At 40.3% G+C, this 72,089-nt stretch overlaps 2 long non-coding RNA genes across 2 annotated transcripts; both read right to left on the bottom strand.

Annotated features, from left to right (window-relative positions):
* Positions 1-25,766: 25,766 nt before the first annotated feature.
* On the bottom strand, positions 25,767-30,253 carry LOC135798556 (uncharacterized). The gene is made up of 3 exons (XR_010549742.1): positions 30,083-30,253; positions 29,557-29,795; positions 25,767-26,313 (listed from the first exon to the last, which is right to left on the bottom strand). It is a non-coding gene; the product is annotated as an uncharacterized lncRNA (long non-coding RNA).
* Positions 30,254-30,376: 123 nt separating this feature from the next.
* Positions 30,377-64,200, bottom strand: LOC135798557 (uncharacterized). Its single transcript, XR_010549743.1, has 5 exons — positions 63,801-64,200; positions 52,856-53,007; positions 52,403-52,585; positions 41,928-42,313; positions 30,377-30,746 (listed from the first exon to the last, which is right to left on the bottom strand). It is a non-coding gene; the product is annotated as an uncharacterized lncRNA (long non-coding RNA).
* Positions 64,201-72,089: the final 7,889 nt, after the last annotated feature.

The following is a 72,089-nucleotide window of genomic DNA, read 5'->3' as shown; positions in this document are numbered from 1 at the left end:
TCGTGTTATTGCCGGTAATTTATTCATGGCCGCTTGGCTCGCCGGGGTCTTCTTCCTATATCTTTGTTCGTTTACGACAACTCCAATGACGACTCCGTATCCGCCTGCAAAGAGATTTCAACTTGGATTAACTTGATGCAAACTCGAAGGACATTCACAGTCATAATCGCGTCGAGTATTCTTCCCATTGCAAAGTTCGTGTGGGAAAGCGTTGGCAATCTCAACCGGCGGAGACGTTTTATAGCGGTTTTCCTCGTATTCCGGGTTGGCACAAGTTTTGGGACCGCGCGCGAGTCGTTACGCGACTCGGAGACTATGCTCATCTTCAAATTGCTTTCATGCCAAAATGGTCAATCTTATTGCCAACCTAGTGTTAACCTACTGCCAACTGGTTACTGGTCACTGCGGAAAGAATAAAAATATTCAATAAAACCACATTTTTAGAGCAATTTCACTTTTTTTAACCTAAAAATCGTTTTTATAAATAAATACAAAAAACTTATAAATAATTTATTTAAACACCCTGTATCCAAGAGAAAAGATATGATTTTGTTGGCAACCACAGTCGTGGGCAATAAACTTGCGTGCTCTTCCATATCCTTGGGTTCAGGACGTCAGAGAAGGCAAAGCACTTCGTTGTTATCACATATCGCGAAAGCGCACCGCAAAACGGGGACGTATACGATTGCTCATAAACTTAATCGTCATCTTAGCAACCATCATTGTCTGATAACGAGCTGAGCAGTTATTCTCAACGACCAGCAATCTTAACAAGGCGATTTGTCCACAATTATGAATACATGAATAAATTTTAAAAAAGGAAGCCATTTTATTTTCTATTGATGGTAGTAGGGGAAGGGGGGGCAAAGTGGGCCCCTGGGGGCAAAGTGGGCTCCCTGAAATTCAGGAGGCTTAAAAAATTGAGGGGCAAAGAGGGCCCCCTAAAATTTTGGATAAATAAGATGAAGTTGCAAGAACAACTTATACACAACAAATTCGAAGGAAGATATGAAAAAAGAAAATAATATAGGCAAAAAATTGATACAAAGGTAATAGCAAAATTTTTATGGGTGGGGGTCCACTTTGCCCCATATTCTGAATTTTTTTTTATTTTGATAGACACGGCTTATTAATATTAAATACTGAACTAGGATGTAAAAAATAGTGTAACGAGTGAAAAAGGTAAACAAATTCCATTTTTTCGCTTTTGGGGCCCACTTAGCCCCCTTTCCCCTAACACTAACAGGACTATTAGGAACTGTTTCTAGATAGTAAACCAACCGGAAATAGGTATTGAAAAGGATGTCTTGCGACTTGTGCGAATTACGTCGTTCGCTGGTCAAAGCATAAAACATCAAAGTGACGAGAGGCCGAGCTTGGGCAGCTACCACAATCCGTCTTGGTTTATCTTCAATCTTAGAAAAGCCCACACCACACACCACTTCGGGAGTAAAGGAAGGGGACCCTTCTATTCTATATCTTGCCTGCTGCTCCTTTGCTTCTTAGTTCATTCGTTGTGCTTAATCCTTGGTTATTTTTTCATGTTTCAAGATTGAACCGCTTATGATAGAGAAACCTTACGTTGTATGCAGAGGATTAGTTAGTTCATTATTAGGCACAAATTGTTCTTAGTCAGCTATTAAGTTATCTAATAAATCTTTAGATGCATACTTTGATTGTTAAAATATGAAAAAAACGAAGAATGTTTGGGGAAATGTAATAAAAGTCATAGAAAAGTTGTTTCCATTTCAAGAACTGAATTATTACCGAATTTGCTTGAGAAAACAACGCGTTTCGACGTTCGATACGCGAATGCGCTGCTTGAATATAAGTTTTATGGCTTTCTTTTATGGAGGGTAATATTTCCAATACATAAAACCCCTTTCTTTTGGCAAACGATGAATATCTAGCTTCTAGCTTGAGCTTTCGAGGGGTTGTTGTTCGATTCCAACAGGGGTCGACTGGGCGGAGGAGACGGAAGCAAAACGAGGGCTGATGCCGGAATGAATGCCAACCCCCCGTTAAAAAAATACTCCATTGGCAATTGCTTCAGAAACTCAATTCTAACATCCAAACAACAAAAAAATCAGCAATTTTTATTTAATTTTTCAAATCAATTACTAAACTGATAGTTTAATTAATATTCTAGCGGCCTAAATAGATAGTATGTTAATGTTAACAAATTTTGTTGTATATTTACGACGGGCCTTCAATTCCGAACTGAAACTGACCGACGGAAATCTCCTCTAGTCGCCTCTCGGCTGAAGTTTGCGAAGCAACTTACTTGCAAGTTTCCAAGTGCTAAGCTTGCACAGCTCGCGCGCCCGAAAGCTCACAGGTAAGCCGCCGGAGCTCGTCGTCATGGAACAATGGAGTTTACAAGTTTACGTGTACCAAATTTGTTTGCCAACATATTAATATACAAGCGCGCGTGCTGGTCAGTCGCCTCGCGCTACGTGAAAAGCAGAAGGAGTTTGTTAGACAAATTTTCTAATGTTCTAATAAGTTCTAATGTTCCACGGCGTATTCGGGAAAGAGAATATAAACAATATTAGAGCAGGTATAGACGGGAACTATTTTGGCATATCATATTACGCATAATAATTTTAAAGTCACAAAATGATAAAAATTGATTTATTTTGTATCAATAATAAATTTTTGAACATTTTGAAGTTGAAATCTTCTTAAAATCTTTTAATAATATTAAAAAAGTCAAAATATTATTGATAACTGTTAAAAACGATAAAATTCATTGAAAAATTAAATTTTATTTATAAATAACTTCTTTTCTAATCATCTGATCATCAAAAAACTTAATAATTATTATAATATTTAAGATTATTGTCTAAAAAACAATGAAAAAGTATATTTTCACAAACGACAATTAAAATACAACAAAAATAAATTCATCATGATGTAAATTATACACTTTAATTTATAGCTGGCAATTTTCAACACCAGTAAACGAAAAACAACATGTTGGCAGTAATCTTCATCTTAGATTACATAATTTATTAGCGCAGCGCGCGGCATCCGCTGATTTAAGACGCAACCAGCATGGCTAACGCGAGTCTCGTTACGTTTGCAACCGCCAGACGCCTGCCCCTCGGGTTTTGCCACGCAGATCTCCAGACGCTTTCCTCTGTCTCGCGTATGAATCATATGTAAGATGGAAGCGGGACCAAAAGACCCTTCGCGTTCGCGATAATCGCCCCAGCGGGCAGGCGACGCCGCTGCAATCAGAAACGCACCCTCTTTCATGCCGCGGCAGCAGCAGGAGCAGGAGCAGCAGTTGAGGGAGAGGCATAAACGTACGTATTACAGATAAGATGAGGCAGGATATTACGTCTGCGATGCGACCCCATAATCTGTGTTCATACGCTTATTCCGACCAAGAGTGTATGAAGTTACTTACAAAGACATTTAGGATGTGCGTGATGTGCAGAAAATGCAAATGTTTACGTATGATTTTCTAGATATGTTTAAATTAGTATATTTTCTTAAGAAATTAATATAAACAGATATTTTTGTTATCAGGGCAGGAAAAATTCATAAAAATTAAGTACAACTGAGAAAAATCATATAAAACTCAGAAATTAAAGAAGTTATCATTAATATTTGTTATTATTATTTCTTAAATCGACATTAAACTATAAAAAATAAATTTTGAGAAAAATAATCGGTTTTTACATAATTGAATAATAATCACGTTTAATTCACGTTTTTTTTTTAATAATCACTCAGAATTTCATGGAAAATAGAACCAATAAAATTTATTCCTTAAGAAAACATTTTTATAATAAATTGTGATTGTAAGAATGTTGTAATTTAATTGATTTTTAACTTTTAAAGTAAAGTTACTGAAATTTTTATAGCAAAATATCAAAAACTATCACAAAATAACTTTTAAAATGTATTTATTTAAATCTACTACGATTTAAACATTAATTTCTTTATTTAATTAGATGTAGAATATTTAAAAACAATAATAAATATTACACAAATCATATTTATGTAAGTAACTACTAATAATTATAATAACTTTATCACAACTTGCTTAAAACGATAATTTCAGTACCTACTCTGTATTATTTAGTAACTATGATGATGTTGATGACGTGTGCAATGAAGCAAAACGGTAGCCAGAGGTAGGCATCGGTGTAGCGTCTGCTGTCGGCCGCCCCCGCACCACCTAACGCCTTGAAACTGACCAAGGCAGTGATGCTCTCGGCCGGCACGCGAAGGGAAAAGCATAAATTCAATTACGGGCGGGCTGCCTCGTGCAGAGATACTGTAATCTTATTACAGCCGAGACTCCTTCACGAAAGTTGTCTTCGCAACTCTCGGCCGCAGCGGTCTCTTGGACAGGGTTTCACTCGAAGGAGTCCGCTGGCATAATTGCATTAAACTGTTAGATAGATGTTAGATAGATATCGCGCCCGGCCAGCCAGCCAGCATTGATTCATATTCATCGGCGACGTCGGAGCAACTTGTGTTGCTGGCAGCGTCTTTCGAAATATTGAGACAAGTTTCTAATCAATGCGCCCAACAGGAGGGATACCAATAATTAATTGTTAAAGTATCATTTATGGGAAAATTTTAGATATTAAGTATTTGGCTAAAAACTATGAAAACAAAATTAAGAAAATTCAACTAAAAATTATCAAAAGCAAAATAAATAGGTATTTAGTAAAAACGATTTTAACACAAATTGGTCTTTAATTTATGATAATTGATAATTGATAGTTGATAATTTTTTTTAAAGTAATTAAATGTATAATTTAATTGTAAATTGATTTATGAAAGAAATCTCATGTAATCATGTAAATTTTTTGATTTTCTGTAATTTTGCTTTTAAAAGTTAATTAGTTTAAGTTTAAAAGCTGATTAAAAGCAAACTATTAGCAATATTTGATAATCTAAATTGATAATATTGTTTAATAAAGGAATATTCCACAAAATACAACATTTACCTCAATTTTCTGCTGTTAGATGGCGTCTAAATGTCCATTTCGACTATAAAATGTTGTGTTTATCAAAATCCCTGCATTTGTTGTTTACAAACATTGTATCACGCCATACCCAAGTAAATAACGATAAATAAAAACAACCTTGGTCTTCACTATATACAATTCTACACATTTCAACAAATATATGACTAGAATATAATTTAAAATTCTTATTTTAGTGAATTTGTATTTACTATAGTAGTGTAATCGGAATTCACAAGAAACCTATGATTTATAGCACTTTGCAAAGTTCTAGAATGCGAGGGTGAAATCCGCGAAGGGATGTTCAGACGAGCGAAAACAACGTCGCTGCATTATTATTCTACGTTGTTCGGCGCCGACGCCACTTCTGCGAGAATGCCGGCGTCTCCTTAGCGTGATTTATGCGCGCTGTTTGCGCGACGGAAAATGCGCAAATAAAAAAGCGGATGCCACAGCGAAGCCGAGAGACATAAGAAAGCCACGAACTAGAAATATACCGATGCGCAGTGCAAACATTAATATTTATTAGGTCGTGAGCGATACAAGCACATAAAATTATGCCAATAGGGGCAATAACATATCATCTTGGATATGAACAACATAAATATTCAAAATTTACGTTTTATATATTTTTCCTTACTTTTGTTAGTAGTGATAATGCTTATCAAGCGTTTCATTATTGATTTTTGTCTGATATTCTCATTCTCCATCTTAGATTCAAATAATATGCAAACTTACATCTCGCGGCATATCGCGAACCGCACTACGCGAATATCATCACCATTCACATTGCGAACGCCTACACTAGATGTCACCCCAATGCACTTTCAACACCAATGTTTACATATTTATCACAATCACACACACAAAACAACAATCAAAAACAATCACAAAACAAAACACAACTTCTATGAAACGTCTTGCACACTGTTCGGTTACGAAATGAATAAAACACACAAAATTCCTCGACTTTCAGCTACACCTAAGCATAACAAAGAAGGGTCTAGCGGTTAAACAACTTTAGTCGCGGGGTGTTTAGTAAAAACCTGTTTTGCTCGCGCGCGTTGTCTCCTCGCGAAGTCTATTCACACACACGCATTGAAGGGATGCTACGCTATTCTCAATCGCACGATTATCACACGTGCGTACTGCGTACATTGTTAAACGGTCCAGAGCAGATTCCAGTTTTTAGCTGTCTATTCATATTCAAACTGGACGTTGGTCAGTGTCGCGAGAAGTCGTCAAACTAGTCCTAAATTCAAACGTCGGGAAAAATCCAGCGCGGATGCTGGATGCAGTGAATTCGTGAACATCTGTCGAGTTACAAACACAAACAAACCGTTAACGGTTTTTTTAAACAGCATTTATTAGTAATGAATTTAAAAATTAAAAAAAAAACGAAAAATTTGATTTTATTGACTGCAAACGTACAAATTTTATTTCTTAAGTTTAATTATGCAACGGACAATTTTTTTGAATTTTTTTTTTGATAATATACAGGGTGTTTCTTTAGTAAATATTTTATGAAATTGAATATTAATCAAGTATTACGCCATAGGTACAATAATCGATAGAAATGATTGGTAGGACTGTCTGCACCTCAAATCTCGTCTGAACAATCGAGTTTGGAGGAAATGTATGGATATGCGTGTGCGTTTATGCATTGACAGTTGTTGGTCAGCATGCAAGTGGTAGCCCATCGGTGTAGCTACGCTGCTTTGGCTTTAACTTGACCGTTTGAAACGTGTAAGTAATAGAATTAATTCGTCTGATGTCTGAAATGTCGACGTGCCGTGAGTGTATAGCGCCCATTCGACTAATGTCGGTGTGTCGGTGCGAAATCTCGATGATGATTAATTCAATATTGCATAATTTGCATTCTCCGATTTCCCGACGCTTTTCCGCATTAATTTTACACGAGCAATATTCGTGGTCGTCGCTCGGTGTGGCTGTCAACTATTTATATATCGAAATTTACACAAAACAAAAATGAGGTTATAATGCAAATGATCGGAGTTTACTGCCTAAGCAGCACATAAACAAATATAGCATTTCGGCGCTTGTTGAAACATACATGAATAGTTTTGCATAATGCCAACGGCATTCGGCGGAGAATTAAAGTTGTAGTTGCCAAGCGACAGAGTTAGAAGTTTGCCCGCAAGATAAGGAAACGAATGGATATGCGTTTTGCGCCCACCCTCGCTTAATAACAGCGACGTAATCACCGAGCACGCCTCGCGCCCTGTGTTGGAAGCGTAGCTTTGTGCATATTAAATTGCCGCCCTCGCGCCAGCTCTCCAGCTTGCGGCCGCTCATAACGCAAACTCATAGAACGCTGTGAAACATACAATCGTAGATAAATGCTGGTGATAAGTGTGTGCCCACTGCTCAGCATTGCAATGCAGGATAACAAAGAAATGTTTCCTTTAAAAGTTTGTATTTGTTGCGAAACGCTGACGGTGTGAGGCGCTTTCGAAATTCTTTACCAAACCGTTGAATTCGTGAATGTACGGAAAAGTTGGCTGTTTTTAGCTGGGACTGTACACTTGCTGGTGTGGTGTGAGTGAGGCTTTCGAGCTTTGCGGAGGGGCAGCTCACGGCAAGTGAGAAAGGAGCGGAAAGAGGGAGAGACGGATAGAAATCCCTTGGCGATGCCCCGCTTCGTGCGCTTTCCGTGCAGCGAGCACGAAAGGAAGCCATGTTCAATATTTGAGGCGGAGCTTGGCCTCGACGCTCCCCCACTCTTTTACCAAGGCCAGGGGAGAGCTTTTTGCTGAGCTTTTCAACCCGCAGCGGCTAAAAAGAGATAGTCGCGTGTGTGGTAGGTAGCGCACCCTCTGTAGAAAAACGTAACGAGCGCGAACTTTTATTTTTCAACTTATGCTATCTGCACACAGATGGCCGATTTTTGTTCGGTTTTACATTTTCCGAGCAATTGAAAAGTAGAGAATAAAAACATTCGCGGCGTCGTTTCGCATAGTCGTTATGTCGTTAAAACTAGCAGTTGAACAAACGAACCCTGTGGTGTGGGTGGGCAGTGGGTGGAAATTGGGCGCGCGCTTCATTAATTAATCTCGCGTAATTTTTTACTTGGCTTCGCGAGTGAGTGATGGGTGCACATTGCCTGCGCACTGATGAAAGCGAATAATTTAACGCGATGCCAATGCTTGCGTGTACGCATTTTCGATGTATAAGCATGACGAGGAACTGAATGCAAAGCTTTGCCGCCGCTGCCTCGATGGTATAAAATCGCAAAAACGCGCCTCGATATTCGGGCCAGAAAATGCATTTTTAAATGTAATAACTGCAATCCACCAGCGTAACTAGCGCGCGTAATGCATCACCGCGGAGTCATTACTATCGCGTCCGACGCACTATGCCCAAAAAACTAGCCTGAGTACATTGATAATTACCAATCAATATGGTCTGCAAACAAACTGATTTTTAAAAATCGCAAAAATGTTGAATTATTTATTCGTCAATGGAAAACACTCAAATTTATTTATTTTATGAAACTTGAGTCGTGGAATGTAGGAAAAGTATTTTTATTTATCTTTCTAAAAATTTTTGTATAATTTTACTAAAAAGAAACTAAAAAAATGCAAATATTTTAAATAATATTGGATTAAGGCAACCAAATGAACACTGACGTCACTTTTTCAAAGAAATTTTGATTGAATCTCGTTTTTAACAGTTTTAATTGCAATAAGCGTTAAGTTTCTTGTTTTATTTTCTGAACATTGTCGTCAAATAAAAATTACAAGTTAAGATGTTGTTTTTTACCAATTAAAACCACAATTTGAAGCAAAAAGTGTTTCAAAAACAGTAAAAACCACACTATACACATAATAAATATAAATTTACTTTTTAATCACTATTAGCTTTGTTTTTAAACAAGAAAACCAAAAATATAAGCAATTTTTACCAAATTAGTTTAAACGTGATACAGATATTTCATTGACGCGTATTCCGTTTGGCGGCAGGGAGCTAAGGGAGGCGCAATGTGGTATTGAGATCACGATTGCGGATAGCGATCGGAGGATTGTGGGGATTCGAGGATCCAAAGCGGATTCAGACTATGAGCTTCCTACATCGTGCTTGGTGCATCGTACATCGCGCGCCGGCGATCGGTGCACATTGGACGTCGATGCATCGCACGGAATTTATGTCTCGAAAACAATGAGTATAACCGGCCGGCAATAGTTGATACTATTAGATCCCGCGTTCGAAACGCCGAGATTATCTCGTGTAGCACGCATGGTGCGATGTTCTCTATCTAAACGACATTGTCTAAGCCACACACACACAACACACATCCGGATAAAAATAAGATGTTTGTTGTGTTTACAACAGAAATAATACCTGTATATAGGTATGTCTATAGGGAAGCACTGTGTGCACTAGTAAGTCGACTACAATTTAATCACAATTCCAAACAGAAGCACAATTAATGCGTCATTATTAAAGCTAATAGAATCAAAATTTCGGGCGGGCGCGAAGGTGCGTGCCGCGCGGTACGGAATTGCAGCGGAGTGTGTTTTGTGTGCGCACACACGCGGCACACAAACGTGCATTGTTCGTCAGGTTACACAATTAGTCAACGGACTCGATGGGCTTTTCATCAGCGCGGAACATTGCTCGCATTATGGTTTTCTTGGAAACGTCAGTTCAAATTCAAGCCAAAACACAAAAACTACAAAAATCGATAATAGCGGAAACTGTAATGCAGAATACAGGTTATGTTAGTTTTTTTTAAAATTGATTTCTCAAATTTGAGGTTAAAATCAACAAAAAATTAAAATAAAATTGCTTAGTTTGTTTTGAAATTATTGAGAAATAACGCAGAGCAGGAATATATTGTAGGGAATTCTAAGAGTCCTCGGAGACGCGTTTGGATCCTTGGGAGGCTCCAAGTATTGATCGAACGTCTGCTGCCTTCAGCTTTCGTCTTACGCCCTTTCCCTCGTTCCCTCGTTTTCCCTCCACCAGCACCTTCGGAACTGCTTACATTGCTTTTGTACTCCTTTGTCGGCCATATTTCAATCCACAACATCAACCTACAAAATATGCTCATTATTTCACTTATTCAATAAAAAAAAATGTACAAACACAAGCGAAACACATGTTTATTGAGCAAATGGGGTGTTGTGACATACAGAGCATCGGTAAATTTTAATTGCGAGTTTCGACCCCTCCTGAAGAGCCCAAATCGTGTCAATATGTCGTTTGGGCGCGAAAAATGTTATCTCTTTCGTGAAATGCCACAGCGATATAAACAGCGTTGTTTTGTGTTGACATGCGCAAAAAAATATCGCCACGCGTTCAAAAATGTTGATTAATATAATCTAAACAAGGCGATTTGTCTTCTTCGCACGTTTTTTACTCTTTTTTATTATAGCCGTCTGTGTTTATTTTTATCAGCAGTATTTTTAGACTTAATTTACACCGAATGTGACGAGAAAAAATAAAATTCTCTTTGTGAACGATTATAGCTGTGAGATGTGTGATTTAGCGTGTGATTTTTTAACGCCTATGGAAAATGAAAAAAAAAACGCGCTTGGTTTTCTCCAATTTGCACGTGGTGTCAACGTGGTGGGTATTGTGGTGATGCTGGAGACAAGGTACCAAGTCTTACTCGCCGGGCCCAGACTGGCACCCATCCATGCGAGAAGCGGCTGCACAAAGTATGTAATCAGCTTAGGTGTGTGGCGCCGACGTTCAGCGTCGGCATCGTTCGATAGGACGAACGCTCCTGAGGAATCGCTCATGCAGGAAGGGTGCCGCGCGCGAGAGGAATGCGCGTCAGAGCGGAAAACTTCTGAACGATCACAGGAATAGTTGGTACGGTTTTCTCCTCCTCGCACATCGCCTGACACGCGACACGGGCCACGTCCCCCTCAAGCAATGTGAGTCGATAACGCAAACGGAAGAGGGCTGCGAAATGATGGCGTCTATAGTACACCATCATAACATCTGCAACCAACAAAACACATTCATAATAATATTAAAACAAACCAAAAATATTTTTATTAATTTTATGATTTTTTAACTTAAAATTATTTTAAAAGGTTTATTTTTTTGTTCTGATTGTGTTTTGTGGAGGTTTTGGTGGAGATTTGCACGTACCTGTTGTACTCGACGCGCGGCAACCACATTCACACATATCCTAGAACGTTTGCGTTCAAGGCTGCTACCTCACGGCGATTCCGAGCTTCCGACACGCAAATCCGCATTATTAAAGATTCATTAGCACAATTTGTGTTTACTTTTGCATACGGCTGTTACTTAAGTACGAATATTACCATTGTCAACACACACCTAATTAAAATGATACATTTAACTTAATATTTCATTCTAATTACAAATGAAAAACGAAAACGAAAGAGAAAGCAATCCTTGTAAGCATGGCGAAGTAAAATCAATAACCGGTTGTGTAAGAGGGGCAATTATTAATATTCTCTGCGTTCGACAGTTTCGTATGATTTTGTACTCTCCTAACACTGGCGTTGCTGCCGCCCCACACGACCGCTGCTTTTCCAAGCCACCCATTCGATGGAACCTATCGCCCGCCACTTTGTATAGTTTCAATTTCAACACACAAACGCAAGAGGTAAAGTAACATATAAATATTGCAATAAAAATAATAAATGATCAAATGAAATGGTTCGTAATACACTTGGATCATTATTGTAAGCATTCACTCACTTACACTGGGATAATGCATTGTCTGTTGAGAGTATAGCACTGAAACAAGGAACAAAAGCGACGCCTTTGTGTCGGCGGCAAGTACGCGACACGCTGGTAAGCTTGTCGGGTCATTAGGTGCCAGCCAAAGCGGAATGCATTCGTTCGACGAAATCGTTCTCTTACAGCGTTTCCAGACTTGCTTCGGATTTGAATTTGTGTTAGCGCTGACGCCGCATTTCAACACTTTTACTACTTTCAGGCAACAAGGCTATAAAATTACAGCTGTGAATAATAATTGCAGATCATTTAATTCTTCATTCATTCATTCATTCAGAAAAGATTGAAATAACCTATAATTTAATATAGGCAACCAAGAATACAATAAAAATTATTTCTCTTGTTAAAAATGGTTTAATTTTTTATTTATTTTGTTTAAAAACTTAAAATTCTTTATAAAATTAAATTTCATGATTTGTTATTTTCTGCTGCACCCTATATAATTGAAATCCACTCATTTAGCAATGTGTAAGCGCGTCCACGAAATGATTTGTTGAAACTTTAGGTGTTTATCCTTATGGGATGCTCTCCGTATAATAGTGTCCGCATCGGCTCGTGCCGCGTTAGGTTAGTAGTCGCCGCCGCTGCCGCCGCCACTACTAACCGTGTGTGTGCGTGGCTCGTTCGCGTAAATTTAGTGTTGATGTTGTTTGTTGGGCACTTGCGATGCGCCTACACACCCTGCAGGAGACGAGTCTCGCAAAACGTGCCCGGGTATCAAATTTGATACGCATCCCGCCGTTTTCCCGCCGCCGCCGCCGCCACCGGGCGGGTAATAAATGGCTGCTATAAAATAGTGATAAATCTGTGCGCGAGTAACAACCGGCACCGGCAGTAGGCAAGCACCGATCCACTCCTCTTGTTCCTCTCGTTGCAACAAGTGCTACTTCGCACACTTGACTGCCATCTATAAGATTAATAATGATATGAGCCATGCTCGCACCTATAATGGTCCAGCGTGTGCATCATTTCACTCGTAGTACATTTTCGAATTTTAATGAGCGCCATTATCGACTACGCTTAGAAATCTCTCATCTTTGCGCTGAACCCATGCAGATAATTTCCTGATAGTCAACTTGGTAGTGGTAGCTAATGAGTTATGTTGTTGTGATACGAGTATTAACAGATTTCTATATGATTTACTATGGGTTTGTTGCAATTCTCAAATTTTTTCTTTTTAAATTTAAAGCTTCGAAAGCTCTTGAATTAAAAGTAAAGGAATGTTTTGTTGTAGGTTTCCTAAGTATCATAAGCTTTATGACCCAGGAGGTTATAATATATAGAACCCCATCTCCTCGCATCTCCTCCTAGATCCTTTCCCATCTTGCTCATCTTCAGCGCAACGTGCAACCCTTATTCCTTGCCGTAAACCCGCCGGCACGGAATGACTAATGACCGTAGTGTTTTGTCTTGCTGTGCTATGCCGGCCGGACCGGTCTCATCCACCCCGACACACAACCCTCCCAACCACCCTCCGGCTTTGCGAACATTCGCTCGGCAAGTTTCCGAGCAGAATGCAAAACACTCGCCTCTTTCTCGCACCCAGCAAGCGAGGCGAGGAGAGAATGAGAGAACGGGTGAAAGCAACCACCGGCACGGACACGAACAGCGATAAACTTCGCCCGAGCGGCGGTGCGGCGGTTGCGGACGGCGGCGGCGGCGGCGGGCGTCCGAGGGCCGGGCGCCGCACTAAGTTTAAATTAGAAACGTCTTTTCTCTTCTCGGTGGCGCGCTCCTGAGATGCTTTTCTTGCCATCGATCCATCGTCGGGTGGTCGACGGAGTGTGCTGGTTCCCATTGGGCCGGAGGCGTGGTCTAAGCCAGTGGTCTTACCCTACTACTTCGAAATCTGTATGCCCCAAGCTCAGGAGCGAGGAGAAACTCTTCGCCTTGGAACTATGTCCCTTTCGTCCTCCTTTTCACCCCTTTACGATCGTGTTTTCTCCGTTTGCTCAAGGCGCGCGGAACGTTCGCTTCTCCTTGTTCGTATCTTTTACGTGTTTAACCGGGGAGACGTTCAAGAAAATCAATACAGCTAAATTTGTATTGCAAATTAAATTAACGAAACAAATTTCAAATATACCCAAACTCAAAATTACTCGATTTCTATTTCTAAAAGATATCGCAATTTATTTTCATGTTTAGTATTTTGATTCATAGGCAACCCAACGCGCAATCATAAGAATCCGTCCGTGTTGTTAAACTTATTATCCGCCGCATTTATATGTTAATTATTTGGTCGTTGCCGTGGCCTTAAGCGTCATATTCTGAATCCTGTGCTGTTAAGCTACCACATTGATTGGAAACAAAACTACTCTAAATAAGGTTGATGCAAATGAAGCATTGGTGACCTTATTTTTCATTTTCCCGAAATTTAACCTAAAATTTATGAAAACTTGAATACAAGAATTCATATCTTGTAGCGTTTATGCTCGTGTGGATGGAATAGCAGCAGAGACGTTGTAATGAATAATGCCGAACATAAAAGGCTTAATTTCGTGGCGATGGCGGCGGCAGGGTTAGGTATATATTGTTGTAATAAAGCATTGTTCTCCAGAGGAATGGATTATTCGGCCCCGGCCATAAATGTGTATCTAGGCACGCAGACAGAACTATCGGCGGCGGCGACGGCGGAGGAGAGCGCAGCAACGAACCCTTTCTGGCTTTCTCGAAGCCGCTCCACGGCGGCAGCCTTGGAGGCTTAAAGTGGCGCGCCGAGAGAGGCCTGTGCCGGAGATTCGGTTATTAGATAGTACCTTATAGTTTTCGGTTATGAGCGCGCGTACGCCTGGAAGGCACGTCTATTTCGCTGAATTTTGAACCGATCCATATCTGAAACTATGCCCACGATACGCAGTCAACCCACATGCGAAACTTTCCGGCTCGAATGTCTGCCTTTAGCACAAGCTAACAATGGAGTATCGTTTGTAGAAATGTTCAGAAATAGATGTAATATTGCTGTGTGTGTGTGGAGGAAGAAGTGTTCGTAAGAACGCGTGGCTTTTCCACAAGAGCGGGTTTCGGAGCAAAAGCGATTTTGGAAATAACCGTAATAAATAATAGAACAACAAGAAGTTCTTGTATGGATGGAGCATCGTGTTGGAGGCGGTGTGCGGGTGTGTAATCTGGTCGAGAATGCCGGCAGCCGTGCGCGCTCAGTCGCCGCGCGGATGTTGGGGATCCTTTCGAAGCTCATGTTTATTAATGACCAGAACTGTACGCAAATCTTATTGCCGGCAAGGCGAGCGGTGGCCCGGCCAAGGTAGACGCGCAAGGTTTATGCTGATATCAAGAGACCGCACCCGCCAAAACCGCCATCTTGAAAAACCATCTCAACAGAACCTTATTTTTTCACAATTTGCATGAAAAAGTTTCTTAAAAAGTTTTAAGCTTAGAAATATTAATTATTTCCATTGAGTAAGATATTTTTGCCAAAATTGATGGTTTTGTTGTTAAAAACTTACATTTTAGGTTAGTTTAGGTTAAATTTACGTCTTGAGATTGTTTGTGGCGTCAATATTGAGTAAATAAATCAATAATCTTAACTCTGATGTCTTAAATATGCGAAAACAACAAAAAGTTACAAAAATTCAATCAAAATGTTCATAATCAATTTTTTCTATCGATAGAGGGCAGTGACGTCAATATTAAGGTACTCGTCTTATTGGTTATGTTCATGAATTGAAAATATTTTAAATTTTTATCAAAATAAACCGTAATTTTCATTTACAACCATAGCACCTGTTGTCCTTCCAATATATCCCTGATATAGTGATTTTTTTTTACCTTCAAGTCTTGTTTTCGTTCAATCGTCCCAATCTCCGGTCCAACACACGTGGGCGTTCAAATCTGGACACATCATTTGCGCCTGCAGAATTGAATTATCGAACCCGGCGGGTGTGTAGGCTTGGGGGCTGGCTTCGCGGTAAGAAGGGCGTACGAAGAACTCCATCGCTTCCATCATCGAACATCTAATCTACACTCTCACCCAGCACATACACTCTCACATTTATGCACATCGGACAAGCCGAATCTATTAATTAAGCCTAAATCAATTATCGTATCAATTACTCGGCGAAATGGAGATTCGCACTTAGACTTTAACTAAATTTCTCTGGAATTTGCGGTTATTCCCAGCCTAGTACGTTCACTTTCAAATGCTTTCACTCCCGGAGAAAATTCACATCTTTCTGTATACACCACGAAGAACAAACTGAGTTGAAAATTCTTCTCGTGAGTAGAGTTGAGATGAGATAAGATGCCAAACAAGTAATATCACCTTACAAAGTGATTTCATGCGAGGTGCATAAAAAACCAGTTTGATGATGATGAAGAAAAAAACCTTCCAAGGAAAGGGTGAGTATTAGGGTGTACTGTGTACATGACAATTAATAAATTATGCACCCTTTTAGTGCCTACGTGAGGCAAGGAACCCTTTTGAATAGCGCGCTGACCGGTCCAATACGACTTTCGTGATCATCATGAGAATGACCACTCGGTGACCGCTCAGCATCTCACGGATCTACATCTACATCTACATCCCAGTAATGTGTACTTTGATCTTTAACCTCATGGGAGAGATTTCACATCTAGGATGCAACGAATGCTGAGAAAACGTTAAAAATCCAAAACTTGTATTTTTAATGATGAAAAATTTAAAATTTAAATTTTCTTCCATGCACTTCAAAATTCTGTGACTCTGCTTGGAGCAGTCCCACTCCTAGTAAATTAATGAAGGTTACAAACTCCTTTAATTAATTTTGCACAATTATCCCTTTCGAATATTAATCAATAGTCCGTTAGTTCGTCGCCTACATGCTGCTTGTGGTGGTGCTGGACCTTCATCCAGCATCTAAATTCGAGAGCGCAGAGACGTAAAGTCCTGACGTGCACGTGAACCCCGCGCGTCTCGTCACCACCGCAAAACCTCGTCGTCTCAAGTTTTCCAATCTATTACACGTCGTCCAGCGAACGCACTCGGGAACATTATAGTTTCTGTATTGGTTTCGCCGGCGAAGGGTTTTGAGTCAATATTTTTCCAAGCGGTGTGTACGCTATATTGAATTACGCACAGTTGTCGCATGCGTCCGGACAATTTCTAGTGTATTTGTTATGTAAATGCAAGCAAAGAGTTACTATTTGTATTAAATTTGGGGATTCATTCTTATTGGAACTTGGAGAGTAACTGGTTTTAGTGAATTCAATGATTTTCATTCAGAAAATTTAAATTTTGTTAGTTGCAGAGTGTTTTTTGCTATAAATTGTTTTTTTGAGTAAATTTTTAGTTTAAAACATGATTTCTAACCTCACTTTGGATCTTGGTAAAGACATTTGTCTTTTACAATGGTTTTAAAGCCTTTTTTGAAACAAATTTATGCAGAAAATCATAAAAAAACAAAAAAATTTTAATATTTTTAAATTTACTGCAAAAATTAAGTAAATAAGACGTAAAATTAAACAAATTTTATTATTACAATGTTATTAGGTTAGAATTTTGTATTTTTTGGTAAGTTTTAACAACATTTTATAACCTTACTTTTATAAATTAACTATAACATTTGATTTTTTATAAAAATTTGCAAATGTAATCAATATTTCAATAAATAAACAATTTTTTTAACAAATTCATCGAACAAAAGTAAAAAATACAAATATTTACCTTTTTTATATTATTTTCTGATAATATTAATTAAATTGTAATTAAAATTAAACGTTTTCCAAATCTCCACATGCAAATAAATCTAATAAAGTGTAATAAACGCATGCGACTCTCGTCGTCGTGTAACAAATGAGCACGTGAAATAAATCGCTTGAAAGCGCAGCGTGGCTGCGTATCGGTAATCTACCTGCAGCGGCATATTAAGTCCGAGGTGAAAGTCAGCCGAATGCGCGCGGATTTAGAAAGTGTGAGAGCGCACGAAAGTAGTATATAAAGAGATAATATTTGCCGTTGTGGCGCAAGCGAGAGTTTGCCTGCGTGCGACGGCAACGTTGGCCACCACGGCGGCGGTGGCGGCGAGGCTCTCGCGCTGATTAAATTAAAAGTTACACACGTCCGGCAAGCGTCTCTGCCGCCACCGCTGCGACGATGAATACACGAATCAACACTGCATTAACAAGCGCTTCATAATTTGATGCCAACCTGTGTGCTGCGTGAAAAGTCATCAACAAAACGACAAATTATAAGTTTATTACTCGAATCAGAATTATAATCGCCTTACGAGCGAGTAATTATGAGATTTTTATGTTTAAAATATGAAAATATTAAATTTTCAATGAAAAACGATGAATTTTCTGTAGATGACCCTTAAACACGTTTTGCATGACAAGAATAGACATTTCCATGTTCGGGCTTTGGGTTTTGGGAAGAGAAAAATCTTAGCCCAGCATCCCTTGTCTATTGTGGTCCGCTTGGTTCGTGCTCAACATTTTCAAACCCAAAATACTAGGGTGTTCACACATACACACACTTTAGTTGCATGTATTGTGTGGAAGGAACAGCGTTCGACCGAATGCGAGTGGAGGGTGGAATTTCGGACGTAGGCGAGGGTTTGGCGAAAAGGGTCCGCCGGTTCGAGCAGCCGCGCTCTCCGCCGTTGGACGTAAGGGATGCATCTTACGTCCTGGGCGCCGGAGCGGTGGGCAAGCAGCACCCCCAGATCAATACGTATCAGGCGACGGCGGTGTGCGCGCCCACCGGCAGAGAGAGCATAGAACCCCCCCGCGCGACGCAACCCACCCGTGTCAGCGGCCATCGCACCCTCGTCCACCCCTCGTTTTCCTTTTCCCGTCTCCATGCCGCGCTAATACTATATCGCAGGAAGCTGGATCGGGAAAGAGAAGGAAGCGGGCGGTAGCAACAAGAAACTTAACGGTTTTGGCCATGGATGTTGAATTTGTAGAACATCAAGTAAATTAATGAAACGAAACATTTTCGAGAGATCCTGCCTGTCATCTGTTGTAAGATAAAATAGTGCAGTACAGAGATTTATTTTGATTGAAGAGAAATAAAATTGGGAAGAAAAGTGTAAGTCTTGAATAAATGAAATCAGGAAATGAATTCAACGTCGTAGTTTTCGGTTTTGCTTTTTGGTCGTGTTGCGGTGCTGCGAGCGGCGTGCTTGTCAACGTTTAAGTGCGCGGGTTTGTATGAGAGAAGAGGTCGCTTTTGAGCAACTTCCTTTCCTTTCAGGACGATATTATTTATCGGTGGACGGTTGGACCTGGCTTTCCGTTACTTTCCAGCCACACCGCCTTTCGGTTTCATTATATCTAATATTATACCTTTAACCTAAACAAAATTACACCTATACTATAAAAAAAGTTATCCTAACCTCATTTTTAACCTCTTCTAGCAATTTAAAATTAAAAAATCAAATTTTGCAACAATTTTCTATTTTCTCATCTTTAGGAGGTTTTAACTGAGCTTTCATCTAAGTATTGATCGCTTCACATAAGATGGCGTCTCCCTATAAGAGAAAGAGGATCTTAGATGCTTGCTTCGTCTCCCATTACGTTAATACTCCGACTTGTCGAGCTCATGGTTTTAGGAAGGTACATGAATGCTGTTTCTAAGGATCTTTTGCCCACGCGGTTCACCCCCGCAGCGACGCGCCTTGCATGCGTCTATTACGCTAGTAATTAAATATATGCAAATGCATTTGCTGGATTAGGAAATGCATCCCCTTACATGCGACGTGTGGCCTTGCTGTAATAGTTCGACACGAGCGGCCCGGCACTCGTAAAGAGTAAATTAGAAATTCACTCCCTTCTACTTCGTGTCTCATTCTGGGCGATAAACAACGTTTGTTTTATTGTTTTGATGATTTACTACTTGTGCGCCAACACGTTTCAATTATCAGCGGGAAATTCTTTTAAATTTTCGGTTTTTTTCATTTAAAAATTAAAATTTTGACTTGTTTTAAAGATAAAATTAGTTTTTGTAATGTTTTTGATGATGAGATTAGATTTTAAGGTTAAAAAATTTAAAAAATCAAATTTAAGTAAGAAAATTGACGAAATTGTTTCATATTTTCATAATTTTTTGTTGTAAAATGTAATTTTAATGATTTTTAGGTTATAATTTTGAAGAATAACTCAAAATTTGGAGGTGAATGCAAGATATTAATCTAAAGAACCATATTAACAAAGAAAATCAACTTTTTTACACTTTTAACTAAAACATTCCCTTCGCTGATTAAAAAAATCATTTGCAGCGCAACTGATGCGCATACTGATTTCCCAACACGAAAATATTTCGGGTACGGATGTAATTGCGCCGCGTCGAAATAATTTAGAACAAAAATTTCCTTTTGATGCACCCTTTCGTCGTGACAGCCGGAGATACGGGCGATACAAGCTCGTTTGGTGCAAAACAGACACGATTTCCCGCACTTCAGCGCACGGCGCTTACTTTTCCTTTTCCGCACGCCGCATTTCGGGTAACAAATGAAGCTCATAAACAAAGTGTCGCGCTTTAAGATGAGCTTGTGAAGGGCTCCAGAGAACAACGTGAAACGACACTCGCAATAATCGTAATAACAAGCGAATGGTCACCAAGGTTTTCCACCGAACGCACCGGGCAATAAAAATCTACCGGGTGTTCCAAATCATAACTCCAATAAATTTAAATAATAAATTATCCAATCAATCCTTTTGGGATGACGTGAAATATTACATGTTTAATTTGAGTGATTATATTTTAAGATGTTTAAATGAGTTTGAAGAAAGGTGGCGGCGGCAGCGTTGAATTTATATCGTTAGTGAAGAGTTAGTAACCTGGATTAGCGACCTTGTCGTTATCTCGGTCTCCATTCCCTGCCACTATAAAGTTTATTGAGTTAGATTAGCCATAGTTTACACACGTAACCCTTATCTCGGGTCGTTTTCCTAAATTATACGTCGTACCGTCGAGACGTGTCTCTTTGTTTTACGAACAGGTCGAAGCCGACCCCGTCCGCGCGAGAAGAGTGTCGTGGAAAACGTCGTTACTTCGAAATGCCGCCGAACAATGCCCAACCGGTTATGCGATGCTGCAAGATGAGCACGACGATGAGAAAATCTCATAAAAGACGTAAACCCCTACCTCCCGTTCCTCCAAACACAAGAATAAATTATTATTTTCAACAAAACAAGCGTAAAATCAAAAATTAATAAAAATTTAAATTTTCTAACCTCAAAAAATGTATTTCAATGTTTTAAGAAATGTAATTTACTGGAGTGTAATAAAGGGGATCGGTTTTTGGAAGTTGCTAGAAACTGGGAATGAACATTACGTTAGGGGGTGGTGAATGCGAGGGGTGGACACAAAGCGACGACCATCGCTGGCGCTTCTTATTGCCGAGCATGGCTAAAGCCTTAGAAATGACCCTCGTGGACCCCCTTTCAGACATTCGCATTTCGTAATTCGCATTCTCCTCTTCCTCATCTAGCTGGGAGCCGTCCATGTTGCCACAATACTTGCGTCTTTCTCTACCAAATAATCCATTTCTATATGGGTGACAAAGAGAAATGTAACTTTGCAGCTGTTTTGTTCGGGGGAGTAAAGGAGTACGACTCCAAGGCGTGCTTAATTACACATCGTCGAGAGGACGCCAAGAAATTACGATTTTCGACTTGCATGCATACGCAAACACACTGGGACGTGATGTTGGTAGTAAAAAGAGGGTATAGTGTTTTTATGCTGGGTCCGTTGGGCAAAGAACAAGAACGAAGTAAAGACCGCAGTTTCTGCTCGGCGCGAAACGCAACTATTACTATTATAGTAATTACGAGTTTGGCAAACTGTTGTTAGTCACAGACGATTAATATAAGAACTAATTCGCTTCATTTTGTTTTTTTTTGCGTGTTTTTAGAACTAATTAATGGCGAATCTTTTTATAACCTCACTTTTCTATTAAAAAGTGTTTTAGGTTAGATTTGAGGTTAAAATATAAAAATTAAATTATAAATTATTAAGTTTATATCGAAATGGTTTTATCTACCAATCACCAAAGGGGTTGTTTCATCCCTTCACCCCCCTGTAGGCTATAAATGTAGATAACGTTATTCTACTCTTGAATTCAAGCAGATGAAACTTCAGAGGCTAGTATTTGCCTCCTAAACCTGAAGACTCAAACCTAAATGCGAGCACACAGACGCTAAGCCCCTCTCTGGTTGTTGGTTGTTGGTTGTTGGCGAATTTGAATGTGTAGTTATTCGACGCAAGTTATGCATTATGTTCACGCTCTATTGCTCGCCTCTGCACCGCAGCCGGGATAGTTTATTGTCTTTAACGAAACTAATAACCAACAATAATTATTCAATCGCTTGCGCGTCTCGCGGACGCCAAGGCAGACGCAGCTGTTCGGGATACGCCAAGCTCTCGCATTTATTATTTATCGTTGTTTGTTCTTGTTGTTGTTGATGTTACTAATGTTGCTGCTGCGCAGATCCCCAGCTATGTTGTTCTTGTAACTTGTACTTAACTGTTGGTCAAGCGTGCTGTATTTATTCCCCAAAACAAAATCAACTGATAGATTTTTATCCAAAACAAAAAAATAAATTATTTTAAGTAAAAAGTCATTGGATGTCAATAGCAGAGTGTAGAACTTTAACAATTGCATTTTCAAATTGTCGTGAAGTTCACAGCGCTGTTCATTTATTCGTAGTCTTTTAACAACAAATAGAAACTCGATTCTCAGGCGCTTGCAGCGGCGTCGACGAGTTGTGCAACTGAACAACTTTTACTACAAGATTAAATTAAACCGTATACAAACAGCGGGGGTGTTTGTGCGCAACCCCATGACATTATTGTCATTCCTGAGCGTAAACGTTTCGCTGCGCGCAACACCTACGGAGACGAGCGGGGTGCGCTGGCTGGTCATAAATGTAAAATTGTCGCTCTTGACCGCGGTGAACCGCGCCACCTACGCGCATGTTTCGGCCGAAAGTGTGCAACGTGCAAGATATAAAACGCTGCAATTTTCAAACCAACGCCATTGGTGCACTGGCGACAGTTTTAAAATGACGCAGCAGTAACAATTTTAATAATTAAAACGCCAATTAAAACAAGAATTGTGTTGTTACACTATGCATTTATTTAAATTCATGTATTTTTTGAATTAATTATTGTGTCAAATCTAACTTTTGGCGTTATTTTTCATAGGAAAGTTTCAAATACTCCACTGGACACATTTTTTTTGTTAAATTCATGTTTGTGTTATAAATTTGAGGTTAAGTGGTTGAAATATTGCAATTAAGTGAGGTTAAATTTTGTTATTGTTTTATTAATTGAGGTTGAATCTAGAGAAATTAAGTTTTACCATATTTTGCTTCAGAAAAACAAAAAAATACGAAAAAAAACTTTCAAATGTTTTGGTTTTTATTGAAATTTTACCGAAAAATGCGTATTTTGCTATTAAAAACTGATTTTATAAAGAGGTAGACATAACCTCAACTTAATCTAACCTAACTCTACTGATCCATCCTCAATTTTGCAATATTTTTAAAATTTCTATTAAAAAAACTTGTTTTTCTTGATAAATCTGACAATAAATGTATTTCTCCAAAACAGGAAATTTAATATCTTGCAAAATAGGAAAATTATGAAGCCCCGAAACAATATTCGCACACCTTAAGCGGCGAGAACTAGATTATAATAATAAATATGAATAATTCGTTCATATTTCATGGTCTTGCGTGGTCGTACCTTTCGCCAGCGTTCGCACCTACCGCCGCACACATAACGCCGCTCGTAGGTGTGTTTTAATTAAGATCAAGTTTAAAATAAACGAGTCTCAAGCTCCGAGCTTCAACCGCGCCGCGCAGTTGCGTTACATTCGCGTTACGACGTTGCGCGGCGCGCACACCAAGAAGAACAAACGAAGCAAGAGAAGCTGAGAATGCAATCCCGTCTTGATTTCCCACGGGATGCAAGACACAGCACACACACACACACAAAGAGATGACCCAGCTAGCTAAATAAAGACAAACTCAACAGAAGCGAGTTTCACGTCGCGGTTCCGGTTTCAGAGCTTGAACTTTTTGAACTTTTCTTTCGTTTTTAACCCGTTCTCAACCCAATAGAAAATAAAGTTGAGATTTAAATGCTTTTATATTTTTAGATGTAAATTTGGTTGCATACCTAAGCATTGCACTGCGTAGTTGGTAAATCGTCGCGTTTAGAAATAGAAATTGCAATACAATTATGTAATTTGCAGTTATAACATTGTGCGCAAAGCGCGGCTGGGTTTTTATACAATGGAATCGTACATTTGTCTTTTGTTTAATCGACGCAACCATCGTCGTCACACAATATCAATGCGCCGTGCGCGCTTCCGTGGTCGGGTGGAACAAGCGAACGCGAGAGCGGTCATCAGGTGGAACTGTCGTCCGTTCCTTCCATTATGCTCTTGTTCCATGAGACTATGAACATCACTATGAGCCCACTATGACCGTTCTCGCCGGTGCGGTGTTCCGACCGTGGACCATTCTTCTCCAAGGTTCTACGAAAACCGCATTAGTCTACAAGGTGTTGTCAAAAATCTTCATTTTCACTTAAAAATAACCTCAAACATAAAATTTAATCAAAAATGTTTATTTTATATTTTAGGTTAAATTTTTAAGGTTATGTGATGTATATTTTTAAGGTTAGGTTTGTTTTGATGTTTTTTGTATAAATTTCGAAAACACTTTATTACAGGTTTTGAATTTCCGAGTTTCCACGATTGTGCAATAGCGTTCTCCTCCGATGGATGCTGAGTCGGAGCTTTTGAGGACATTCGCTGGTGCGCCAATGTTAACGGGTGTGTAAAGACCTGAAGCTGGTGCGAGCAAAACGTCCTTTTCGTGCGCGCACAGCGCATTCGCTCTGACTTAGAATGTCGCGTCGCGCGTCATCGTCATCGTCGACATGCATGGCAAATACGCGCACATGCATACGCGTATGTATGTAGATTACGTAGATAAAGGACCCAACGGTTGGCTTGGTTCGCTTCGTCGTCGGAATCGTTTTGCCGTAGCGCTCTTGCGCTAAGTAACGACATAGTTGAGGTTTTCAGTTTGTTAATGATAGAACGACGCCCGACCCAAAGCCCGCCGCTCTAATCGTCCTTATCGGCGTAATGAAGACTATTACACTTTTATCCGCATAATAGGATTTGGTCACTCCATCGTGCAAACATGCCGTGCACTCGGTGTGATTGTGAGGCGCCATTCAAGTGTCCTTTTCTGTGTTTCGATTGCTTTTATTTCCTTTGTATATCATACTTAAGTGTCACTTGGTTTACTTAAATATGTATAGCTGCTTCAAACTGCCTTTTCATGCGTGTTTTAGTAAATTACATTTGAATATTATTTAAAGTTTTGGTTTTTATTTTTAATTTAAAGGTGCAGACTTGATTTTGTTGCAGACAATTGTTTACAATCAATTTTTAATCTTAATTTATCAGAATTTTGATTTAAAATGTTTTAGGAGCAAGAATTAAGAAGAAAACATTAACAGTTTTTAAAATTTACATTAGATTTGCATTAAAATATAAAATCACATTTTATTAAAACAGATTTTTGTTTATACACATTCTAAACTTTTATTATTAACAACAGGTGTGTATTTATTATTTTTGTTATTTTTTACACAGTGTTTAATTTAATTCTAGCGCCATCTACGTTGCAATAGACGAGGAAAGTCTAAAAACTGAAAAATCAATACTACTACCATAGCAGGGATGCAAACCCTCGCTGTAAGCTTGCTGGTTTGGTAGAGTTGAAACGAGCGGTGAAACTGTTCAAGGAAGGTGTCCTCACACCCCTTTTCTTACTTCCCTCTCACATGCGTCTCATCCTACCGCAACGCATTTCAAACCATTTGGGGTGTTTTTCAAGCTGAATTCCAAATGCGCGTTTTCTTTTTCAGCGTATGACGCTCTGAAAATGAAACGGGGTGGTGACCAAACGAAAAAAAGGGTTGGAACAATTGGCGTGGTAGACACTTGTAAAAATACAGATAAAATAAGTGAAATTGAGTAGAGGATACACAAAAAACACATCAAATACAATTTATTAAATTTATTCTTTTTATTTTTCAATTTTAGTTTTTGTGGTAAAAAGTTTGATCATAAAAAAATCCTCTAACTTGTTTCTAGTTTTGTCAGTGGCTAGTATTAAAGATTCAAGAATAGATCCCACAAAAAGTGAGGAAATAACTTTTCAGCCATGCCAATCACCAAAAGCAAAAAACACAACAACGAAACTTGTTAGCTGCATAAAATATCTCGTTCTAGTCTAGTGACTCTACGAACGCTGGATACTTGTGTCACTCATTCGGCTCTTTTAATTATCTTTTCCGGAGTACTATTTTTGGGCGCAGCGCAAATTTATGCAAATAACGGTGTGCCGCTTGTCGCTATTTTCGCCCCCGCCTTCGCTCTGTTTCGCTCCCTTTTTTGCTGTTCCTCGGGCGTCGGCGTCGCTTTGTGTTCTGTCATTTTAGGCTGCGTCCAACCGACACCCTGCAATGGCATCGCCGAGTTTAGATCGAGCTTCTTTTTTTCTTTGAATGTTATCCAACGGGAACAGCGCCGCAAGAGTCAGTCTGAAACTAGATTAGAAAAAAATTAGTTCGGAGTGAAAAAATGCGCCCTGTGCAAAAATTGCATATGGAAAAAGTGCGAAAATCTAAAATACCTCCAATGTTTTCGGAGCGTCAGTGCACTGCGTGCGGCCTACGCGTTGAATAGAATTTTAGGGCTGGTTGAGTGATTTTTTGCAACGCGCGCTCGCTGCACATTTTTGTTTGGGTTATGCAGGCAGGGCGGCAGCCATCCGCAGCCCGCTTACCGCCGCCGCCTACTGCTTTTGGTATTTATAGAGCCGCAACGAAAATTGAGTTTTGGGCGGCCTATGGTTTGGGCGCAAGTTTCAGCTTGGAGTGAGTCTGAAGTTTGCTCTGCAACTAAACTAAAAACACAGTCCACGTCCAAAACGACAGTAAAACAAGAGGCAAATTTATTACTTCCAATGAGAAACTAAACGACACATAAATAATAATTTTAAACATCAAATTTAATAAAAAAATAACCAAAAAACTTTCATTAATTTAAATTGAATTAAAAAAAGTCACTTTTGTCGAAAAATACACAACGTACTCGTAAACTAGAAACAATATAGTTGCAGGTTGTAGAAACCAGACAAACTCAACCATCAGAATATGTACCCAAAAACTGTTTGCATTTTAAATGAGACCCAATCGCATTTTTTCACAACTTTACTCACACCCGACGCCTGAATGTATGCAGCCAACACAGCATGTGTCCACTATGACGTCGTCTCTGCGCATCGTCAGAGAAAATTACTAAATTTGTTTTGACACGATGTCAAGCTATCGACGCAAGAACGGCCATTACTGACACAGCACAAAATAAAACGAAGAAACAAAATATAATATAGCATGGCAGGAGACAATTATGTTGAACATGCGCACATTTTGCGCGCAAACATTTTTAATTATTTTTTAATGAATACTAAGCACAACAGCAGCAAATCCACGTTTCGCCAATATATTAACACATACAGGATGTACCTATACTGTAGAAATTTTTAATTTACTGCTAAGGTATTAGATTGATAAATATTTAATTATATCAATATTCCGTATAATAGGCATTTCTCAACCAAGTAAAATCCCTCCGTACACACACATACGATCATCCTCCGTATGTCCGCAAGCCTAAAATCCTAACAATCCCAACGCTTCGAGCCCATTTCGGGACGAGAATGACGTACGCAGAGATAATATGTTCGGGCATCAGACATATTAAATATATGCAAATTAGGACACGCACGGCGGGCAGCCGCTCGACGCTTCGCGCTGCCGAGGCATTTCGGCGTATTTTAGAATTTCATATTTCACGCACATATCACATATACCAACAGACGCGTGCATGAGCTAGTGCGTGGTATGCGCGCACACGAAGTTTATAAATTAGATTATCGACATTCTTTAAAATTAATTCATAAATATGGATGAATGCCCGCGGGCGTATTTGCGTTCGAAATATGTGGAAAATGAACTTTGCCGGCGCGCATTGGCATGGCATGATGTAGGCTCGTGTGCGTTGCGCGCTAAATACACATGTGCGCCTGCAGTATGCGCGTGCGAATGAAACGAAAGACGACGAGTGATGCACACACACACACACGTGTATTGTGGGTTGCGTCCTCGCCGACGTCCTAGTGCATGCAGCGTGCACGATGAGGATGAGGTCCTCGCCGGGCCAGACAAATTTATACAAAACGTACGATCGTCCTAGCTGCGCTTCGTACGAACACATCCTGTCGGCTATTTCGCCTCGCGCTATACAACGTTTGCCACTACTCTTCATCCGTCCGTCTATGCCCCACGACTACAACGTATGCAACCAAACATACAGTATGGTTATTTATAATATATTAAAACAATATATTTATTATAAATAAATTAAAATTACGCAATATTTTTGTATATTTTATCAAAATTTATGTTTTTGAAAGAATAAATGAGGTTATGTTTACCTAATGACGTTTATAACCTTGAATATGATAATTTATTAATTATGTTGAGATTTAGGAGCATACTGTATGTTGTAGTTGTATTTGCTTGCGCAGCTTTTGCAGTTTTAGCCGCTTTCGAGCAATGGCCGACGCAGAGAGAAACGCAAATCACATAAACGTTCCCGAATATTATTAAATTTTGATATTTTGAAAGGCACGCAGCCCGGGCGGGCGTATATAGTGAAGTATTCAAAACACACTCGAATCGAAACTCAAACATTTCTGAATATTATGTTGCCGCCGCTCTGCGTCGGAGGCCTGGTGCGTTTCTGATGCGTTGCGCGCTGAACAAACGTAACGAAACGTTAACGCCGCGCAAACGTAACAAATAGAATGGAATAAATTTACCTTCCATTTTGTTCGTGCGTGCGCTCAACGTAAATGCTCTTGTGTCCATTGGCGAGTGTTATTAAATTTCATGTTCGTCGGCGTATCACATAATGATGAAAACAGAAGCGCGCGTTCGACATTCGTCAAATTTGTAATTTACTGATTTGTAACCGTGTCAGAATTATTCATTTTATATAATACCAAGTTTTACGTGATAGAAAATGGAAGATTTTGAAAAGATGCACTTAGTATTGCTACAGAAATTAATTCAGTAATTTAATGAGCTTCAATTTGCGTGCAAAGTGCAAAAGATATTCGAACAAACGCCAGCGTTACATTCCGCTGAGTAGTCATGTGAAGTCATGTGAAAACGTCGAGGCGAGCAATTATTCTTCATTTAGTTGCCGGTTTCCGTGACTGCCAGCTTCTAAGCCACTCTCTGTGGTTGGAGCATTTTAAAATACAGTTAACGGTTTTAACTGAAAAGCGGCGTTGCTTTGGCGAAATAACGAAGTTAAACGTTAATCTGTATTGTGTGTTGCATAACACTGCATTTCATCTTTATATGAAGCTTGTAATGTAAGTGTAAGTTGGGTTATCTACAATATTTCATATAAAGTGACAATTTATCGTAGACTATTATTATATTCATGTCTTATCATTCCTTATCTGTGCAAAAACTTTCACCCCCTTTTGAATGAAAGAACTTTCCTTATGTGTGATGCGAATAAAGTTGATTATCGTGTAGTCTTTCAACCTTTTTCGCCCATCACGCGCACGCGGCATTGTGCAAGGGTAGCGGTGAAGAACGTGCATGGCAAGCGAGAGGGGTGAAACTTTTCGGAGCCATCAAGCAGACGCACAGCCGCGCTCTCACATGCAAATAGAAAACCAGCGTAGGTTTATACACACACACACTCACACTGACACACACAGAGGGAGCGCACTTTTGCGGCTTTCCATCGCACATCGCACATGGCAGCGGCGTCCAGCGGCGGCCGGAGCAAAACTCCACCCCTTGCGTTTTTCATCAACGGCGCGCGTAGCAACGGAAGAGAACCCGTCGTGCACGAGCGACGGCCATTTTCACTTGCATAACTTACACACAATCTACTCGCTTCGTGTAACCACACCCTTCTCGGTCCAAAAATTCACTAAAAACTGAAAATTTTCAAATATTATCACTCAAAACACAAAATAATAAATTAAGATTTAAAAAAATGTTTTTTAAGGGTTACAAGAGGTAATTATTAGAAGGGTGTATTGTAGACAGGTCAAACACGTCCCTGAAGACGACCGCGCACGTTCCACCGCACGTCAGATCAGGTTTGAACGCGTGCCAACACGTGCCAATGTCGGGAAAGTCAACTGACCCTTATTAACCCTCCCGGGATGTGTTTACCACGTCTTAGGGGATTGTATAATGATATTTATTCAATATTACTCACTTTTTTCAGTGTTTCACTGCATCCTCGAAGCGGGAAATTGATTTACTTTGAAGGTGACTTTCTGAGATGTTACCAAGAGACACTTAACACATTAGATGTCACAATGACCAAACAGTCTGATCACCGACACCGGCAGTGCGGCCGGCACGAAACACAACATTGGGAAGAATCAATCGCTACATTTGTAAACAGGGTTGTCACATCGGGACGCCCGCCGCCGATTCCCTCCCTCCTGTCCTCCGCCTCTCCGGCTGCCCCGCACATGCATGCGAGCGCGTGTAACACCGTCCCCATTTGGTTATTGGCTCATTGCTATCATTGATTGAGTATTATTGTTTTGGAATGCGCGTTTTTAAAACTCCGCGAACAAACAGCGCGTCGCCTCCTCTTCGAGTGCGCGCTCGCTTCGACGCAGCGCCATGGACAGAGCTAGCGGAATGCACACGAGAAGAGGGTGGGTATGACGTATGCAACAGTTTTTTTTTGCTTATTTATTATTTTGTTCCCGACGCTCTTTTTTTTCGTGCTGGCGCGCCTTTTTTTCGCTCGCCGTTCGAAGCTTTATTTTTATTTCGATTCGTCGATTCTGTTTTTTATTATTTTCATGTGCGTTCGTAAATATCCACTGGCAGTTACAAATCATCCCCTTCTCCAACACATATTCCTTAAAAATAACCAAAACAAAAAAAAATTCCAATTAAAAACAAAAATTAAATTTATGACAATAAAATTAATTAATTAAATATTATCACATGTAGGTCGATTTGTAACACCCTGTATACACGTGAATTTGTTTGGCTATATTTGCGTGTGTGCATTTTTTTTTTATTTATATCGTTTGATTCGCACTCATACCTCGTGTCTCGCCTCGCGCGCTCGCAACGCGAGGCCCGCGAGCGAGGTGGCGTGCAGCAATTTTTCACTTTTCAGTCTGTCGTTCGATTAGAGAGTAGCCAGATGCATTAAATGGGGGGCGGCGGATGCGTTCTTAAAGGTGCCACAAACATACAGATCTTCGCGGTGTGCGCGCGCGACCACCACCATGACACCTAACCTCGAACCGCAAACACCAGCGCCCCCCTGCAACTAGCACGTGTTTTGAATTCCAACCGAATGTTCCGAATGCATATCGCGACGTGCTCAACTTATTACTTAACTGTGAAGCAACTTCTTTTTCATAAGGTAAGTGAATTATAATTAATTATAATTATTTAAAAAAAAAACGCCATCTAGTGGGTTATAGTGGAATGTATTTAACCTAATTTTGTGCGTATTTAAATTAAAATGATAATTTTAAGCGTTTTTCAAGTTAGATAAACAAAATTTACAAAAAAAAAATAACAAGAGATAGGTGGATCTCGACGTTGATGCAAACGGTGCAAGAACAACGTTCCGCGGTTTTTCCTCCGTTTCACATTTATCTTCCTCGTCCTAACCCAGGCGTAGGTTTTTCCTTGCCGGCACGTCCGAGTTGAAAAATAACTCGCCCTCAGTACACGCGCGCCGCTCTTTCTTTTTGCGCGCATATAATTTAACAGTCCCCGCGCATGCAAAACATGTGAAAAGCGGCGCATAAATCGTGCGCCCCAAAGAAAACCGCCCGCGATTTATAAAGTTAATGCGATTATTAATCTAAAACCCGGGACGCGTGGTTTTGCAGAAAGAGCGCCTGAGCGACGGCCAGCGAGAGATGTCCGTCTCTTCAGGGTTTAGAGTTTGTGGCTTTTACGAGGGCGGCTTACGTTTTTTATTGCCTCGCATGGTGTCCGTCTTTTGAGCAGGGAGCTAAACGGCATTGTTGATTGCCGCTTTTGTTGGTCGTCGCTGGTAGTCGGGATACGCGTGGTTTTTATACGCGGTCTGCGCAGGCCGAACGCCTCATTACCAAGGTTCTCTTCAGGCATTTTTTGCTCTCCGTGTGTGTGTTTTTTTTTTCTCTGCGCGTTGTGAGTTACAATGTATACGCCTGAAACTCAACCTCAAAACCGCTTGGCTATTCGGGGTTTAAAATGATAGCGAAATGGTGTTGTGGGACGGGATGGTTTGTCAAAAAGGCAAGTTTAGCAAATTACGATGACACAACGTCGGGGCCGGACGACGCATGAAAAAACTCGACGATCAAAGGATTCGGGCTTAACGAGAGACTGATAAAGTTTAAATGAGAATTTTCCCCTGTTTAGAACGGCGCGACGTGGCGATCCTTCGATCTTTGCATGGGGCGCAGAAAGGGATTTGGCTAGTCGGTCGATCCGTTAATTAAAAGCACGATGCTGTATTATTTGATCCATTAGCTGCTCCTCCGCATGACTTGCAATCAGCGCAAAGAGCAAAAGTTGAATTATTTAAGTAGCAAAGAGGTTTTTCTTCAGAAAAATGTCAAAAAAATTAGAATCTTCGATTTTTTTAAATTTTATGGTTGAAATTATTTAGGTTAGTCAGTTTTGGATAGAAAATATTAAAGTTTAAATTCGTGTAAATCCCAAGAATGTTTTTTGCAATTTATTTGGCAGTATTTTGATAAAAACTCAAAATTTAAATTGCAAAATGTGAATTTTAGTAAGAAAGATGATAAAAAATATTGTAATCTCCTGTTTGGTAATAATATCTCCTTCATTTTGGTATTATAAATTCCAAAATCGTGCTTTTCAAAAATTTTGTTTTCTAAAAACGTTTTTTTCTGATTTTTCAAGATTCTAAGACAATTTTCTTGCAATTTACTTGCAAATATTATAAAAATATACAAACGTTTTCGTGGGGTTTAAATAACAGACTGTTTTTCAATATTTTTGCCAATGTTTTGCGTCTTTTTGCATTATTTTTTCACGGTAACAACCTTTTTGTTTCGCGCGCTCGATTCTTTATTGTTTCTGCATTGAAAACCGAAAACCGATTTCGACACAATGATATAGTGGTCGCAGCCTCCCAGTCGTTATGGCTTTCGGCTTTTGTGCTCACTACTAGCGAGCACAACACGCAAACGTGGACGGAGAATTATGACTGGGAGGAAGGCGGCACATTCGTAATTCTCAAAATATACGAAATGTTTGAATTATAATATTACCCCAAACTAACTAATACCAATTAAATATATTTACACCTTACTCAAAGCTCATAAATTTACAAACAATATTTATTCAAGTCATAACTTCTAAAATCTTAAAATAATAAAATATTTGAAACACACTGTATGTTTCCCCAACGCAGTTTTGGCCGTGCATTGCACTCGTTTCGCTTTATGCGACTGCAATTTTCCGTGTAATTTATTTTTAAATAGTTCGGGTTTATAAAGACCAGCATGGCACTCGTAGGCTTTGCATACGAATGCCCCCCGATGCTCCACACGCATTACGCTTCAGTCGTGTCCGAAAAATCCTTCACATTTTCGAATGCGGATAGTTCTAGTGTGCGGCTGCTTGCAGGTGGTGCTCACACCGTTGTCGTAGGCCTATACGTCCGATACAAATCGCAATCCGATGGCGGGCTCGTCACGGCGGGATTCACCTGGATTAGTGGCCGTTTCAGACCGGGACTAACCGTCCACTGATTGATACGATACACTCGGCCCGTTCGCATGATGGATACGTGCGCTCCGTACGTGTGCGGATGAAAAACGCGCCTACGAATCGCCTACAAATCGCATTTCTATAGCGCGCGCGTCGCCTCTCATTCATATTCATATTCAAATCAAACGCATGAAACCTGAAGGATTTCGGCTCGAAATTGCCTTCCAGGCCTATGCCAACTTCATATTAACTCTCAACATTGATGTATGACTTTCTGTCGAATCAGACGCAATTGAAGGTCATCTCAATGTTATATCTATACATGGATAAAACAAGTTTTATATGGGAACACTGCATTATGGATGCAATGTGTGTTTGACCGACACGCGCATTGTTTATATTTTATTATTATAATAGGTGAGCGCATTTTACGTTTCCGACTAGCTTCAAAAAGCGAACGCGCGCATTATTTTAGGACGGTTGGTCGACAGACCATGCTACTCCCTTGTGTTGCATAGGTTTTTAGCTCAAACCGTCCGGAACACAAAAGCGCGACGCATCTATTGTTCGTTTTTGCATAAATGTATGACTTTTTCGGTTTCTGCCTGCATATTGGATTCAGATTATTAATTATTTTTTTCTTTTTCTTATTTTTTATTTCCGAAATGATTGAGTCATCATTTATCTGGGTGGATATCATTAATCCTGTATTTTATACACGTTTTTTTATATGAGTTTTGCGTTTAATGCCGAAAAGTTAAACTTAAATGCGCATAAACGACGCCATTTCGTAGTCGTTCGGCCATTATCCTCGCCAGTATTTTAAAGAAATAGCCGGCAGTTAGGCCAGCGTATAATGGTCCGGCTAACGCCTCCTGCATTTAATTCTCTCGCCGCCTCCAGGCTGAATAATGTTTAATCTAGACTTTTTGATAAGTGCGCTGTTTTTGTTGGTGAAAATTTTTGTTTTTGAATGCATGATGCACAAAGTTTAAAATGACACTTTTAGTGCAGTTTTGCCGCCGCCGCGGACGGAAAAAAGTAAACATACACTCTATCGCGCATATAATTTCGTGCGCGCGCGAGAGTCAGACTCACGAACTCGGTTTCGGGTTTGTTTAAACAGCGGTCACAGTATTAAATTACTCTCATATTTTTTACAGTGTCCTAAGCACACCGTTTAAAAATCGCACTCAGACGCACGCGGATTGTACGCACGCGCACGCACCGTACGCACACACCAAGTGCTTTGAAGCACGTTTGAACCCACACACTTATACACTAGGTGTGTAGTGTGTGCAGTGTGCGATGCAAAGAGAAACGAGTTCGTAGGTTCGTTCGATAAAACCGCCGAGCGCAGACAAGCGAGATAGCACTCGGATGCCGGCGGTGGGAAAAAGAGACAAGAGGTTTGCGGGCACCCGCGTAGGCGGGCACCGGGAAAACTTTGGATTGGTGGAAAACTGTGCGGGGAAACGCCGAAAAAATAAAAATCCCACACCCCCGGGGGGAATATCGCTGTGAGTGTGTGTGTGAGTGCCCCTCACGTTGCCGCCTCCCCCGCCACGGCCTGGGGAAAAGCGTGTGTGCTGCGCGCTTTTGTAAGAGTGCGGCGGAGAGGCCGACACCGCCGCCGCCGCCAGGGTGGAATGGCGGAGAGGTCGTGTTCTCGCCGCCGCACACGCACGCGAGGGCGCAAACATTATTTTTGGATGCCATAAATTTGCGGGAGCTCCCCCGTTCTATAGGCGCTACCATGAGGCTAGAATAAATATTTTCCAAAGAGGAAAATGTTAAGGACTTTGCATTTCGCACACGCACAAAGCGGGGAGCGGCAACTTTGAAAGTTCTCACACCACGCCGCCAAGACAAACGCGTCGAATGGGGGCCGAATGGATTCTCTAAACTTTCGGAATTGTATGGTCGACGAGCACGAACAAAATGCAGGTGGAGTGAGGAATGAGAAAACAGGAAGAGTGGGATGAGAATTTGTTGGAATGAGGAATGAAAGAAGAAATTAGTGGTGTGAGGTTATGTGCGTTATGTGCGTAATATAGCATGTTTAAAATTCAATATTTTCTACATTACGCTGGATTTTTTTTTCTCTCTGCGCGCTGCGCGTTGCGAGAAAGTTGGGAAAAATTTGTAGAGACATTAGCATAAAAGTATATTTCATTTAATTGGTCTCCACATCCTATGCGCATGTTTCTACGCTCTTAAGCGAGCGAAATTTATGGCCGGGCACTTCGCCATCCACCGCAGTTACCCTCCGAAGAGCATTTTGCATATTAGCATATTAAGAACTCGACCGTTTGTTCAGGACTTTTCGCTCGTTTACTCCGACTTTTTCCTTGCGCGCAAAAAGCTGAAATAGACTAGCTTAAATACACACACTCGCTCGAGAGACGACGCAAAGCGACACGAAACGGCCCGAATCCTCTTCTGCATGATATTTAAAAACGAGTTACACACGCTCGAGTTAAATCATTAAAAAACTGCGCCATTATCATCGCAGAACAAACGCCGCATACGAAAGCACACCTTAAAAATTTTGATATAATTTACAATTTATTATCAGCCTTGCGCGCAGCCCGAGCTTAATGAACGCCAAAGCGACGACGCAAAATAAGCATTTCACCCATTTAACTCATTAACATTTTCCACTCTTAATTTTAATTGCGTTTGCTGTTATTTTATTACCTCGGTGCTCCTGATGCTCGTTTTCTACCTCTGCTGAGTTTATTTTATATTTTATAATCGTGGAAAACACTTTAACAAAAGCATTGATAACATTTTCTTAAAATTTATTTAAATTTTTTAAACTAATTTTAATTTTAATGCTTCTACACTTGAAACGACATTCTTTGGTAGACGAATAGCATGGAAATTTATCTTCCGAAATCGTTGGAGGTCCGACGCAGGAAGTGCGGGGCCGCAAGAGCGAAATAATGGATTTTTATGCCGGAGCTCCGGAATTACCCAATTGCTCACTGTCAATGCCCCAAAGACACATTCGCATTAACAATGTCTATAGAGCGGAGTTAATAGGTTCCCGCTCTGCCACTGTGCGCTTGCCATTGCCGTCCATTGCCGCCGCCGCCGCCTCGTCTATTGCGCTCGGCGTGTGCGTGAGGGGGCCACGTGTGGACGATTGTGTGCGTTGTATGAATGTGTGGAGTTCGGGCGGATGGCTATTAAAGACCATCGAGTTGTATTACACTTTACGGAATCAATTTTCCTCGTTTTGGACGTAACGCGAAAGGCGAATGGCAATGGTAATGGCTAGCGCCCCGTACGACGACGAACACTAGTTGGACCCGACGTTGAGTTACATGCGCTGGTATTTTACACATTGTATGTGAATATGTGGGTGTATATGTGAACAATATGCGTATGTGCGGCTTCAGCGGGTGCCTTCGACGTCGATCGTTCAGTTTTTCGACCTTTTTTTATATCTGCGAGTTTACCAAACGTATTTACAAACAATTTTTCAAAATATCTACCAATATACAGAAGAAATTTGATGAATAAGTCACTTAAATAATGATTTTTCTTTAGTTTCGTGATGAATTTATGGTTTTTAAATTTTTTACTATTAAATATTGCATGAACACATTGTATATTTGCGTGTATACTGTGTAGACGTACAATGGTAAAATGGCACGAACGGAGGGCCGACATTATTCACCTATTTCACCTTTATCACCTCCCCCGTTCGTGCGGAAACGACGAGAATAAAATCCGAGACGGGAATCGTGCGCAATTGCCAATTGCGTTTTGCTATCAAGCGGACGCATAAAGAAAAGTCATTTAAAATTGATTTGTTGCCAACAGCTGCTCAAAATAATTGTATAGCAATATTATATCGCCATAGCAAGACATAACCTAGAAATACATAACTGTCAGGCTAGCACATTACATAACCTCATTTGACATTAATTAAAAATTAAAAAAAAAATAAACAAAGACTGATTTGCGTGTAAATCAACTTCTAACTGTCAATTTTGTTTCTTTAGAGGTTAAGTATACTTGATAACCTAATTTTTACGGATTAAGTTATGTTATAGATAGAATTAATTAAAAAAATGATTTAAATGATTTAAAAATGATACAAAAAGAAGTATGAATACATGCACAATTAGTAGTGCGTTTCGTGTGTTCGTTCCACTGAAATTGCAGATGATGCTGGTACGAAGCGTCGTTAATAACAGACAAAAGGATGTTGAAAACGCGAATCCCACGCGGAGCGGAAAACGCGCAAACGAAACGTAACGAAAACGCATAAACATAAAGCTCCTCTCGGACGTAAACACGCACGTGCTAATTAATTTCGCCTTTATTTGCCCGTGTTGCCGCGCCGCCGCCGCCGCCCCCCGCGCCCCACACTACAAGCGCAATCCAAAGAGAGGTGTGCAGACTATCCATATCTGTATCTCTGTATAGTTGGCAACTATAGCAGGAACTACCGCTAATGCTTTATGTGCGATTCGAGGAATAACAAAATGTAACCGTTGTGTGTGGGTTAATAAAATTTGATATTGTTCTAACGGCCGCGCGTATACCTTTGTGCAATTAAGTATATATTTTACTCATCGCAGTTTGAATGCAGCTGGAAAAGCGCTTTTCTGCGCTCGTGACTGGCGCTAATTTATGTGTATGTTTGTAAGTACCCAGAAGCATAGAAACGAGTATTATACGCATGGTGGATAATATTAATGTAGACGGCGTGCGGATATTTGTAATGCATATTTATACGTTGCTTATCCAGCAATATTAAAACGGAGCACGCGTTTTCAATTCCGACAAATTAATTTGGCCACGGTCTGCGTGTGATGAGCGTCGAGGCGGGTTTTGCAATGAACAGCGCGTTTCTATCATCACGAATTTGTTTGATATTAGAATCCGTCAACTAAAATGTTTTTAATTTTTTATTTGTGCAAAGAAAAAGGAAAGTGTGAAAAAGAAGTTGCCTACCTACTTGTTAATGACAACCATGTCAGTACAAACACTTTCTAAAATATTTTTTTTTATTTTTGAGATTTTTAAGTAAAAATGACCTCAAAATCTTTTAATATTGAATAATTTTTAATTTTTTTGTTTTTTCTTTACCCTGAACTGCAGAATAATTGCTAAAATATCAAAAAAACCAGAAAAACGTTCAATAATCAATTATTTTTAAGGTTATGTTGTCTGACATGGTTTTCTTCGTTTGACAGCTGTCAAATTACATAAATTTCAATGCAATTCTTCTAAAATTACTTAAAATCAATTTATTTTCTTTAAATTTCAAAATTAAACAGATTTAAGTCAATAATTAATTAAAGATGACATTTATTAACGACTGCAAACAAATTTCGCCAGGACAACTAGTACAATATAGCTATATCTGTGGTGAAATTGAAGTAAAGCGTTTGTCAGAAGTTAATTTCGGAAATTTCAATGAATTAATATTACATTTTGCATAAACACATACAAATCGTACAAAATATGTAATAATATAGCATGCAAACATCAACAAAAACAACCCACTCGCATCTCCGCTCTTTGCCTTTGACATTGCCTTCTATCAACATTTATATCCCCGGATATAGATACGCCTGCAAACTGAATATTCGTGCCAAAAACACAAACAACGCCGCGCGCCAGATATTTAATATAATATGTGGAAATTTGTGTACGTGCACAATGTAGACATGGCGGGCGTTAACGTGCTTCCTAAGCGTAAATAGACGTTAAAGAAGACACCGCTCTCATACACATGTGTGTAGGCGGGCGTACTCACAAAGATAAATAAATAAATAAGCGCGGCTTTATAAATTTAATATGATATTCAGTTAATTAAATATGCTCGCCGCTCGTGTGGACACCTGCTGAGCCGAACACACACACACGTTGAACGCGCTGCCGACTTCATAATAATAATTACGTTTTGCTCGATTTTCCTTCTACATGCATAATTTGGCTGGGAATGAGCTTGGATGAATAAAATATCGAAAAATAATTTTTTTTAGATTTTTGAAAATATAGGCAACCAAACATACATTTTACATAAAATATTCACCTGTCAAAAATTTTTCTCCAAAAAAATAAAACTAATCAAACTAATGTAACGTACACAAATTAAATTAATTATGTTTTGGTTGCTGCTCTATAAGTTGTTCAGTTTTAATAGTTTTAATAACATTTCAAGTGGTGGTCGATGGTACACACACACACGTATACAATGTGTTTCGCTGGTGAGTCGAAAAACCGATTAGCGCATATACATGCATCCGAACATATTTAAATATGTAGTCATTGAGCAATGCAAAAAACTCCGTTACCCACACATGTGTTCAGCTTGTAGTCGCCCGCGGTAATTATAAGTGTGTTAATTACAGCACGCTTTATATTGTATATGATCTGGACGCAAGCAGCAACAAGCAGCTGAGCGCGCGATGTGTTGGTCATTCGATTAACGCGATTCGTACGCGAAAATACGAGTTGCGCGTATTTGTTATTGCAAATATTGCGCAAGAGCCTTTTGTTGGCGTAATGCGCCTGGAAACTAATTCAAATTTATAATTAGAAAGTTTGGAGAGTTGAAATCTGACAGGTGGAAATATCAAGATGGTATTTTTGTGAAAATCTAAGGTCTTTTGATAAAAATAAAGTTTTTTGTTGAAAAACTCAATAAAACCGAAAAATTAAAATTTTCAGTCGAAAAATTTGATTTTAAGCAGAAAAACAAGAAATTCATCAAAAATTATTTTTTTCTTTAATTTTATTACCTAAATAGAAATTTGCAAATTTAGGAGTTTTATATTATCAAAAACTTCAAAAACTTTATATTAAAACATTGTTTATCACGTTTTTTAAAAGAAATTCACCAAAAACCAATTTTAAATGCCAAAAAACGCTGTTTTTCTATTTTTTTAATGAAATATACTAAGTTAGTGTTTGTAGGCAACTTTTTTAGCGTTGTCAGTAAAAGCAAGGAAGTGCGCCGGACGTTAATTTACAGAATGGCGGGTCATTTCTCAACGGAGCAATACCTTAAATGCGATAAGTAAAGTTTGAGCGTAATGAACGCCAGCATTCGCACAAAATATTCCTCCTATCTCTGAAAGCAAGTCCAGGCGCGCAAAGAGTATGAGTACGACGAGGGCGAAAAGGGAACATGGCCGCCTTTAACAGCACAACGCGGCAAACACACACACAAACCCCTACACACCAGCGTGAGGAACGCAAAGGGGACCCGGAGGTCATCCATCAAGACCCCTTTGGGCACCAGCGCACTCGTCCGCCCCGCTGAGCGTCTCACACCATCTCGCACCGAAAACTCAAAGTTTCCGTGCGCGCCATGGCGGTTATTTGCCCCTCACACAACCCTTCCACCCACAAGCACATGCGTGCATGTAAATTTCCTCTGCTTCTATGTGTGGGTGCGTGTGTAAGGGTACAAAAGATACACAGCTCCTCACACCGCTCGCCAACTCCTCCAAGCCCTCCTTTTGCTGCTTCTGAATTTAGGTGTGTGCACACTCCACGTGTGGGTGCGGGCGCGGACTTAGGGGTTCTCAAAATCTCTCCCTAGTCCCCATGGCCGCACAACCGCAGTGGGTGGGCCGGGCGGTCGGCACGAAAGCAAAGTTGCGCGGGTCTAAGGGATGAGAAGATTTCCATGCCCGCGCGCCGCCAGAGAAAATGGGGTGCCGCGCGCCGCGCTCGAGTTTAAATCAATAAGATGGCGAAGCACACACACTCGGCATGCGTGTTCGTCGCGCGTCGTTTTGCGTATTTAATAAAATTTTTTGTTCATCGTGTCAGCGAAAAATTTCACCATTCTTTAATAAAAATAACCTACGCGTAAATTAAATGAAGATTTGCTTTGGTAGGCAACCAACATCACACGCACTTTTATTTCCTGGCTTTATATCAGCTTATCTGAAGAGAAATTTTATTCACCGGTGTTATTTATTTACTTACGTATTAGGTATATTTAAAGTTGTTTAATATTTATTTATTGTGAGGAAATATAATTATATTCAATTGTTAATATGAACGGGTAATTAAATATGCTGCTGCTCTCGTGTCTATTAATCAAATCATTGATGCAATTAGATTCGAACCGCATAGACCATCCCTCCATACCGCACGCTTCCACATGTCAGTGTCGTTTGTATCTGTTGGGTTGGTTTTCTGTGTGTTTGTGTGGATATATCGATGATACGAGCTTATTTTGACTTAATTATTGCTACGTATGCGAGATAATTGCTAGTTACTTAAGTATGTATGCTTTAATTGCGTGGGTTATAATTAAATAAACATAAAAAACTAAAAATCCGAGAAATGATAATTACCTAGATTAAATTCTCATTTGAAAATCCATTAAGCGCACGTTTCGCTCCATTCACGGTCAACAAGAGGGTTGGATCTCCAATGGAAACTCTTTTATAAAGCTTTTCAATGCTTCTTTGCTCAGCGCTGCTATTCACGGTTCGTTAAAGCAGTTTGCAATCCGTGTGTGCACTGAGAGAGCTTTTCCTGACGAGACGGAACAGTCTAAAGATGTCTTCGGGGCGCTTTCAGAGTTAGTCTTTAATCCGCTTGTCCGGAGTTTTCCTTTTTCATGTTCGTCCTTTGCTATGTGATTTTACACGCTAGGCGAGCAGATTTAATGGACAGGATGAGGAAAAGTTCTTTCGCTCCAGTGTACATAACCAAAAAGTATTTTTTTGCAAAATTTCTGAAAAAAATTAAAAAATATTAGAAAAAAACTTATAAAATAGTTTTTTAATTAAAATCTAAATTTTTAGTTACTTAAATGTAAGTAAAATACTATATTTTATTAACTACCGTAAACCTAACCCCTTTTCAAAGCTTTTTTGATCAAATTTTACTAAAATACTGAGAAAAAAATTAAATTTTGGCTGTAAAAATGATTTTTTCTTAAAATCTTAATTTATATTTCTTTTAATATATGTTAAATACTATACTTTATCAACTGCCATAAACCTAACCTCTTTTCAAGGCTGTACAGACAAATTGTTAATAAATTCCTTCGCAAAAATTTAATATTTGGCTCTAAAAATGATTTTCTTCTTAAAATCCAAATTTATATTGTCTTAAATATACGTTAAATACTATATTTTGTCAATTTCAATAACCTAACCTCATTTAAAGGCCCCCCAGATAAATTGTATTAAAATTTAGAAGGATTTTTAATGCCCGGTTGTAACATGCAGTATATAAAACTGTGCGCCAGACCCAAAAACGCGAAAACCAAAACGAAAATTGTTTAATTATTAAAAGCGTTTGCAGTAACCGTATCGTTTCGGTTATGATCGCGTGCGGCTATTATACCATGTTGCCGCACGCACGTGCACGCACATCGTGCGCATGAATGTGCGGGTGGCAGCACTTCGATGGTGTTGTGGGCTATTGATAATAATTTTTAACCAGCGGCGGCAAAAAAATAAAACGGTGCACGCGGGCCCGACCGACAAAAGCGAAAATAATACGCAGACCGACAATACCAACGACCTGCCGCAAAACTGCGGCTCTGCTTATAACGTCGCAAAATGCACACTCATACAGAAAACACGCCAAAAAAACGCGAACCGAAACGAAAAAAAAAACCACGCAGTTGTGTCATGCGAGTAGGCAGTAGGTATTTGTCCTTTTTGGTTATATTTTTATATGTTATATATGTACATTTGTAAAATATTGATAAACGAAATAAATTTCAATGCCGGATAGAGGTCGTCGGCAACACCGCGCGCGGAAAAAAAATCAACAATGCAACAGCCTTGAATCGATGTATAGGCAACACACCCTACAACTAAATCGCTTTTTTTTCTGTATTCTATTCATTTCTTTTATTCTGATGCATTTATGCGATGCCTGCGGCTATAAACCGGGCACACAGCAATAAATAATATTTTTTTCATTGAAACAATTTATGTATAAATATTATTACGCGATAGAAAAAATTCTCCGATGTGCATCTCTGTGCGGCCGTGCATTTTTCAATGCTATTTATAAATGTCACGTGTGTATGTGTGTATGCGTACGTCACGGGCGACGTGCGCAAATTTTTTATATTTTTATCCGCGCGCGCCCCTCGCTGGCTGCCAAAACGCGAAGGGGCATCGTTAACTATCCGTGATGCATCACGCAATGAATGTATGACCATCGCATTGCATCGCACATGTGCGTGTTGCGCGCAACTATAGAAAATAGCCGAAAACATAGCATGGAGGTGCGGCGCGGTTGAATGAGTTCCAGCGCCAGCGACCATCGGGAGCTGGAGCGGAGAATAGGCTCGATCGAGTTTTGTGCACTATTTATTTAATAATAAATCATTGCAAGTATCTATGCGGGTGCGGTCGGCAGCGAATACGACGTTGCACGTTCATTGGTCGCACGCGGACAAAAACTGATGTATGAATTGTTGTGTTTTTAGCTTTGCAAAGCAAACTAATGTTTAAAATTTATTATTAAATTCTTTAACCGCGGATAAAAAATATTTCGGCTGCATTCCGACATATAAAATGCTTTAAATGATTTTTTTAACAAAAAAAATCATAAAAAATTAGAATTAAATAAATTTCTGAAGAAAAATTACAATATTTTACTTGGTTATTAAGTAATTAATTAAAAAATTAAATAATCTAATAATTATTCGCACTTAAAATAAACAGAAGTGAAAATATATCATTTTAACATATAAATAATTAAAAATTTAGATGATAATTGTAAGATTTTTTGTTAAAAAACTTTATATTTCACTATCGCATATGAATTAAATATATAATTGCGTTTCCATCCGAATTTGCTCGTGATGCTTAAATATATTCCAGAATTTGACGTTTTAGTTTGCTCAAATCGCATAAAAATTCATGAAATTAAGGTTTATGCAATATTTTATTCATCACAACTATACACCTACAAAAATATACTGCAATACAAACATATTCTATCCTCAAATAATTAAAACTAAAATCATTTAAATTTGATGTAGATTAAAGTCTTATTTTTTTCATATTCCGCTTTTTGGTTGATCACTAATCAGTTGGAAATAAATATTTATAAATGACTTGAAATTGTTTGTCAATGCGGTACCCATAGTCCAATCTACACAAATTTCATGGATGTGGAATGATGCAACTTGCGTTTTTCACCGTACGATGATGCATTTTGCAATGTGTGCGCAACGCGAACATGAGATCATGAAATATTCATACAATTATTATTTTAATATCGCCGAAACCGAAACTTTTCTGCACACACTATACTCGTGCACATGCACAAAAGCTTCAACCAAGCTTGTGAACGATAATACACACACACACACCAACAATACATCTATATATGTATATAACATAGCCGCCGAACGTTTTATACATTTTTATTAAATTCATAATGTTATTAGAATATTATGTGTGGCAATATATGTGCTGCGTCGAGTGTTGACGCTGAAAGTGAAGCGGAAACTAAAGCTTGAAGCCGTCAGGCGGCCCAAAGCCGAAGCAAAAGCGATGCGTATTAAAAAAATATTAATATTTTTTTACGTCTCATTGTAGTTTATGTTTATGCGGCGCTCGCGCACCGCGTGAGCATGCAAACAAACGAAAAAAACACACAACGCGCGCGCGAGGCGCACGCCGTTCGCGGAAAATGTTAATTTACGCAATGGCCGCACGCATAAAAACATAACAACAATAATAATACATAAATATTTCACATATGCACATCACGCTGGTGCGTTTGACGAATCGAAGCGCATCATGTCGTCGACACGCTTTGGATATAGTTGTAAAATATCAATGAACATTTGGTTATATTTATTTATATCTGTTTTTTGTTACTGTGAGGCGATAAGTTGCATAATTTGTTATTAAATTTGTTTAATTGATGATATAATTTTTGTTGGAATAATAAATTGGGTAATATTATGATTATTGAGTGATTTTTTAATAAACAACGTGTAAAAAATGTGTTTTTATGCACTAGTCGATAATTAACTTTACGCATTAGTAATAAAATTTTTAGTCATTGGAATAAGAATAAGTTTAACATTTTTATTACATTTTTGAAGTAAAACAAAAATATTAATATTATTTTAGTTATATTGTTTATAATCGTGTTTAAAATGACTTTTTCACACTTGTGTTTAAAGTAACTCATTTAAACATTCAAATTAGAAGGTTTTAGTGATAAAAATTTCATTTAACGACTGAATTTCACCGAAAAAATCTTTTTCAAGTGCAGCAAATTTTTGTTTAATAAATAATTTATTAAAATGAGCGCAATGCGCTGGGCACAACAATGACGAGACGATATTGAGATCGATTCGAATTATCATATTATAAATTTCAATGAATCGGCGTTGGGGACACGCCAAACGATCAGCCGAACACGGCCACGATGCATCGGCACCATCGATGAATGATATGGTAATCGGCGCCAAAACGATGCCATATGTGAACTGGCACTACGTCTCTGTATGTGTGTGTGTTAACGTGTTAATGTGTGTAGGTCAAACACCTACAAATCGTGTATGAATGAGTTTATCATGAATTAATTAATGTGTGTCATCATTTTCTACACGTGCCAAACGGTTTTTCTTCAAGCAATAGCAAAAAACTCATTTTATGCACTAGTGCGTAAAATGCACACTTTTTTAAATTTTGTGTAAAATATTTTGTTTTACAAAAATATTGCTTATTATGATTATGATGATGTAGCAATCTGACATTGTTCACATTTTCATGAATTTTCCACCAAAGTGAAAAGAAATATTGCCGCCGGCGTGACAATAATAAAAACGTCTATTTTATTTTCTCTAAGGCACACATGCACGCCCGAGAAGAGCAAGAAAAGTATGGCATGAAAGCGAGTTTTGCAGCGCGCGCGCTTCGCACATTAATCTGTTTTATGCGGGCTAACGTCCGTCCAGCCCGGCTCCTCCACCCTGCGTTCGTTTTTCGCTGCGCACTGCCTCGCTCCGTCCTCTCGGGGATTTTTATTCATCTTTTAGGCGGATTATGCAAGTAATTTAAATTCAGCTAAGGCGAGGAGACGTGTTATTTTTCACGTTCCTCCGGCAGAGATTAAAGCAATATTTTACAAGCTTCGCAGAGCGAAATTAAAGTTTTTCCTCTGTGCCGCCCGCCCACCACCCACGCGTGTACCACACCCTTACTTACACACACACACAAATATACAAACGTAGAGACGTACGGTTTGTGCGAGCGCCAAAGTTGCGTTGTTCGTTTTTCATTTCGTATTCGTCGCCCGCTGCCTTTTCCGACTTGCAGGCGCTCCAGTCGGCAACTCACGACTCATTTCTCATCGTCCACCCACTGGCAACCATGTCTTTCTCTCTGCCATCCGCCCGGGAGCGGGTTGTAGCCATTGGAATGAGAAGTGGGAAGTTTCAGGAGGTTTTGAAACGACGTGTCGTTTGCGCGCGTGGAAAAGAGTTTGAACAGAGGAAAACAGGGATGCTCGTCCAAGAGAAAGGACCTTATCTGCTTTAATGCGAATTTATGAAGCGAGCTTTTGCGTTTTTCGTCCTTTTACTTTATATTTATGACTTGAAACCCAAGCGCGCGCACAAAAGCTTTTCGCACCGAATGCTAAGATATAAAGATTAAATTGCGCTTGGAGAAAAATCGGTTTTCCTCGTGCGCACGCGGTGCAAATTGGATTTGGATTGTAACTTTTAATGGCCGGGCTTCGTTCAACACTCCCGATACTTAAAACTTTCTGCTATATCCATTTTGCTATGGTATAGGTAAAAAAAACGTAAAATTACTGGTTGAGAAGCTCGGGTGGAAAAGTTATAGCGCCATTTTACCTAAATCACAGGTCTGTAAGTCCCTCTAATGACCAAGAGTGGTATGGTTTTTCGTTTTTTGCCGCTGGCTGTGAAAAGAGGTCGATAAATTACGGTCTGATCCCAAGTGCACCGCCTGCTCCCAGCAATTTTGTCTCAAGATCGTTTACGCTTGCTTTTTTCCTCTATCTCTGTTTTGCGCGTGTGATGCTTTTGTAAATTTGCGATTTGCATATTTTATGATTGCCGCGGGTGGACCACCCCCCACCCGGTCTTATAGCGAACCATCGCTTCAGCTTTAACTCGTTCCTACTTTTTGCGATATCCTAAGCTTGATCGTTCGGCATTAATGACACCCGAGCTTCGGTTTCGGCCATGTTCTACTTCTTTCTCGCTTTCCAACCGATGCATCTCGCTTGTTTAGCTTGAAGTCCCCTTGTGTTTCGTAAGCCCCCTTTAACGTCGCATACATAAACACGCGCGTTGCGTTTCTGCCGACTCACACTCTTTGGAAATTCCGAAAATTTTAAGAGTGTGAGGCGAGTTAGAAACTTTATACATTCGCGCAGCGTGGTCAAGGGAGTTCTCTGGTGATAGAGGATGGGAATATATGTGACTGTCTTTCTCTGCGTTGTTATTACTCGTCTCCCCCGCGTTTATGTGAGTCGATCAGCCGGTTGAACCGGTCTTCCGTGGCGACGCGCAGAAGTGACCTGCATGTATCCCCCTCTTCTGTGTTTTCCTCCTTCACTCGTTTCACTCTTCGCACTCTTCTCTGCACGCGGCAGGATCAAGAGGGAGGGTTAAACGCCCCACTCTTATAGTACATGGAGAGCTTGCTCCTTAGCAGGACGAGTTTTTCCGCCTTTTCCGGCGTTGGCCAATCGGCGTGCGCGTCTGATGGGCGGTCATCCCCAGCTCTCCAACCTTTTTTTTTCCTCTTACTCTTGCGCTCTTTCAGCGCGGTCTGCACGGTTTCAAGCTCACGACGCACCACGCCGCGCTCGGGCTGGGCGTATAGTGGGGATGGACGCTGCAAGGCTGTGGGTCGACGGTCGACGCACCGACCGAACGAACGCCAAACCTAGGCTTAAAAAGCTCTCCCTTGATCCGGCCGCTTTAAAAATACATAGCTCGCCTACTACATGCTTTTCGTACTGTACGCAAAACTTCCAAATGGCTACCTACCCCCAGCCATTACCGACAGCGCCAAATTATACCGAATCTACTACATACTAGAAAACCCGCCGAAATTTCACGACGTATAATTATACGACAAGAGATTTGGCATCATAATTAAGAAGAACAATGCATAATGGCGTCGCTGCTGCTGGTTGTGTATATGTGGTTGCGTGTTTGTGTGCTCGAATAGCTCAAAGCTCGAGCCATTATTGTATCCGCTGGCTTGCGCACTGGCGCTCGGCACTATTTAAAGAGTTTCATTATTTATCGCCCGAAGGCCTCGAACAATGCAGCAAAAAATTGTCTATGAATGCGCGCGGCCTTGCGCGCCGAATTTTCGAGCTTTTTCGGCCAACAGCGAGGCGCGAACGCATGTGCTCGTGTGCATTTCTATTTCGAGGCAATAACAGCGTCGCTAAAGCAGGAGCCGGGCCCCGATTAATAGCTGTAAATTTGTATAAGTCCGAAATCCGGCAATAACGTGCGCGCCTAGGACCGATGTCACATAGAAAATGCGCGCTCGTCGCCAAAAGCACGCGGAAAACACGAAACATTGCGGAGAGTAGCGCGAACAATTCTACCCACAGCGAAATTAAATTATAGCGCACCGAACAAGCCGAATGTTTCTGTTTTTCCTAAGCGAGAAAATGAAATAGCCGAAAATTACACACAAAAAAGTAATTATTACAAAAGAAAACTATAGGCAACCCAATTAACATACATCTGTTACTCAAGTTGCGGTTAAAAAATCTAAATGTTTGAATTTTAATTCTTGAATTGAATAAATTGTACGTAACTTTAATTACAATTGTTGTGTACGCGCATGTCAAGTCTTTACGTTTCGGTGTTGTCTACATCAATTCACCTTGTCTACGATCGCCTCGCCACATGCTTCACACATTTATAAATGTGTGCATCAGGTGCAAAATGCGCACACAGCACGCGTACATTATTGAAGGCTTAAAAGAGGTTCGATAAATCGTTAATCAGCGCACCTTCTGAAATATTCACAAGAAGTTTTATTCTCTCTAACTCAACGAAATTGTAATGTGTAGTGTTCGTTTGTATGCTTGGCGACAAGTTGCATTTGTGGAGCTTTTTACGGTTGTCATGACTACTTAATTGCGCTATAGTACAAAATACTCGATTTTTAATTAGTCCGTCGTGCAGTGGTCAACGGCACTCACTGTCTCGTCCCCGCAACGTGGAGCCCCGAAAAAAGGTTTCGTGCATTTGGGGGGGCCTCGACTAAATTGAACGGAATCCAATAATTCGCTCTCTGAGAGGCGGCCGCCAGCCGGTCAAACTACTCGTCGCTAGTCGCTAGTTTTAGTCCGAATGCATTTGCTCCACTTTTTTTAAAAAAATTTTTTCTAATTGAGAAAACCATGCATAAATTTAATTCTGCTGAATTTTATATTTATCCACGCAGGAAGTTGTCACTGCTGGTCATTTTACCAAAGCGGTGAATGTGATACTTTGATAGTGCGTGCGTTTTTAAAACCAACATCCGTTTCGTTGGCTGGAAGCCCCACGGCGCGCACGGAAAACACGCAAAAACAAAATGGCTGTACATTGGAGTCTCATGCAAGTTGGCGGCCGGCACACGCCGCACACACATCCAGTTCCGGCGAGAGGCGCGCGCTTTTGAGCTGTCCGTTTCTAATTAGTGTTGCCTCGTTTTCCTCTTTCGACGCAGCGCCTCCTTTCTCTGCGAAACCTATTTGCTCGCTGTGTACGCAGGCCGCTCCCCGTCGTTTCTTTATGCGCCATAATTCTGTGCCCGCTATTACAGGACGTTTTGTTTTCCGCACAATGGTTCATCAGGAATCAATGCAATTTTGATGCGTTGGTAATTTGTGTGGTGATGGATGGCCCTGTATGCGCAGACAGTTATAAACGATACGTTTGCCCTTTTGTTCAAACAGTAATTTGCGGATATAAGAAACCGAGCCCATTTGTAGATGAGTGTGTGTGTGTGGGTGAGTGTGCAAAGCAGCGATGGCGACGGGCGCGACGAGCACTAGCTTTTTAGACTAATTGAACCCATTTCGTTTGACGCTGCAAGCTTTGCCATCGGCAAACAGCGACCGCCGAGGCTGCTAACGGCCGAGCATCTAGTTTAATAATAGCCTGCGCTTATCAAGCAACATGAAATTATCTTTCGTTAAATTTATATTTGCAGACTGAGTCACCTTTTCGCTTTAGCAAGTTTTTACCTTATTTTTACGCTTAGATTTTACACATTTTGAAATTTTATTTTGAGTACCTATAATAGGGTTTATTACTTATAGGGAAGGTAGGCCAAGTCGTACCCTAAAATACAATTGGCCCTATAGTGAAAGTTTTGCAATATAATGTCAGTTTTTCGACATATTTACCTGCTTTAGTTAATATAGCTTTAATTCGTATGAGAATAATTACTCAGAAATGTTTATATTCTTGTAAAACATCAATTTAACAAAAATGTGTGAACGGTACGACTTAACAAACAGGTCTGTTAAGTCGTACCATCGATACCCTAAGTCGTACCAATGCCAAAGTAATATCAAAATATAAGTACCTATATAAGTACCTAGGTGTCTGTCTATACCTATATTGGTTGACAATTATGGTGATTGATAGCTTATTAGCATTGAAATATCAACTGGCTAAGTAAGATTTTGACTTATATAGTTTTACGTCATCCTAAATTCAATTTAAAATTGCTTTATTGTGCAATATTAAATTTTCATCTTGTAACACGGTTTTTAAGTGTATTTAAAATTAAAATCAACAATTTTCTAGTACCATTCAGGACCAAATCTGCACGATACACATTTGGCAGATGAAATATTAGCAAGTAATTCATTGATATTTTATTATTCTTTAATTAACAATAATAAAGAATTGCACATACGAGATGTGCAACTATCTGAACTTTCCTGATATTTGAAAACCTCAAATTAAAATGTTTTTTTCAAAAATGTAAAAAAGGTAAAATTTTAGTTTTTTTGCCGCTATATAACCAAACATAACCTCAATTATAATCTATACTCTTAAATGTGTAGAAATAGAAATATAGATTTGTATCTGTCTATCTATCTGGGAATGCGTCCCATGTGCTCCACGAGTCCCATCATTGATTGTGCCTCGCTGGAATTACACAACGCATTCACTCGCAAATGTGCACGCTGTATTGTATACTCATTCGTAGCGCATAAAAGGTACCAATAACAATAATTCTGTGCGTTTGTTGACATTATCGAACACTTGCATAGTTAATAATTACTGAATTACTGAAAAATTTTCTTTTTCTTTCTTTCGTTTTACCTGCCACTAATACCAAGCAAATTACTAGATAAACAATAGAATTAAATTAAAAGCGTCTTACCTTTTGGAGAAATAATTGCGGGATCAACAAAAAGCATTTTTAGCAAAGCAGAAACAAAGCAAAGCAACTAAAAGCAGGAGGAATGTGTGCACTTTATTAATATTTTTATATTTCATGGATGTGGGAATAAAAAAATCGCACAAAAACAATAGAAGCGTTTTTTTGATGTTCCGAACGAACAATATAAGCAAATATCAAAATATAATTTGATATAAAAATAATATAAAAACAAATTGTATTATATAAGGTAAAATAGGATAGTCAACTGAAGCAAGTTTTATTTTAGCATAATTTAAGCCCAATTAAGCAAAATTTCTACACAAAAAGCAAGGATATTAGGAATTTGGTATAAAAATAAGCAGTAATAATTCTATAAGCAGCAAATAGTACAAAGCATTAACAAAAATGTTTTCATAATCTTTCAATTCGACAATTACCATGTGAGTTTTGTTTGTTTGAACACCCTGTAGTTCCATCCACCCTTTTTGATATCCTTCCTCATGTTCCTTTTCCTTGCTCCTCATTAAATCCGCTCGACGGTTTCTTCCTTAAACCCCCAGCTTAGTTCATTCCGTCACTCGCCACTAGATGTCGCAAATGTCCTATTGGTCAGCCCTCATCTTCGTGCATTCACATAAAAATACAAATAAAATCAAATAAAAAGTGTTGCAGGCAAAGAGATGCAATTTACATGCAGTTACGAGACGCACGTGCATCGCGTTACGTTTGTGCAGCACACAAGCCGGCAAAAAAACGATATTTATTTTATTTATTATCATATTACAAATGTTTTCGACGCAAACACGACCACACGTATATGGCGGACAACGAAAACGAGTTGCCTAAATATTTGTGTATTTGCTTTGCGTCGAATGAAATGTGCATTATACCTCTATCTCGTTACACACGGTCCGGAACATCTGATTTTTTCGACGTGAGTGTGTTCCATATTTGCAATTTGTTTGCAAACCGAAAAAAATCAGTGAAAACTATTTGAATTGTTGCATCGGATGATGAGATTTTGGAGGAAGATCGATGGCCACTGAAATAAAAAAAAAATAATTGTAAATTTACATTTTTGCATACAATTTTTTAAATCTTTATATTTTTTATTTTTATTTTTTAAGAATGTGTTCTATCTTAGATCATAAAAAGGCATTGTGCGTTATATTTGTCAGAGCTAAACCTAGTCGTGGGTTTGATTGTCTCTTTCGTAGATACTCTCAGTCCGCACTTTGTTTCGCTCGCACCCTCGGCGGCGGCGGAAAGCGAGTGTACGACGACGCATGCGTTTTTAGCCTGTAAGCCAGGCGGAGGCAGGCGTCCCTAACGATCGAAGCGGCGGCGACAACGATGTGTCTGCCCGCCGACGCTGTGGCGAGTGCGCAAGATTGCGAAGAAAAATGCACCCCCGGACTTTGTACAGTCACACAATAAGTAGGAATTTAAGTTACCCTAAGATTTTTCTTTAAAAATTCATTCTTTTTACATTTAACACAATAAAAAACAAATAAATACAAAATAAAATTTAAAAAATTCAAGATTTTAATTGGAAACAACCCTAACCTTACAATTTACGGCATTTTCATCATAACCTAGCTTCTAATCTAATATTTGTTATCAACAATTATTGATTGAGTATTCCTTTTGTCATGTTCTTGGAATTTGATACAAACTCCACATCAGTGTAACACTGATGAGAGTATTGTGCTTCTAATTTTATCATAATGCAATATGGCTGAGGTTGCTATTTAGGAAAACAAAACATAGCCATACAATGAACACCGTAGTATGGTGTTTGTTTCATCTCTGTCTACCACGAAAGTAACATAATATTATTACAATGCAAGTGGGAGTGTAACTAATGAGGCAGTGATCGAATGATTGTCCTGACTTGTTCTTCATTGTGTTGTTTACTGATTTTAATATTAATATGATCTATTGTTTACTTGAAAGTAAATTCAAAGATAACACATTAGTAAAATCAATTAACAAAATATATTATATCTTATTATTTTATTATATTGAATTATATCCTTTTATTAATTAATTATAAAAAGATAAATATTTAAAAATTATTTAGATGATACTAAATTTATCCGCTTGATGTCGCTGCGACCGCTGTATTCGCATTTTTGCAACCGTATACTGCTTGTGTGACAGAGTGCGTTCGTGATTCTTTTATTCGCGCGCGTTCTCAGTAACCTGCGTGGCGTGCTTTGTGCGGAGATTTTTATTACAAGTGTTTTGTGTTTCGTGAACTATTGTGAACTGAAATGGAGAAGTGGTGAATATTCAGCTGCCAGGCATTCCGTTGAGAAGACCTGGTATGTACTCGTATCATATTAACGTTAAACTTAAGTTTTGTTAATAAATTAATATTGAAGAATGTCTATTAGAGTGTGTATAAAATGAGGTTTGTATTGTGTTCTTGATACTATGCATCGCAAGAGCGTGTATTGGTTTCGTTATCGTGTTTTGTGCATATCTTGTTTGATAAACAAGCAAAACAACTTGTGTTTAAGACGAAATACTTGATACATTCACTCTGAAACTATGTGAATGTTGATATTTTGGTAAATTTATAAATGCTAGTATTGAGTAGTTAGTTGTAGTTAGTGAAAAACTATTAATATTAAAATTATTAATATTTCTTGTTTTAGTTTATAAAAATCACAAAGAAGTAAAGTATAATAATGTGACTTTTAGCCGAATGGCTCCAATTTTTAGCGCGAGGATAATCTGTTGCATTTTACTTTGTTGAATGCGCTATGGTATTACGGAATGCGGAGCATGGGTCCGCGACAAAAACGCATTTTGTGTCGACGTGGCCGAACGGCGGCGCGTGGAGTCGACCAGAAAAGCTTTCCCGCTTGCATGGGTTGCGCCATGCTTCGTTGGCGGTGGTGGCGGCGGCGAAAGCTTTCGGCATCGTAGCCCGTTGTGTCTCATAGAGTGCGACGGGTTTTCGCTCAGCGCTAGCCCGAAACAAAGGAAAAATTAGTTGGGAACTAACGCAAGTGTGCACCACGGCCAGCCGGGTGACAAAATAGGGGTTGGTTGCAATTCGCACTAGTGTCGCACCCACGTCGGCAAATATCCAGAAAACAACGAATTCCGACTGGTGCGTGCGTGTGTGTACAGTGACCGAAACCTGGTATGTCGTATAGTCATAGAGGTGGTCGTAGGCTTCGCGCCATCATATAGGAAAGTAGGAAAGGCACTCCTGGCGGCGGCATTCGTAGGCAATTCGCAGCTTCGGCCTGCACGAAATTACTCCACCACAACGCCGCTGCGCTATGGTCTAATGCACGCACATACAGACGCGATGAGCATGGATGTTCGCACATGTACGCAACGGAAACGAGTATTATCCGTTCGCTTCTTGTTCTCGTCGCTAATGCTTGCGCTGTGTTGGCAAAATGTCCACGGAATTTCTATACAAATAGCTGCGGATAGTCTAGGCATACAGTGCCAAACTAATCAAAATTTGCAAAACGAAATTTCTATCATTAATCCAGTTCTATTTGTTATCATTTTAACTCGGAAATATTTACATCACGGTGCTTTGTCGCTGAAAAACCAAAAGTTTGTATAAAAGCTTTCCAATTATGTGTAATTGTTTGCGTATAGTTCAGCTTCAGGTCCGCATTCTCCATCTTCTGAGTGGGTGGTCACAAACGCTTTGGATACGCTGTTAATACACATGCATGCGCGCCGCAAACACGATGCACAGTCGCAGACAATGCGATTGTCTTCTTTCAACAATTGCCAAAGCACAGTGCAAGCAAATGAAATGAGTCAAACAACGAAAACGTTGAATAATTAATCGCGTTTATTTTTCCGCCTTTCAATGCAAATTTACATAAAACGCGTTAATTTATTATTAACTTCTTTATCTTTTCGATGATGAAATTAAGCCTATTCACGTGCGGTGTGGGTGATGCTGATGCTGAGATAAGTACGATTAATCTTTGTCTGGATTTGTGTATATTTTGCATGTGCTTCCTTCCGAAAACGCCTCAGTGGCATTTGGTTGCTATGACGATTCGTGATTTACGACGTGCCATTATGCCCCTCACGGAACCGCTGACCCTTGATCCCTAAAGTTAGAAATTTTTCTTTTCTGCGTTTGCCCCTTGCAAGGAAAATACGCAAAAGGGTGGCCGCCATAATCCTTATACCTACTTGATTAATGGCAGCCGAAAGTAATTGCTATTCCTTTTTGTTTGCTACAGTTTGTACCCTTGTGTATTATACTCTGGGGGTGTATCAGAAACTATTCTTTGATATTTAAAAATTCAAAATTTACAAAATTATTTATTTTTCCGTTTGATGAAATTATTAATAATTAATTAATAGTTTTGTTTTTTGGATAAAATGAAAATATTTGCAGAAAAAAATTAAAATTTTTGTATTTTGTGGTAACACCCTGTATGTGAAACCGGTTTGGTCGAAAAAGGGTTAATTGGATTTGCTGTGCGGAGTGTACGGCGAGTGGTAAGATGAAAGATGAGGCGAAGAGGGTGCAAGGCAAATGGCGAGGGTGTGCGAGGGGGGCAGCGGCGTCGGGTTAAACTTGCTATAGCGGCGGCAAGCGCCCATCGGCGTTAATATTCGAGGGTGTCGCCGGCGATGTGTGAGTGCGTATATCGGGCAGGACTAAGACCGCAACCCTCCCTTGTCCTTTCCTTTCGTCCTCCGCCCTTACGTCGGAGCAAACGGAATGCGACTCCCACTCTTACGGCGGTGGCGGCGGCTGCTGATCAATACAGCTGCGAGCCAGGAGCTTCTGCAAGATTTTTAGCTTAGGTTGGCCGGGCCGCGACGCCCCAACGCCGCCGGAGAAACCACTCCTTATTGCCTCAGCTCCTGCCAAGTGAAGGAGCAAGCCGGCGCCCGGGCGACGGCCGGCGGTATCGAGTCCTCTCACGCTCACGCATACGCCGCGACGCCGTCGGCTATTACGTCGGCTTCCCCTTCTCTGCAATTAATGCTCGACGAGTTTGCAAACGAAGGGCCGCGATAACATCCACCCGGAGAAAAGAATACTTTGCTTTAAATTCGAGTCAAAAGAAAGAAAAAAAAACATTCTTATTATATTTTAAAACAAATAAATGCGTTTATTGTGTTTGGATTATATGTAAACACAACGAAAAATGGAGAAGAAGAAGAAAAAAAATTAGGTACAGATTGTGGCGTGAAGTCGGGCATGTGGCCACCACGCGTGCTTGGGGGTGTGAAACTGGCCGCGCGTTTTTAAAGCTGCGGTATCCATTCGGTCTCTGCGGTTCTCCTTCTGCACACGCTTTTTCTGCTGCTCTCCATTGATAACCTCGGCGGTGGAACACATCCACATGCAAACCACGCGCACACGAACATCGCACGTCGGCTGCAACCGTTGTGGCACTCTTTGTAGCGCTCCTTTTACTTTCTTTTGTTTTTCGGCGCGCACGCTGCCGGTTTTCCTTTCATCGCGCCACACACACACACATTCGCACGCGCTCGAATTAATGAGGCATCATTATCGCACATAATACGAATCGTTTTTATTCTTCATCGTTCATTTACGCTTTCCAATATACTAATAAAAGCGCATTGTCCATTCTACATGATGGAAAATCATTAAAAATGCGACCTGTATTTAATTGTCTAGCGCGTGCGGCATTTTTATTGTCTGTTGTTTTGCAGACGTGCGTGCAATTTACAAACGAGCTAATTATTAAATAAAATACGCGCCGCATTTTATTATTATATCATTTCATCGATGGCCGGTGTTAAAAATATACGGATGGTAATTTGTTGACATTGCATTAGCAATTAAATTATTAAACAAATTCGTTCGTTTTTCATATCAATAAATAAACACATTTTTCACATTCTCGCGTAATTATATGGCGAAAAATGTGCACATTGGACTCTTTAAATATTGATTCGGTAATTGTTTAACCGCTAATTTGAATTTATTATTAATTTATTTGTACGCGTTTTTTTTTAAATTTATTGAAATAATAAGTTTTTGGTCCGGAGGAAATTCTATACACGCCTGCAATTTGCAATGTGCGAATTAGTTTACGAAGCGAAACGAAAACCTCTTTCATCGCCGCCGCAACGAAAGCCGCTCGCGTGTAGGCAACGCAATATACACACACTCTAAGCTACTGCGCGCGGCTTTGGCGATAGAGAAGCGCCGCCCGCAATCCTAATAATAGTTGCGAAATGCTAGACATATTTCAGCGCAAAGTGTGTGCGGTTCGACGAAACTAAATTGGAAACTAGCAGAAACTGTGTGTGCGCGGAGAGCAGGGTGGGGGTATGGTCGTCCCTGCGGCGGTGGAGACTTGGGAGCGGCATCGTAGAAAGCGGCGTTGATATCGGCGCGGAATAGTGCGGTCGGCGGAAAGCTGTGAGGTAACAGCCGGAGTCGAAGCAAACGCCATAAAGTTAGATCAACTTATATATGCGTCCAGCTAGAAACCCACCACCGCTGCCGCCTCCGCCGCCGCCCTCGGATAACGACGGCGTATATATCGTACGTAATTCTATAGGTTTCGGTTTTCGGCTTTTCGGAGAGGGATAATAAACGAGTTCCTAACATTCTGCTTTTATTGTTCTCATCCATTAATTTTGAATTATGCATGTGTGCGGAGGCGGCGTCGACCGTACTAAAACTACTCTTATCGCTACTCGCATCCTATGAACTTATATATTCTAAGCTTAGCATAAATATTAAGGCATTATATTGCCTATATATATTTTCGGAAAGCAACATTTTATTTTAGTTGTAAATTTGAACATTTTGACGTTGACTCTACACTCTCCAGAGGAGCAATACGTTGTTAACAATTACCAACTCTTATACGACTAGAAATATTATTATAAAGCGCGCTGGGCGATGAATAAACGCGCGTCTAACTCATTAGATTCAATGCGCGAACATTTTACAACTTGCCCGCTTTTCTCACTCTGGCACACGCTGCGCATTTAAAGTAATAAGTTTCGTATTGCGCCGAATGATTCATTACAAGCCATTCGTTATGATATTAATAGTTTTCGTTTGTCGCTTGCATGCATTCGCAGATATTGTGAGAAGTTGCGCTTTTTTTATTATTATTTTCTGTGCATGTGTATAAGTTGTTTAATTATGGCGCTTAAAGGCGTCTAATTAAAAGTAATTACCGTATTGCTTGAGTGGGCAGCATGCGCGTGAAATTATATGAAATTGAAGTGGTGGTTGGTGGATATATGCGAACGAAACGTGAAGGAGACACGGCAACAGCGCCACAACGGAAACTGAAAAGGACTAATCATCGGAACAAGTCGATGCTGATGAAGTGCTCATTAGTGCTTCGGTGGTTGGATGCTCTTAACTTACAAATGGATAATTAAATCATTTGTTGATTTTTTCCGGGTGTTTTTTAAATTAATTTAATTTAATTTTAATTTTTTGGCGATCAAAAAACGCGGCGTTTTTTTTTGTTTCGTGAAATTATAGTAGAATAGTTGAATGTACGCAACGCACATTAATTCACGTCAAAGTACGCACATTTTTCGACAGTGGCGGCGGGCGCGGGTTTTGGCTTTGATAGTTTTTCCAACCCCGCGTCGCTCACCCTTCCCGCTGGCGGAGAACGTTTAGGTCTGTTTGAGCAGGAAAAACGCACGGCGAGCATGCGGCGACGGCAGGCGAATATGCGCCTTGCCGGCCCCACCTTTGTACTGCTGCCGTTGCCCGGTGGCGTTGGTGGCGGCGGTGTGGTGCTCAGTGCTCGAGCCGATTTTTCCAGATTCGAGTCGGCTCCCGCTCTACGAGCACACACTGGAGAGCTGTGTGCCGGCCGAGGCAGCATCGGCGGCGGCGGCAATGTGCAGCCTTTATCCGCTACGTTTTTAGGGTTGAATTTGCAATGGACGGGCGGTGCGGCGTGCGTCCTTAACGCCGTTTTCCAGCTGGGTTTTCCACGTCGCTGTGTGCGTGTGCGAAGCCATTTTGCTCGTCCAAGGATCGATTCGCAGGTTTCGTCCGTTTCGTCCGCTCTCGTGTCGGGCACACAAGGGTCCTGCTGCCGGTCGGTCCATGCAAAACAGTACGCGCATGCTGTATTTATATCTCTTTTTGTCTTATCGCGCGCGGGCCGCTTCTTCGTCGTCCCCTTTCGCACGGTGCTTCCTCTTCGTGCCCGCTTTGCGCCTCATCCTCATCATTGCCACTACGTGCCCTGTGGACGAGTCTCGCTCTCCCTTCCATCTTTGCCGCTACGTGCCGAACGTGCAGTCCTGTATTTCCCCCACTTGCTTCTTTTTTTCCTATGACTTGCGTGCTCTCTTCCACTTTCGTCCGCGCCTGCAACTTGAGTCCCTCCTCCTTGCCTCGTTCCCCAAGGTGCCACTCCCCCCGCCAGCACCCGCGACCCCAGCGTGGGGAGCCACCCCGCATGAAACATGCATGTTTCCAGGTTCGTCTGACACATGTTTTTTCCTATTGCGTCGGCTATCTCTGCCTACATGTGTGTGGTGGCTGTGCGCAGTTGCCCGTAGGTCGGATTACCGAGGCACTGCTACATCGGGCACCGTCCTCTTTGCACCTACGACCTCTTTTTGGCCCGAAAGAGAGGAAAGGCGATACGCGGCGGTTTCATTACGCCATGCAAATTCGACGAAATTTCGTGCCTGCGCTACCCGGCCTGTTTATGCAAAAGTCTAGGACCCAGCCGGGGAGGACCGCTCGTTGTCTATGCATTCCACATTTTTTGCACCCTTGGCGTTTATTATTATTATCATCAGCGTGAGTAGCATTAGTTGCATCGTTGGAAAAACGTTGATAAAGGTTCATAATTTTAGTTTGACAATCACTCACCACCCTTTCTACTTCTTATTGTATCTTTTTTTGATGGTTGCATAAAAAGGAATACATTTGCGTAATGTCAATTTTCGAACAAATCGTGACGAGTTCTTTGCGTTTGGAGAGTAAATCCGCACAGACAAACGACGCGCGCGCGTGTTGGCATTAAAAGCCGCCGCGCAGACAAAAACAACGCCCGAAAATACAAAAACACAACGTGCATACGCCACGGCAACAACCCCTTTCATCATCAACGTCATTTTTGATGATATGCTGATGCCCCGATACGCTGAAAATGCGCAAAAAAAAGCGGGAATCAACAAACTCACAAAGATATAATTTTTAATTCTGTGCGCGCACCCAGAATGAAAAATAAAACAAAACGCAAACGATTCCAAAGAACAACCTGCAAGAACGATAAAAGCAAGTGTATCGCTCACTTCAAACAGTACGAATCCAATTTGCAAATTTCAAATGCACAAATCTAAAATAACACCGCGCGCGCAGACAAACAATAAAAGAAACAAACGAGCACAAAGTTCACCGAGTTCACTAAAGCCCATATCTGCGCGAGCGCCCGCCCGACTCCACAAAGAAGTGCAAATTTCTTTTGTGTTGATTATTTGCGTAATCCAAATGAAATAACCTGCGCGCGCGGCTAATTTTTAAGGCACACAACAATTAAGTATTACAACTTTTTTTTTGTTACAAAATTTTTTTTCGCGACGTGTTTGTTTGATATAGAAAAGAATTTCAGTGTCAATCAGTATTATTTTTCATCACGTTGTTGGCCGTTGTTATTTTTTCACACTTTTCCTCTCCATTTTTTTGTCCGCGAGCATTGTGTGCTGTGTTGGCGAAGGACGGGTTCGCGAACGCCGAACTTGAAACATGCGCGCGCGATGCATTTGGAATCGAACCAACCGAACAGGAAAAAAAATTCAACACACACACACGCAGTTCGACGCTTTCCACGCTCACCACAGCTCTCTGACCGAGGAGGGGTATGAAAGTGTGAGCGTTCCCGTTCGGAAAAAATGTCAAGGTCGGATCGATTAATAACTTATGAATGGAACGAGAGCGCTGCAGTTCTGAATCCGATTTAATCGGGTTCAAAGAACTGACAATGTGACCAATAACTCTTGATTTTGTTTATTTTTTATTTTATTTTTTATTGCGTTATTTTTTTATTTCTGAGTGTGGGTTGTGTGTGTTTGATGGAATTGATGGCGAAAACCGATCACATGGCGATCACAGACCGATCAAACCTATTCCTAGGCACGACGCGTCAGTGTGTTGCTGGCGGAGTCGTCGGTCATCAGCGTACCGGAAAATTTATGATTTATGTACGGGACGCGCGAGCATGCCGCGCGTAAAAATCATCATCATCGACATCGCATCGCATCACATCGCCGGGCGGACGCGAGAAACGTGAGAGGAAAGTGTGAGGCTGCGCCCGAAAAAAAGCTGATAGGCTATTAGTGCCCCGAAACGTCAGCGGCACGTACTTTTGTGCATTTATAATGACGCGTCGATTTTCCAAGCCCACTACGGGACTCCATCTATAACTAGATGAATTGATGTTTTTTTTTTTGTTAAGTTTTTTTCTCTTCTTTTATGTTTTAATGTTTAAGTAATGGATTTTTCCTATTATTATTTCATTTTGAGTGTTTTGCGGATTTAGTTAAATTTTATAAATAATAGAAGGAAATTTCTAGTCAAAGCACTTTCCTTCATTATTATCGTCGTAGACATTCGTCGCCGACGTTGAGCGGCGGTCGGGCTCCATGGCGAACGGCAGTGTTCATTATTGATCAGCGCCGCGTGTCGGAGAACCGCCGTCGCGTATGTGCCCTTATTCTCTCTTGCGTGAGCGTCGCGACGCCCATCAGGCCCACGCCGAGTGAGCGTCCATTTTGTTCTGGCTCGCTTTATTTCAATACTACTGCTATTCGAAACACACGAAAAATAAAGTCAAGAAAAAAAATTTAAGAAAATTTTTTTCATGAAAAATTTTCTTCTTTTGAATGAAATTACAGTTTAAATTATTTTCTTCCACGTGACATTTTTGTATGATTAAATACGTAGCGTAAATATAGCGCAGAATAATGTTTTCTACTTTTATTCTTTCGTTGAATGGCGAATACAACTTTTGCGCTTGTTGCTGTTTTATGTTCGGTCGCCAGCTGGCGTGTTTGTTCTTCAGGTGTTGGGTTATTTTGTTATTCGGCGAAATTAACTCGGTACACATATACGTATACGGAACACGCAAGAACACAAGTGTGCGCATACTTTGCGGCTCCTGCGAGCTGGATATTTATGCAGGAAACGTAAACAACATAATTATTAATTTTTAGCTTTCCATCTTTTTCATGAGCTTTAGTATACTTATATGTTTATTTCGTGTTTTTGCAGGACCAGGAAAACAGACCGCCGTACACACCACACACAACACGACTTCCAGCAAGACGAAACCGAGAAGGTGTTTAGCAGGTATTTAAATTTTGTTTTAAAAATATAAATATGAAACCTGGAAGGCATTTTTTGTGTTTTGGATATTTTTATCACGTAGTAGATATAGTAGATAGAGTAGGTGTAGTATATAGGGTGAAAAGTTTATATATTAATTGATTATGGCAAAAATATTTGGGTTAAAGTTTTAATTCCTTTAAAACTGGATTATACGCTTAATTGTATGTCTAATTAAGTAAAAAAATCTAGATCAGATTATCGTATAACGTATAATTAGCAATTAAAGTGAAAAAATGCAAAATTTTTGCAAAAAAATGCGAAAACTTGTTTAAAAGTTTCTTTTGCGAATTTTTATGAATTAATCTTTCAAATATTTAGATTCTGCAATTAACTTTGCCTAGATTTTATCAAAGAAAATAAATTTTACTTCGAAAAGTCTTAAAAATAATATTTTTGCATTTTTGCAATAGAAAAATCAGTTTAATTAAAGTTTTGCAATATATAGGTATTAATATACATACCGATTATTTAAATATTAAGAAATATTATCAAATAATATTTATCCCCAAGGTTATCCCGGCACTTGTGTATTAAAAACACTTTTACCACATTATTGCAAATTATCTACGCAATCAGACACAATTTTCATTTTCACAAATTGACACAATTATTAACAAATCACTTTCTCTTTTATTATTTTGCGCATGCAACACATTTTATACACAATTTCACAATATATTTCACATGTTCATTATTAAAATAAATCGCGCGAATAAAACGCGACACGTTCGCGATTATTGCAATAATTTCGCCGTAATATTTACGTATTAATAATTAATCAATATTGCACCAATATACCGAAAAACATTAATATACACTATAAAAAACTGTATCAAATATTGTAAATATGCAATAGCTCAAGATCAGTCTCGCGACGCAACTGATTTCAAGTCGCGATGGTCATTTCTTCACGGACGTCTTCCCTCACTTCGCTCGATTCATCTCGTGTATTTCTTTTTTGGCTTGGCATATTGAATGTCTCGTTCTAATTTTATAAGAGTGGGTTACGAAAGAATAAGCTGAGATAACCGGTTCTTAAGCTTCGGCAGCATCCCTTTCTTTATCTTTCTTACGTTGAATACAATTTTGTATAGAATACTGATGGTCACTTACGTGTCCAGCTATTAAGGGGTGAATTATTTGGGGAAATCGCTTTTTATATTGAAATTAAAATATGCGCGACTTTGTGCATGCAAGGAGGATGAGCGTGTGAATCGCGCACAGGTTGATTCAGTTCTTTTTATATTTAAATGAGATGTGCGTAGATTTGTAATCAAAATTTATTCAAATTTTATGCTTGTGTCCAAGACGGTTAAACCAAGGTCTCACGCGAATCATTATGCTATTAGTTTTTGTTTCCTTGGAGTTTTACTCATGGTACAGAAGCTGTGGTAACAAAAGAAAGGAATATGAAATGCGTTCTTAGATAATGAACGTTTTATCGACTTGTATTTTGTATGAATGTATGTGTGTTGGGTATGAGAGGTAGCTTTTAGATCCTCCGCGCGCAAATAGAAAGGTTCATTCCCGAGACAATACAAAATATCGCATAGAAAAGCGCTTTTCACTTTTGGGTCGCGCGGATCCCAAGCACGCGGCGTGGGTTCGAATTATATTTTACATGACGGCGATGTATAGATGCAAAGAGTCTATATAGTCTATATCTATATAGTGTGTACATTATTTATGTATTTAATTTTCCTTTATGCGCGCCCGGGCGCCGGGTTCCGAAGTACATCAACGGAATTCACAAAGTTTTAATTATCAAGGCATAGAATTTCGTGGCGGCCGCCCGCTTGAAATGCCAACGCCGAAGAAGGAGGAGTGCGAAATAAGAGAGCACGATGAGCGTGCGGAGGGTGAAAGAGGTTTAGGAGTTTGTTGGAGAACATGCGGAGAGGAAGAGTTGAAAAGGGTGGCCGATAAAATTTGCTCCTCGCCCAACATCGGCAGTGTTTGCCTGCCAAAGTACCTACGTTGTGCATGCATCCTTCTCGACGTCCTCTTCCTTATCCTTACGCGCCGCGCCCGATATCTCCAAGCACAGCACAAAGAGACCGAGCGCTGGCCGCATTGGCAAAGCGAAAGGACGCTGGCGAGATTGTAGTGAGGAGGGTTGCCCATCTACAGTTATAGGTGTGAGTTGGGTTGCGTGCTTGCGAGCAAGATGCATGGGTAAAAGGAGCTTGGTATGGAATTTAACATGAGCGCTTCGCCAACATCAAACATCTACAGAGATTTAGACATCTACTATAGTGGAAATCTAAACTGATATACAATGTGTTCAGAAAATATTTTTTGTTTCTGCAAAGAATAAAGAATGAAAGTTGAAGGATAAAAAATAAGAAAAAATATTTGCTTTGGCAGAAGGCCGTTCACATTTGGCAAAATTTTAGAAGGGTTTGAAGGGAATATATAAGGGGTGAACATGCCACCCCCTTAGTTTATCAAACCACCCTCCTTGGTGGGTTTTGTTCCCTTCAAATTCATGAGGACTGTCACGCTCACGCGAGCAAGAACACTGCCGTCGTCTGCGCTTGCAAACCAAAGTCGCCATCAAACAAACCTTATCGCCCAAATGCACAGAAAGCCATCATGATTTTCGCCAACCAAACGCCTGAATTATTCATGCGCACCATGCACAACACACTCCAAGAAATACAATAACAATAAGAGTATGGATGAAATGATATGGAACGAAACGATGTGAAATAACATTCACTTGTTATTTCACTGATATTCAATTGTATCAAATGTTGAATCTATGTGCACAGGTATATATTCTAATATTATCCAAGCCTCGCGCTTGGCACGCAAATGTTAATTATAAAATAAACCATTAAGAGGTCACAACTCGACGCAGAAAGAAAGCACGAGGAAGAAAATTCAATTTGAACGTAATTTCAAACAAAATTAAGCTCAAGCCAGAAAGGCTCCAAGCCATTAGGGGAAAGCGACCAAATGAGAAAACGGGTCGAAGGATAGCAGTGAGGAGGGAAAGAGGAAAGAAACGACTTTGGCTGCCAGGCAGCGGAACTAACATTAAACACGGGCAAGCAACTCGACCGAGTAATAATTTAAGTATATACTTCGTGCATAAGCTGGCCGCCTGCACACACAAACGTCAACGTAGCGCCGCGGAGAGAATTTAATATGTAACGTTGAAAGATAATTTCCGTGTGCTCGGAATCTATCTCTATCTCCTGCTGCGGCTGCTGCTTTAGACATCGTCTAACGGTTTTCTCCAGATATTTGCAGAATATGCAGCGCGCGCGCACCACCCGCCCCCGGGGGAGCTTCGGTCCTAATGTAAGCAGTCCCTGAATAATTTAAACAAAACCTATTAAAACTAGGTCCATAATTCCATATTTTGGCGGGGCGCCGGCGCGCGCGGTTCGAAGCAAGAGAAAATAAAAGCGCCACGAAAACGAAGACGGCGGCATAGACATGCGGCGCGCCTGCAAGCGTGCGGCAGCGGCGGCGGGCCCCGCGCGCGCTAAAAGTCGATACGCGTCGCCAGCCGGCGCTTCCACCATTGGTGGAGGCGCCGGTCACGTGGACTCGGCCTAGCGCGTATACGCCACCCGCCCACGACGCCACCAAAGACGCGTCAGCGTATTGTTTTCCTCTTCACTTATTCACACATAAAAATAAATTAAATAAGAAATATTTTTATTCGTGTTCTTTTGATTGCACATTGTATAATCGGGTAGAAAAAAAAGGGTAGACACGTGATATCTAATTTTAAACCCTGGCGGGTTGTGCAAACCGACCGCAAAGTTTGAGGTAGGTCGCGACCTGATGCTCGCAGCAGCGCGGGTTTTTATTTTCACGGTCAGTGTTTTTCTTCGGCGCATGTTATATAAATTTGCGACGCAACCTTTCCCAACGCGTTTTTGTGTATCACGCATTTTCTATATCCACACGCACACACCTTTGCGCTCCGCTCAGCATAATTACAAATTTGTCAGCAGGTTCCAAGCATTAAAAATAGCCGAAACGCGCAAAGTAAACACTGCTTTTGCCGAGCGCTTCACCATTTTGACAGCAGCGTGCGCTTGCCCCGGCGCAGCGCGTGTTTAATAAAATGGACGAAATCTGCGTGCCCGCGTGTGCGTACGGTATTAGCGTTTGCGTTCGCGTCGTGTTTGTTTGTTTGCTTATTTTCTGGCCGTTCGCGGCTTTTTCATTCCAATTCCGCGTTTCATTTCGTCCTGGCGTGTGTGTATTTGTGTATATGTGTGTGTTGTGTGTGGCATGATGGTGGCGGCAGGCAGGTATGTAGTCGGGGGGAGGCTAGATGTGGGCGACGGGCTTTGTGCGTGCGACCGCGCCGCGCCGTCGATAGTCCGATAGGTTTTCCCATAGAATTATGAATAAAGCATCGGAATGATAATTTTTCATCATCAAAATTGATTGATTACCGGGGGGGCCCGCCCGTACCCACACAGCCCGGTTGCGATGCGTGTGTGCGAGCTCGCTCGCTCGATTCGGGGGGCGCCCCGTAATCCCGCAGTCCTTATATTTCACTTTAATCGCGCGCATTACCGTCGCTGACACTGACGTTTTAAACGCGCCCATATCGACGAACGAACTCTCCTACATATTTCTCTCTACGCTTGTCGTTCCGCACCATACACTGAGTGTTTCCCCCTAAAATAAAACCTCAAAACCCCCAAAAAATTTTAAAAAAACACAAAATCACAAATTTTACTTTAAATCTCTTAATAATTTAAATTTAATATTTTTTAATTAAAAAAATCTATAAACACCCTGTATATATTTTAGAAAATGCTGTGAGCTGCGGATTGCGCTAAAATTTCACGTGGAAAAAATGAAAATCAAACCGTCGCGCAACGACACCAAACATAACGTTCTTAGATCAATCCATCAATCAACACACAACCACCCCCACATACTCATACACATGCAAAGGTACTACACGCGTGTCAATCATGTGTACGCTTTCATTTACTTTTCACCGCGATGCGATGCGATGCGATGACTTCTCGGCGCGTAAACATTGCGAGTGCGCATAAACAGAAAATAACTTACGTTGCACATGATGCATATTGCGTAGGCGGCGGTAGCGGCCATTTGCAGCACTTACACAGACGCACTACTTTTTGTCCATATCGCATCATACACACTTTGTTCATCGCACGTGGACTACACACTCACATCTACCGAATCGAATTGCGAATATCACGTGTTGATATTATTTAATTTATTTTCAACTTACATAGACCGACACTTTTTAATGTGGTTTATTGAAGTGGGTATGGTGATTTTTTATTAGTTTGTTTGTAATATAAGTAGATATTGGTTGATGTTGTGTGCACTTGTGTTTGGGGATCGGTTGGAGCGGTGTGTTACCTGTTGGTTTGCTGTAGCGCCGTCGTCGTACTGGCCGCGGCGAGCGTCCGCATAACACATTATAACAAGCCGATCATTGGTTCAGATTAGCCCTGGGCTCATTATCACCTCATTATAGAGAGGAGCGACAGTTCGATCATCTGTTATTGTCCAACCATAGTGGGTGTATGGTGTGGTGTGTGGATGTTGTGGACACAAACGCAGCAACACACTGTTTGTGATTTGTATGTGTGTGTGTTGATACACTGCGACACAAACATTGTTACCACTTCTGAGTATATAAACATACATTATGTTTAAAGTGTGAATAACATTAGAATATAAAATGTTAAAAAAATTCGTTTTTGCTAATTTTAACTTAAAATTAAAAATTGTAAGTCAAATGGACGAGATGTATGCAATTCGTTATGCCGGTTACACACATTTGTGCATTGCGTGTTACAATTGGTCAAATTTTGCGTATTAGTGCGTGCATGCACACCCTATACACACATGAAACTGAATTGGTTTTTGGTGTTTTATTACGCCAATTGATATTACACCCTCGCAGATATTACCGAGGGTTCTTTTTATTTTTATTTACTAAAATAAAAAATAAGTTTTTTCTTGATACTGGCTGAAATAATGACAGATTCGTAGTGTTTAAAAAACATTTACGTAAAGTATTCGCTTTGATGCTATCCGCAGCACAAAAACCAAACCAAATGTTATTCTGTCGTTTGTAAAGCCCACCGCGGTTTGTGCAACAACATATATTACATGAAGTAGCAGCGGAATAAAACAAACTGCGCACAGCGCATCATAATCATCGCTGCAATCGTCGGAGATCTAACGTTTCTCCATCAATGCGCGCCGCGGCGGACTCTCGAGAACGCCGCAAAGAACGAGGGCGGGCGAATTGCGCATGCAAAACAGGCGAAAGCCGCCATAAAGCGCTTCGTAATGAAGGCGGACGTGGCTGCATTGCGAAATGCATAAACGTCACTTCTCACGGACACACAACGCGCGGCTTTGCGAGCCGGCTGGAGCTAATGTTTCGAGAAATCCTTGGAGAGATAATTAAAGTCTGTCCCGGCTGGTTCGCCTGCGAGTGTGTGGTGTACGTCTCTATGTTGACTAACGATGTCCCGTCGTCGGCGCAAACACGTCGCCAGGATGGGCGGCGGCGGCGGCGGTATGTGGAAGTAGGCGGAAAAGGACGCAGCCAGACGCTGACATGTAATAGCATGAGGTTTTGCTAACAATTCTAACAAATAAGTTGGAATTAGTCGGAATCAGTCGACACGTGTCTGACCGTTTCATTCTGGTCATTTGGACATGTCCTCTGGAACACACCTACCTATACATGTATTTTGTAACTGTGGTCGTTTGGGAAAAATCGTCAAGTTTATCTTTATCTCCCGTTAGAGTAAGAGCCCGTATTGCGTATAATTATGCACAATAGTCGTCCATGTTGTTTGCTACCGCGAAACATTCTGTGTCTGATTAGATCCGAGGGTGGATCCCTCGCAGAATGGAGAACAGTTTTAGGCAAAGGGTGCCATGAACCAAATATCTTCTGTTGATTGTTACCATTCTAACCCCTGGATAATAAAATTTTAGATAAAGTTAAAAGTATTTGTTTCTTAGTAATTCTGTGTTTAAAATGTGATGGCGAATAATCTAGGTTTTGAAAAAATGTGGAGTTCTTTTGGGTTTTAGTGAGTATAGTGAATTTTTTGCTGGCTTGCCTTTTCGGCATACACCCCATACCCAAAGAGAGAAAACAGAAGAGGGCGAATTATTTTCGGCAGTCGATAGTTTCAGGCACGCGGGCACGAAATATACGAATGATTGACGTAATGAACGCACACACACAGTTAATTAAATACCGCCGTCGGTCGGCTCGTCGGTTCCGCCACCACCCCCGCCAGCTCTCGCTCTTCTCGTACCGCGGTACTTTCTGTTTTCCATTCTCCAATTTGGGACTTCACTCCCAGCACTCCGCCGCCACCACTGCCACCGCCTGTCGATATACCTACCTACCTACCTACCTAAAATGTTCGTTGGCCCATGCACACGCAATTCAAACACACAGCGCTCTTCTCTTTTAATCTAGAATTCTAAATTTTTTAACGTCCCAACACGCAGAATAGAGAATTATTCATAGGTCAAAATTTTTGATTTATTGTTCAGGTCGTTACCCATTCCGTGTTCATCATCATGTCCATGATTTTGCTTTGATTTTTCCGTAATTGGCAAACAAAGCAAAATGCGGCGCGTATTTGAAAAGCGTTTAGAAAACGCACGCGCGGTAAATTCCGATAATAAAATCTAAAAAGGAATCAATGATTGGATTACTTCATGCAGACACCCCCTTTCAATAAGCGGCATGTGGATGGATACGCGTATGTTCAACAGCAAGAGATGAGCAAAAAATTATACTAGAGAAAGCGTATACAACACGCATGAATGTAACCGGCAACACCGAGGAAATTGAGTATCAATCCAAACAAACCACAACTTTGTACCTGCGTTTTTTATTTTTACAGTTTATTGACAGCTCGCATCATTGAGGTTTATTCTTGTACAAGTGTAGGATCAATTTAATAACATAAAAAAGAAAAAATGATTTTTTATTTATTTTTTTAAATTTTGTTTGTAACTTGGTTTACAACTGAGTTTAACCTCACTTTTTTTGTTAGAAAAGCGGATGCCTTTTCATTAATCCCACAGCGCCATCGCTCTGAGGAAAATGCAATTTCGAAAACTAGCGGCACGTTAATAATGAAAAATAATGGTGTATCAGTCGAGTCGCTCACACTTCGCGCCCGGGCGCCGGTGTTTATCATTAAATTTGATGGAAGGCCGGTCTAAGCGCTCAAGCAGTCGCCGATACACAGCAACACGACAAGTTTGCACATTTAGCTTTTTTTCTCTGTGTGTTGATGTCGCTTCGGGGGCATTAATCTCTGTCTTTGAAGATGCATTATGTACATGCGTGCAGTTTAAATATTCCATCGCTCTATGTCATTGAGACAAAATTTGTTGTAAAATTGTAAAATTTCCAATCATCCTTGTTAATACTCATAATACGAGATATGCGTTTATATGATGGGCTGTCTTTCACAATTTTATACCTATTATATACTTCTATGCCTACCTGTCTGTGGTGGGGTAACATCTGTATCTGGACACGGGACATTTGTATGCAATTTGTATGACAAGCGATTATGTAAGCCACATGATGATGTGACATGGCGTGTGCCGCGCACACAGCGCCCGGCACGGCCCCTACAAAGTGTTACACGGCGCACGATATTGCCATACAATAGATAACATTGTTGGTTTGTCGGCATTCTCATATGGGCCGACTGTGGGCCCCAACCGGCACA

This window comes from Atheta coriaria, unplaced genomic scaffold (genome assembly GCF_025399875.1).
Source record: "Atheta coriaria isolate IRGN ID8LTWV9N9 unplaced genomic scaffold, Caltech_Dcor_3.1 hic_scaffold_9_pilon, whole genome shotgun sequence".
NCBI lineage: Eukaryota > Metazoa > Arthropoda > Insecta > Coleoptera > Staphylinidae > Dalotia > Dalotia coriaria.
This window is presented reverse-complemented; position numbering and strand designations above follow the sequence as displayed.